Raw genomic sequence first — 72,089 nt, forward strand, 5'->3', positions numbered from 1 at the left:
AGTTCGATTTTCTTCTTTTGTCTAGGTTTCTATTTTCTAGAATTTCTCATCTTTCTCCTGTTATTCTTGGATGACCATATATACTGGACAATCTGGGAACAGATGTCACTGTGATTAGAACCTGTCATAAACAGAAAAAAATTTATGAATTTCTACTTTTTCAGCATAAAACATATGCTAGGACAAATGACATTTTAATGAGCATTTTAAGTGGAGAAAACAAACCTCTTAAGTTAACTTGAATTGTAGTGTTAGTTATAATGTTTATATAGCTTTACATATTTTATATATTTTAGTATAATTCATCATAAAAACTATAATGAAAGCCTTGACTGCCAATATTATTACAGGTCATCATGTAATTGAGTGAATTTCATAGGGTAAAATTCATTTTATAGGGTAAATATGCTTCCATTATTAAAGTAAATATTTGACCTCAGTGTCATCTGCTCATTATATGCTTTGTTAATATTAAAGACATTAAATTCTCCTTAGAAAATAACAACAACATACCAGTGTTTGTGAAAACAAGTTGTGAAATAGTATTTATAATATCACCTACTTTTGAAGAAATAGAAGAGAAAAATTTTTTTTACTACTCTTTTCCTATCTTAATGTGGATGCTATCTACATAGGCATATTAGTCAAGAAAGGAAAAGCTACACTGTTGTGACATGCAATCTTTAATCCTCAGTGATGTAAGCAAGAAAGAGTTTATGGCTCACTCTTGTGAATTTATTGTGGGTCTGGATGACTCCAGTGGGCGGCTCTCCTCCCTGTGACTCAGTGTTCCTGATGACTTTTAAATTTTGTTTTGCTACTTGAACAAAATTTCAATTGGTTGCTCTCTGCAAGAAAAACAGAGCAACTGAAGAATTATACAAAGAACTGAAACGTCTTCTCTTGGAGGGACTTGTAACACTTCTACTCAGATTTCATAGACTTGATTAGTCACAGGTACTTGTTTAACTGTAAATGAAGGGAAGCATATGGGATATTTTGTAACTCTGTATATTCATAATAACAAAGGGTAAAAGGAAACATGCCTGTTGTTCGTACTAGATAACTTTTGCGAATGGAAAGAATTGGGAAAGGATGGTTACTTTCTGTTTTACTCAAATATAAATTATTTGATTTTTTTCAATAATACTGTGTTTTATTTATACAGTAGACCTTTGGTATCTGCAGGAATATAGTTCCAAGGAGACGGCCTTGAGGAAAGCCATGGATGCTCACGATGCGGTGTTCGGTACTGGGCTGCGCATGCTTGATTCACTTTTCCCCTAATGTTGCTCGTCTTCTCTAAAGACATGCTGCCTTTCAACAAGTCTAAAATTTTCACCTTATCACCTCAATGAAACACATTATTTACCCTTTTGCCTTGCTTTTGGAGCACCATTTGCTTTTTTGGGAGGTTATTTTCACAAAGTCAAGTGCAGGGAAACACTCAGCAGATCACACAACAATTTAAATACAACTGGTGATACCACGGGACTGAATGAGAGCTGCAAGCTTTGCATGTGAGGATTTGAAAGTTTTGTTTCTGGAATTATTTATCTATTTATTTATGACCATGCTTGGTGGAAAACATGTATAATAAATCCACAAATAAGGTATGCTTACTATAATTGAAATATATTTTAAATTCTACACATCCTTATAATCATCCCGTCAGAGACAGAATTTACTGGTTTACTTTTTGTAGAAAAGCTTTCATTGGTTAGCTTCTTATGTAATATGTAGATTCCTTTTCACTTAGAATTGTCCTTTTTCTCTTTTTCCTAGTTAACACTTTTCAAATGCTATCAATTCTCCTTGTATAAAATTTTCTGAACTTGATTCCTATAGTCAATTATTTTCAGTATCTTATTTGCTTGTAAGTCCTTAATGAAATAATCAAATGGTGGACTCCCCTAGTTAAGTCCTCCACAAATCACAACGGAGTTCCATCAGAGAGAGATTGAATCTGCCAGGGAGAATGTTTCCAATGGTACAAACTGCAGATGCATTTCTATTTAATGTGTTTGAAAAAGTCAAAAATCAAAAAGTGTATAAATTGATAAAGACCCGAAGAAGTCACATGCTTCTGGTGCTCATTGAAGGTAAAAGATATTTTTGAGTTTCCTTAGCATGGTGGCTTAGGGAAATTCCAATTTTCTCCTTGGTTAATTAATTTAGGAGTATCTGACTTTATCTGAATTTTTATATTTTCTTAGCTCAATTTGAAGGTCTGTAATTTTATTTTTTAGACACATATTATGAGTGCTTTAGAATGAATAGTATGATAGGAATACAATTCTTAACAAATGCTACCATAATCAAGTGCCACTCCCAAGCTTCAAAAACTACATAAAGTTAGGCAAGATTGGATAGTCTGAAAGTAAAGATTCATGGAGGAAATGTGAGAATTCAGTATTGTTCTAAGGATTATTAGTATAAACAAAAGAAGTATTAAGGTGAGGCAACAACGTAGGATTTGTTCAAAAACAAGTCAGTGTATTAAACTGCCGGCAAAGGGCAGGCTGAAGCATGTATTTAAAAATAATAGCCTGAGTTAAAGTCTGATTTTTTCCATGAGAATAAGATATTGTCAGGGACAAATTTTCATTTAATATACATATAAGTTGCAGAAAACAGATTCTATTGTAGCTAAATAAGAAAGAGGGGCTTTATTAAAAGGTACTACATATGGTAGTACACACCTTTAATCCCAAATACCTGGGAGGAGGAGACAGGAGGAGAGTGGTTAGAGGTCAGCCTGGGCAAAATTTCTATAAGACCCTATTTGGACAGTCTAAAACCAAAAGGACTGGGGATGTGATTCAAGTGGGAGGCCCTGAGTTCAATTCCCAGTTATACAGGGAAAAAAATATAGTACTATGTAGTTGGCAGACTTTTAAAAATGAGTCAAATAATGAGGTTTCTATGGTATAATATGGATTATTCTATCTAATCAGAGTGTGGTTAGTTAGTTAATTGTTGATCTGTGTTTTGTTACTGGTCTAGGATGAAGAAAAATTCTTTCACCGTATTATAAGTTAACTACTGTCTGATAAAACATTTAGTTTAAATGAAATTATTTATTTAGTGAAACTTCTTGATAAAAGAAGTAGTGTGTTAATTTACATATGGGTGCAAGGTTCTGTTCTTATCTGAGGTGGACATGTGAAATTAGTAGCACAGTTTTGAGGATGTATTGCCTTCACCACATGCCATATGATTACTATGATTTTGTAAGTGCAGACCAGATCCTCTGCCTCAGAAACACGGAAAGAGCAAATAACAAATTCCTCTTTGAGCTCTAAAAGCTTCTCCAAAACTCCTTGGCCTTTCCAAGACTTCTCTGTAGGTTTCTCTTCTTGGGGAGAAATGGCTGAGGTTCCAGACTCTAATCTGCAAGAGAGTCAGAGAAAGTTCGGTTTTAAACTCTTCAGTATCTTTAACATGGAAACAAATAGGAACTAGTGAAAAGGTCAGGTAGAGATGATTCAACTTGGGTTGTAACACATTTGTACATGGAAGCAATGATAGGAATCTCTCTGCATAGCTATTCTTATCTCAACTAGCAAAAACGCTTTGTCTTTCTTATTGTTGCTTAAGACTTCTCTTCAGCAAAATTAGAGATAAGGGCAGAACAGGTTCTGCCTGGAAGCAAGGGTGGGGGGAGAGGGAGGTGGTGTGTGTGTGGGGGCAGGGTGAAGAAATGGCCCAAACAATGTATGCACATGTGAATGTATGAATAAAAAATTTAAAAAAAAAGAAGGGTACTGGTTAAAAAGCTACTTAACTTAAGGTGTGAAGGAAAGGACCCAACCCCCAGGCTTAGATTGGTGAAATGTTAAAAAGATCAGTGTGTGAGAGAGAGAGAGAGAGAGCAGCTGTGTTGAGGAGCTTCGGTGTTACACAAGATACAGTGACCGAGGGCTAAGAACCAGGTTCAGCAAAAGATGAGACTGCAAGGAAAGGGGCCAGCTACTCATAGCTCACAAAAGCTTCTGGCTTGGTCAGTGTTGGCAATAATGGCACCGATAAGTTTCAGTTCTTACTGCATCCTTAAGCCTCAGCTTTCCAGGGTCATGGTCCTGCCTCAAGTCTAGCTTGAATCCTCCTTCTGCTCCAACCTCCAATCAGCATGAACCATAAGATCCTAACCAATCAGATCATGCTGAGTCTCACTGAGGGGTATTTAAGCCCCTGCCCTTCCTACTTCTCTCTCTTGGCTTTCTTGGCTCTCTCCCTCTCCCACCCGGCAATAAAGAATCTCTTGGCCAGATCTTCTCCACATGGTCATTTTTGGGGCCTACATTTCCAACATTCTGGTGCCATGACTTGGATGGGGGCTCCCCACTAATCCTGGTGGGACCCCCATTCCAACTCACCCCACGACCACCCTGAGGATGTGACTGGTCAGGACTCATCCTCCCGATCACCCTGCTTGCATCCAACACCGGATATTCTTTGGTGAGTCCACATACCCTTCTCGGGCTCTCTATGCAGTCTCTCCCTTCAGTGTCTCCAGAGTTTTCAAACACTCCCCCTGTTTGGCTATCTCCGGGTGGCTCAGGCAGCAGAGGGATTCCTTCAGTTGTCAGGCTTGGATCCATTTTGTTGTGGGTCTCAGAGACCCCTTGTCAAAAAGCCTGGGCCCAGGTAACCCATAGCTCTTGGCCATTCAGCCCAGCATGCCAGTAGAACTCAGTGATGACTGATTCTCATGGGCCTTATGCTGTTGTGAGGAATTTGTGCTGTGTGAGGATGCTCCACAGTACTTAATATCCTCCTCTTTCATTCTGGGACCAGGTCCCTCATAATGGGTGCCTCTACATCTTCTCTGCCATCTGACTCCCCATTGAGATGCCTCCTCAATAATTTAGACACCTTCGGTTTGACCCCAGACATAAAACCAAAAAATTTAAACTTCTTTTGCACTCAAATCTGGCCCACTTATCCTTTAGACAACCAAAATCACTGGCCCCTCTTCAGGTCTTTAAATCCAAACCTTTTACGGGATCTATATAACTATTGTGAGCAATCGGGACGATGGGGAGAGATTCCATATGTTCAAGCCTTCTCATACCTCCGTCTAAATCTGGCTCTCTACACTATTTGCAAACCTAAACATGTACTCCTTGCTCTAAAGCCTTCAGCTTCAACCTCCACCCTCTCTTTGGACTTCGACCCAGCTGATGGTCAAAGCCATCCATACCATTGGTAGGCTCCACCCAATCCTTCTAATCCTCCTCTTCCCCAACCTACCCCACCATCTTTCAACCCTCCTCCACTTCCTGCTTCTTCACCCCCTTCCATGCTGCCCTCCACCCCTACTTCCCCTTCCACTCCAATTCCTCCCTCTTCCCCCACCTTCAGTCCTCCTGCCACTAGGTCACACACTCTCACTGCCCAGCCTCCCCCTCCTTCCCTCCTAGCACCCCTTCAGGAGGTAGCTGGTTCTGAGGACATTGTTAGAGTTCATGTCCCCTTTTCTATGCTCAATCTCTCCCAAATCGAAGCCCACCTGGGCTCCTACACAACTAACCCTTCTGCCTATGTCAAACAATTTCAATATTTACTCCAATCTTATAGCCTAACCTACCATGATATCTATCTCATTCTCTCTAACACCCTCTTGCCTGAGGAATGTAGAAGGGTTTGGGAACAGGCTCGCATGTACGCAGATGAGGTCCATTAAACCAGTCCTGCTCACCCTGCTGGCACCCTGGCGGTGCCTGATTATGATCCCAATTGGGACTACAACACCCAGGCTGGACTTACTCTCTGAGACTAATTTGCTACCTATCTCCTGGCAGGACTAAAATGGGCATCACAAAAGGCCATTAATTTTGAGAAACTCCAAGAAATCATCCAGGACAAAACAGAGAACCCCTTTACCTTCCTAGATAGATTGACCAGGGTCCTCCAACAATACACCAACATTGACCCAGATTCTACAGATGGTAGACAGCTCCTTATGACTTATTTTTTCTCCCAAAGTTACCCTGACATTAGGGCTAAACTAAAAAAACTCAATAGAGGTCCCCTCACTCAGACCAAAGTGCTAGTGACTGCCTTCAAAGTGTTCCATTCCTGGGATGAAAAGGCCAAATGCCAAAAATATCAGATGTTGGCTCAGGCTATGAGAGGCCCAAACCCTCAAACTAAATGGAGGAGTCAATGCCCACCAAACCGGAGCTCATTAGGGCCTTGTTTCAAATGTGGACAAAAGGGACACTGGGTCAATGTCTTCTCTAGTCCCAGGCTGCCATCCCAGCCTTGTCCTAAATGCCATGCCCCTGGACATTGGGCGATTGATTGCCCCAGATCCAGGCAGGGGACCGGGTCAGCTTCTCGCTCCAGTCCTGACCTCATAGGGCTGGCAACTGACAATTGAAGGGGCCTTGGGACTTCCCACCAGGCAACTAACATCTCATTTCTGGAGCCCAAGGTAAGCCTTCTGGTTGATGGGTGCCCCATCTGCCTCCTCCTGGACACTGGTGCCACTTTTTCGGTTCTGACAGAGTTTTGGGGGGACACCAGCCCATCACAAACACCTATTGTCAGGGTAGGGGGACAAACTATTTTTCCCAGAAAGACTCCCATGCTTTCCTGCTCCTTTTCAGGTCATCCTTTCACCCACCAGTTTCTAGTCACTCCCCAATGTCCCACCCCTTTACTGGGAACAGATATTTTGACCAAATTTCAGGCCTCCACCTCATTTAACTTCTATCCCATTCCCCTTCTCACCCTTATGGCTATGGCCGGCCCTTCTGATTTCACCAGCCAGACTCTTCCCTCAAGGGTGGACTCCAAGGTATGGGACAATAATACTCCCTCCCCGGCCACTTGTCCTCCCATTAAGATTCTCTTACAGGATCCCCATTGCTTTCCGTGCCAGCCTCAGTACTCCCTCCCTACTTCCAGCCTGCTGAGACTACAACCAATCATTAATGATTTACTTCAAAAGGGGTTCCTCAGACCTACCCACTCCCCATACAGCTCCCCCATCCTAGCTTTAAAAAAATCAAATGGCGCCTACCGCCTTGTCCAGGATCTTAGACTCATTAATAATGCTGTTAAACCCATACACCCCCTTGTCCCTAACTCTTACACCATTCTCTCTTCTATTCCTGCCTCCTCCACTTACTTCTCTGTCCTTGACCTCAAGGATGCCTTTTTTACCATTCCCCTCTCCCCCGACTCACAGGACATTTTCACTTTTACCTGGATGGACCCACACACACACCACTCACAACAGCTCACTTGGACAGTCCTCCCTCAGGGTTTTAGGGATAACCCTCATCTATTTGGCCAGGCACTTGCTAACGATCTCAAAAACCTCCATCTCCCTAGGTCCACTCTCCTCCAATATGTAGATGATTTACTCTTATGTAGCCCCTCTCTAGACATCTCTAAAACTGACACCACTTTACTCTTAAACTTTCTGGTGGACAAGGGATATCGGGCCTCTCTCCACAAAGCCCAAGTTTCTCAAATAATAGTTACATACCTGGGAGTTCAATTGTCCCATGACTCTAAGGCAATTACTCTGGACAGAAAACAGCTCATTTGGGAAATGCCGGCTCCCAAAACGAAGGAAGAAATTCTTTCCTTTTTGGCACTGGCCGGATACTTCCAGGTCTGGATCCCCAACTATTCCCTCCTGGAAGCCCCCTTATACGATGCCACTAAGGGAGACTCCTCTGAATCTTTACTTACCTCTATTGACACCCCTTTCTGATGCCTTCAGCATTTTATGAAAAATGTTCATAAATTTAATTTTCATTTTTTTAAAACTGTCTTGGGCACTGAAACTGAAATAGAGAAATCATATATAAAAATGTGTGAAAATATTTAATGTATTGATTTTTTAGCTATCTTGAAATTAATAAGATGACCTATACTCTTCTGAAAATGGAATATACATATAGTCAAAAATATAGAGAGAGTCAAAAATGTTCCATTTCAAGTGTTGTATTTTGTTATATTGAAGATATCTTTATTTCTTCATTACATTTTGGAATAATATTTTCTTAGAATCCATATTGACAGGTTATTGGGGGTGGGGAAACAGGAAAACTTAAAAAACAAATTTTATAGCACCTACTATACAGTATGAGTCACTGTTCAAGTCAGTGGTGTGGTAAAAATTAAAGAAAAAAAAGAAACTACTTTAAAGTGATAATGCTCAGGGTTCAATTGCTCTTCCCAAACCTGAGTTAGCTATTGCTCCGATATTAAGCAACTGTCACACCTAGATAATTAGATATAGTTTCTAATGTATGTAGATAGTTGCTATGGCAACTATCTGCTCACTCCTCAGAGGTCACAGCAGGCTTCCTAGGTGAGGGGCCATGCCTATTTCATTACTCACACCCCACTACCATCTCCTAGCAAAGTGCCTGGTCCATAGTAAGCACTCAAAAATGTTTAAGTCAATAATTAAGTTTTCAAAAGTGATTTCCTCTGCAGAGGCCAGGCCCCGGCCCTCCACCTGCCAGATACCCAGAAACCATTCACCCTCTATGTCCATTAAAATAAAGGCCTAGCCTTGGGAGTTCTGGGTCAAGACAGGGGTCCCACATTTGCCCCAGTAGCATATTTATCCAAAAAACTAGACCCCACAGTCTGGGGATGGGCCCCCTGTCTACGGGCCTTATCAGCGGCCTATGTTTTAGTTCAGGAATCAAAGAAACTCATTTTCGGGGGGATAATCACAATCGTTTCCCCCCACCACCTGGCAGAACTTCTCACCTATAAGGGCTTAAGAACACTTCCCCTTTGCTGGATCTTGTCACTTCTTGTTTCTTTACTCCATGACTCCTCCATTACCCTCTGTGCTTGCTCCTCTTTAAACCCTGCCACCCTCCTGCTCACCTCTACCGCCATGCCTACCCACTAATGCATCAAGACCCTGGAGGCCCTTCTCCCCTGCCCTTCACACATCCAGGAAGGGCCCCTTCAGGGCTCCACCTATACCTGGTTCAGTGATGGCAGCTCATATGTAGAGGGGGGTGTACAGAGAGCAGGTTATGCTATAGTATCCTTAACCCAAACCATCAAGGCACAGCCCCTCCCTCCCAGTACCACCAATCAGCAGGCTGAACTGTTCGCAGTTACAAGAGCTTTTGAGCTGGCAGCTGACCATTCTCCCACTCTATACACTGATTCTAAATATGTCTTCCACATCCTCCTCTCTCACTCAGCTTTCTGGAAAGAAAGGGGATTATTATCCACTAGAGGGACCTCCTCCGTCACCAACTCCACTTTCATTACCAACCTACTCCAGAGTTCACATCCCAGATAACCCAAACAATTATCAAGACCCTTAATATCCCATGGCAATTCCACATCCTTTACCACCCCTCTTCATCAGGGAAGGTAGAACTCTCCAACAGCACACTAAAGGAGGTTCTCACCAAACTCACCTTAGAACTACACCTAGACTGGGTTCAACTCCTTCCAATACCCCTCTTCCACCTATGGGTGCTCCCCCAGAAGCCCACACAAATATCCCCTTTTGAGTTAATGTTTGGTCACCCAGCTCGGCCTCTGGGAATCACCTCCTCCCTGGGGCCCCTCCTGGGGCACCTCGCCTTTCCTCTTCTCTCCTTCGTTCGAACCCAGTTATGGTGACACCATGACACCTTATCTCTGGACTCTTCACGCACTCATCTCTCTTTCCCTTTAAACCCAGGGGACTGGGTCTATTTTTCTCTCCCTTTCCCCGAGAAGAAACCGCTCACCCCAAAATGGAAGGGGCCCCTTAAAATCATCCTCTGTACCCCTACCGAAGCCCGATTAGAAGAGACTCCAGGAAAACTAACATCTTGGATTCATATTTCCAGGCTAAAGCCAACCTGGCCCCCTGGAGACAACTGGCAGAGCAATCCCAGTGACCCTTTGCCTTCACCCCCCACTTTCATTTGCACCCCTTCCCCTGGAGACCCCTTGAAACTTCATGTCTCTTGGGTCCATGTTCCCTCCCCAGCCCCCAAGGATGTGCCTTGAGTCTCTCTTTTTATTCGCGGTTCTCACCCTCCTCTCCATGAGTGGCCAGGCTAATGCTGGAGGGTACTTTTGGAGGTTTAAGATACGGGAGACTTACACTGTCTCACAAACCTCTATCACCAGTCTGGTGGGCACCAGAGACTGCCCTCCTAAGGGGTGCCAGACCCCTCTCTCAGTCCCCTTCAAACCCAGGAGTGATAGCAACTTTGGATGCCATTGCCCTTTCTTCTCCCAGACTAAGGACTACTGCAAGAAGGGGTCACCATATACCCAGGAATAGGGGGATGCCCCTACTGGTCCTGTAACATCTACCAGGTACTGAATTTAAGGGGGCCCAGGCAATGAATTCTCCCTTTATAGGGGACAAAATGAGACCATCGTGGCCCACATCCCCAATCCATGGGACAACAGATGGGTTCGGGGTGAAATGATAGCCCTCTATGCTGGGTGCACTGCCTCAAAACCCTCAGCTCACATTATGATTCCCAGGGAGCTCACCCTTCCAATCCCTACTCAAAAGGAGATGACTTCAGAGGTCCTCCAGTCGGAACAAAGCCTACAACAGGCCCTTCAACAATCCTCCACCCCTACCTGGCTCCAACTGTTCCAGGCTTCACTCCAACTCATGAATCTCACCACATCCATTAGTGTCATTGACTGCTTTCTTTATGCCTCCCTCCAGTGTCCTCTGCTGGCTGCAGTTCCCACTAATGCTTCAACTTCTATCAAGGCTTCCCTTGCCTTAGGGAACTCCTCATGCACTCCTCCCTTGCCATCAGTACCTCTACACACACCTGTTATACCCCACTCTTGACATCTCAGTCCAACTTTTCTCTCTCCTGTAATATCAACGTCATGGTTACAGCACAACTGGCATCCTTCTCGGGGCTATATTTCTGGTGCCACAACACCCTACACTCCTGCATAACCCAAACTACCCCCGGACCCTGCATACTGGTAATTATGGTTTCCCAACTTACTCTTTATGGGGAAGCTGAATTCTCCCTCCTATTCAGCATTTGAGCAAAGCATGCCGCCTTCTTGCCTGTTATGGTGGGTATAAGTTTGGCAACCTCCATTGCTGCCACAGGCTTTGTGGGGGCAGCTCTTGGCCATGGTGTTATTTCAGCAAGGGACTTTGAGGAGCGCTTACAGATCACCCTTGAATCCACCTCGGCCTCACTGGCCTCCCTTCAGCATCAGCTCACCTCTCTAGCTCAGGTGGCCCTCCAAAATCGTAGGGCCCTGGACCTCTTAACAGCTGAAAAAGGGGGTACCTGTTTCTTCCTCTGGGAAGAATGTTGCTATTATGTCAATGAGTCTGGAATTGTGGAACAAAATATCAAAAGGTTAACAGACTTGGCTGAGGACCTCCTAAGGAGACCCAGTAAAAACACCTTAACCGACCTGCTGAGCTCTCCTCTCATCACCTGGCTTCTGCTTTTCTTGGGTCCTTTGCTTATGCTCATTACTCTCTGCCCCCTCCTACTCTGTTTACTACAGTTTCTCAGATCTCAGGTGAACAAAATCTCTAACCAAACTTTCAACCAGCTTCTCCTTCAGGGATATCACCCCCTTATAGCTCAGCTGGAGGACACCCTACTGGGACATGGGACTATGAGCCACTTCAATCCCTTACAAGGCACCTACTGCAGTTCCTTGATTCTGTACACGAGGACAGCAGGCTAATACCTGCCATACATGGCCCAGAGGAGTGGCTGGAGACCATTTACGATCTATGGCTACGGGAACATTTATTGAATTCAGGGAAGAGAAAATTTTCACCTTTGGAGCCTGTGTGTATGCTGTTATGAGACTCACTACTCTGACGCCATCTGCCAACTAACCCTCCCTTCCCCTACGCCACCCCTTGCCAGCTCAAAGAAGCCAGAGAGAACACAATGCCCCCCTTCCTTAACAAACAAAAAAGGGAGGAATGTTGGCAATAATGGCACCCATGGGTTTCAGTTCTTACTGCACCCTTAAGCCTCAGCTTTCCAGGGTCACGGTCCTGCCTCAAGTCTAGCTTGAATCCTCCTTCTGCCCCAATCTCAAATCAGCATGAACCATAAGATCCTAACCCATCAGATCATGCTGAGTCTCACTGAGGGGTATTTAAGCCCCTGCCCTTCCTGCTTCTCTCTCTTGGCTCTCTTGGCTCTCTCCCTCTCCCACCTGGCAATAAAGAATATCTTGGCCAGATCATTCCTCTCCATGTGGTCATTTTTGGGCCCTACATTTCCAACAGTCGGCTAGAACTGGATTTGTGGTCTCATCTCTGTGCATAGAGTCACATCAATGCTAGACTGAAAACAGTCACCCTACTTTCCCCACAGAATGAGTAGAGAGGTCAGCAGGCTCAATCAAGCCTTCAATGTTCATGCAGGTAGTCTTACTGCTCCTGTCATCTCTCCAATCCCCTGCCTCCTGTGTTTTCTGGTGCATCTCTTGTGTCTGTGCCTCTGCCAGCAGGAGAGTTGGTGTGCCTCCTGCACCTGTGAGTTCACCACCTACAAATGACTCCTGGTGGCCTCATCTGCCCCAGGTTGTTTGTGGCTTCTGTGGTATCTCTGAAAAACTGCAAACATCCAGGTGTTTCTAGCTTCAAGTATTTGCATCTTTTTGAAGGCATCTCATCTATTGTTCCCATAATCACCTGCCTTCATCTTTCTCCTGTGTAGTCATTTTTCCAAGTTAAGTTTATATATTGTCTGTACAGCATAATTAATGTACAAATAGCCTTAGTATACTCTGCGATTGCTTGAATCAGTGCAAATGTTGATAGAGTAATAATGTTGCCATTTTGTGAATTGGCCAAAATGGCAGCCCCGCCACAGTGGTTCTCCTGGCTAATGCCCATCCTAATGACTATATTTCTTGCTCTCATATTCTTAAGTTTCATCCCTTGTATCATAAAAACTGTACAAAGATTTCTTTTAGACCACATGTCTGCTATTGCTAATCAAAAGTTTAACCAGTTGTACCTCCAAGGATATCAACCTCTCCAAAACCATCCAGAGAACTGCTATGAAGGGCCCTACCAGGACACCACAGGAGTCTGAAGATCTTTCCCCTTACAGCACCCCCTGCCATCAGGAAGCAGCTAAGAGGCCAATGCTTTGCCCCAATTCCCAATCCTCAGCCCCTACCCTCATCATTATTAAAGAAAAATGGGGGAAAGATAGAGTAACAATGTCGCCATTTTGTGAATTGGCTAAAATGGCAGCCCCACTCCTTAACAGAAATTCCTACTCTCTAAGACAGCCCCACCCCTACCAGAGACTACTGTGCATGCACTAACTTCCTTAACCTCCCCCTTCTGTAAAAGCCACGCCTCGCCCAGAGTCTGGGCTGCGCCATCTTTCCCCAGCCAGCCTGGCAGTTCCAGGCTGCCATTAAACTTTGCTCTTGGACATGAGACTTTTCTCATGAGCTTTCTTTATGAGCCGTGTTTTTCCTAACAAATGTGATTTGAGAAAGAAAGTTAGAGATGCTGTCAGTTGTTTTTACCAGAAACATAGCCTGCTCCTTAATGCTTCATTACTAAGAGAATGAGGCTCTGATTTCTGAGCAATAGAGGCTTCACACAGTAACATGGAATCCAACACCACAGTCTTGGTCTGTGATCTCATCAATTCTGAAAAACAGTGCTTTTGGAGTTAGGTTCAACAGGAACATAGTACTTATACCTGAGCAGGGAGATTATGTTCCCCATAGCACTCCAGTTTTATGTACAACTTGATGGTGAATACATAGTAATTGAAAATAGGAGTACTATTTCAATCAAATGTCTTCAGTAATGAAAAAACTATTACCTAAAACACTGAAATAACCTTTTTTAAAATTACAAATTGTTTTTTGACTATTATAAAGACCATAGATACTATTTCCAGAAAAGATTCACATATGCATAATTGTACATGAACTTAGAAAAAATTTATGGAAAATTTGAAAGAAGTATTTATATTGTAAGTTAAAAATTCTTGACCCACAGTAGAACAGAATTTGCCAATTATTCCAATTATTTCAATGTAACATAATTCAATTTCTTTTTGTTGTTTGTTTTCTGATGCAAGGCTCCCTACATAAACCAGACTGGCCTCAAACTGGTGATCTTCCTACCTCAACCTCATTAGTGTTGTAATCATAGAGGTGTGCCACCTGACTCATTATTTTTCATGATATTGAAGGATGGACTGGAGGTCCAAAAAGGTGATAATTACCCAGGGAGATACTTCTGCCTCCCAGGAAACTTCTGTTTGCACCAGAGAGACATCTCCTCCCTTGGGTAATACAAAAGGTTATAAAAACACAATTTCCAACCTGACCCATGAGACCACAGGTATCCAGGTCCCACTGCATGCCTCCATGCAGCCTTTCTCTTCTCTTCTCTACAAATAAAATCTTTCTGACCCCTGCTACTTGAGTCCACCTTTGTTTTCAGTCTCACATTAGACCCAAGAACCCTCAACACCCACAAATTCCTGTGTGTCATGTATGTATCATCTGGCAACCTACGAAGGGACACTTTTTCACCTGAGGTCAGTGCAGCTTGCGCCAAACTAGAGGGGATTGCCTAGGAAGTGGATGTGATTGTCTGGTACTCCAATGGAGTCTGTCCTCCAGGAAAGCCCTCATCCCACAGCTTAGCTATAGTGGATCTCTCAGGCTGACTTTCTCTCTCTTGCTAAGAAAAGTTTTCCCCTGAGAACCTGGGGAAAAAGCTCCAAGCCCTTTACAGCTGTTAAGGCATGCAACTAGAGAAATCAGGGCCAGCCAGGGGCTTATACTGACTGCTGATGGTATGGGGGTGTAGATAAAACTTCAATGCACCAAGGCTTTTTTTTCCTCTCAACTCTCAGCTCCCACTCTCCTCCCTTTCAGATTTGACCCACTAAGGAGGAGTTCCACCTTAGTGAAAGTGAAAGGAAAGTTTCTCTTCAAGCTATAAGGGTACTCTGACTGGGGCAACTCCCTGGTGATAACTGAAGGCTGAAGATGCAACTTCCTGACCTGCCTTGAGGTTCCAAAGGTGGCAAAGTATCAGAACTTCTCTGGTTATGCCTGTGACAAACAGACAATCATATCTCCACACTTTCTTCACCGTTCCCATGGCCAAGAGTGGAGGTCACCCCTTCCTTCCAGTGCTCCATTACTGCCTCTGGTGGGATCAACCTGGACAGCAGTGATAACTAATAACCCCTCAAGCGTTGAGCCTGAAAACTCTCTTTCCCCCAATCCTCAGCTTCTCCTTCTTCTTCCTCAAGTGAATCAGGATGAGTGGTCTCCCTTTTTGTCCTAAACAGCAGTGGGCTTTCTTCTTTAGCTGAGTCTGGTGGAGATCCCTATATCCTCTGTTCAAAATCTAATCCTTAGACAATGTCTTCAAGAGTCCCCATGTTGCTTCTGCAGCTCCCATTTCAGCTGAGTATACCAAAAAGTGCTACTCTCTAACTTGGGCTTAACTGTTTTTGTTAGGCATCTGGTTGATCTGGTTAAGCAGGTTCCTGTAGTCTGCCCTCAGGGGAGGAAAGAGTTAAGGGGATAGAGACCTCAAAGTTCTCCATTTTTGTCCCTTATTGCAGCAAAAAATAAAATCAGTGCCTTCAGACTCTCCCTCTCTTCTTATAGAAAATATATGTCTCAGAGGATATGTAGTGATTCAAAAGTCTACTTCATCAAGAATCCCCATCCATGTCTCCAAAGTGGTCTTCCCTCTGGCCATGAAAGCCTTCATGGTTACTTTAGAGCCCCTTACTGATAGAGTTGTTTTTAAATTACAAGCCTTCACCTGGTAGAGGAGAACCAGGTACCTGAGTCACAAGGCAAACAGGCAAAAAAATTTATCAGGGTCACTCTGGTGGGGTGGCTGCAGCTGGATGTATCTAAATGTCTTCCCCATGACCTCAGCCATACATGGCAGTGGTGGGAGAGCATGGGAGAGAGGGATGCCCTCTCGCACATAGAGGATCTCTTCACCTGGGGATGCCTAGGTAAAAGGAAAAAAAAAACATCTGTTAAGATGATAACTTTCCTTTGCTTCCCTTTTTAGATGGGTAATCAAGCTTCCAAGATCCCAGGAGGATCTCCCCTTGCCTGCTTACTAAAATATTGGAAAGACCTTGATGCAGAAAGTCTTCAATGAAAGTGACTCAAGTTTTACTGCACCTAGACCTGGCCACATATCCTCTGGGAGATGGGGAAAAATGGCCAGAAGAAGGGAACATTAATTATAATACCATTCTTCAATTAGATATGTTCTATAAATAGGAGGGAAAGTGGACTGAAGTCCCATATATTCAATTTTTCTTTTTCCTAAGAGACCACCCAAAATGGCTGAGCAAATGCAGACTAGATATCCAGACCATGGTGACCCTTTACAAAAAGCCCCCAAACTCCCTTGAGGAACCAGAACCTTAAAAAACCATCTAATGCCCAAGGGCCCCCAACAATGTCAAAGAGGCCTCCCTCATGACAGAAATCAAATTTCCAGGGAGATATATCCAATCCCAAGGAGACTGGTTGGTGCCCCATCAGCTCCCCCTTTATGCTCTTTTCCTCTTTCACACCCCCAACATTGTCCCACAGGACTCTATGCCCTCCAGTGAATTTCTGGAGGGGCTAGGGCTCACATTCCTTTTTGATTAAGTGAACTTAAAGAAACAAAAAAAGATGTAGGAAATTACACAGAAAACCCAGATCAGTACATCCAGCATTCATAGAAGTCAGTCAAAACTTTGAATAGAGCTGGAAGGCTGTAATACTATAATACCTCAGCCTCTCACTTCCCTGGAGAATCAGTGAGTACTAGATCAGGTAGCCGCAGCTGGGTATGATTATCACTTAGATACATGTGGCCCTACAGGCCTATCTCAGACCAGGCCCTTGCAGGAGGAGGAGGAGGGGGAGCAGGAAAGAAAGACAGAGACACTGGATACTTAAAAGGGAATCCCAATTCCCAATTCCCAAGGAGATCAGGCAGTGCCTAGGTATGATCCTAAGTGGGACCCCGAAAATGACAAGGATGAGTGGACTCATAACTACTCTATAAAAAGGGAGGATTGGCCCTGGGAGTGGTGAGTCAGATCAGGGGCATAAGTCCCTAGCCACTGGGCTACTTAAGTAAAGAATTAGATCAAGTAGCCAAGGGATGGCCAGGATGTCTTCGAGCAGTCATTATAGTTAGCCTTCAAGTGCCTGAAGTTGAAAAACTGGTCATAAACCAGCTCCTAACAGTTTACACTCCACATGACCTAGGGGAAATTTTAAACGCAAAAGAGAGGTTATTCTAATAGTAACTTATTACAGCCCTAGCTGGAATCAGCTATGGGGTGATTGTCAATTACGTAACTACAAATATCCAAACCAAAGTAATAGAGGGCACCTCAGAGCAGGTATGCCTTGCCATTAAGGACATGTAAAGGACTTTGTCATCCCTTGCCTGTATGGTCATGGACTACCACCTGGCTCTAGGTTTTCTTTTGGCTAAACAAGGAGGGGTATATGCCATCACTGATACTTCCTGTTGCACATATATAAACACTTCAGGCATTGTAGAAGAATGTGCAGACTACATTCTCTGAGAATGCTCTGAGAACAGTCCCTTGAAGCTCAGGTTTCTACACAGTTATGGGACCAAATAAAATCCTGGCTCCCCTCCAGGACATGGTTCCTACCCTTTCTGGGGGCTGTAGTTGTCATTATTCTCTTCATTGTTCTCTTCATTTTTGGGCCTTGCATTTTAAACTTACTTGTCAAAATTGTTTCCTCTCCCCTAGAATCCATCAAACTACAGATGCTCCTGGTGGAGATGAAAATGTAGTCCCCTCAATAATCCCTCTCGTGGTCAGCCCTGATGCTGTGGGGCCCCTTCATTGCTACCCGTCAGCAGGAAGCAGTCACTGAATAGACTTTGTTGTCTCTATCCCTAACAGCAGTTAGGGAGATCATTGAGAGGAGGGACTTGAAGCACAGACTGCAGCAGGTCCCAAAAGGTGGTAATTAGCCGGGAGACCCTTCTCCCTCACAGGAAACATCTGTTTGTACTAGAGAGACATATCCACCCTCAGGCAATACAAAAGACTTTTAAAAACCCAATTTCCAACCTGACCCATGGGACCACTGGTTTCCAGGTCCTTCTGCATGCCCCCATGCAGTCTTTCTCTTCTCTTCTCTACAAATAAAATCTTTCTGACCTCTGCTGCTCAAGTCCATCTCTGCTTTGAGTCTTAGAGCAGACCCAAGAATCCTCAACATGCCAAAATCTCTGTGTGTCATCCATGTATCAACATGAGATTTCAATCTGGTGCCAAAAATTGCAGTTTGATTTATAGCTCTTACTGGCAATATGATTTAGCCATACAAACTCCTAAGTCAAGAATTTCACTTGTAAGTTAATGAGATTCTTTGTGAAGAATTCACAGTCATCATAAGTCTTTTCTTTGTGATAGTACCTGTCACAAAAACCTTTAATAACTACTCATTTTCTTATTATTTTATTCATTTGTCTTTTGATATATTAATAGAATCTTAGAGTCTCTTGATCACTTTGTTGTTGTGCTATTATGCTTAACAAATATTTATTGAATGCCAATGCTAAGTGAATGTATAGATAATTAAGACAGAATGTCTTCTCCAGAGGAATTTATAATACAGTGGCATACAAAGAGAAAAATTCAATATATTGTAGTAAGTGATATAAGAAATGGGCTTAAGATCATAAGGGAGCCCAGAAAAGGAGCTCACATATGATATTGAGGACTCATGGAAAGATCCATGGTGAAGATAATGCTTAAGTTGTGTTAATAATATTGCTAATAATAAATGTTCTGATTTCTTATTATATGCTGATTATTTTGCTATAGGTCTTATTAAAATTGTCCCTCAAAAATCTTTATGAAGTATTTATCTCTTTATCTAATTTTTAAAAATCTACTTAATAGATGTGATTACTAGACTAAAATAGGATGAACAAAATTTCAAATGACGTGCCGTAAATCAATGAGCATTGTAATATGTTATTTTCTTTAAGTTGAAGAAAGCTGAGAATAGCATTTCAGGCAGGGGCAAGTAGCCATAGCACGTGCATGGACATATGGAATATTGTATAAGGGAAAGGAACAGAATAAAATAACAATAATAATAATTATTATAAATATAAATAATCATAAATTTCAAAACATTCAAATAAGGACTGATTGGTTGTAAAAAAAGAAGAGTGGCTGTAATTAAATTACAAGTATGTAGTAGGTGGATTCTAGGTTTTCTGGGTACAAAATGTGGCTTAGTATGAGAATATGTCACATTGAGCATTGTGAAAGTTGGGATATCTGGGATTAAGACAGAAGTTTTAAGACAAGGTCAGAACAAGAAACAGACTATGGTTAAGGTAAAACATTAGTATCATATAAAAGGAAAAATGCAAATGAATTATACTTTGACTAAGGTATGTCCATAATCCAAGACATGTACATGCAGTTTCTTAGTCGTTAATTAAGAGTCAATTTAAATTATTTCATATTCCCTGCTTTCAAAAATATTGTGGTGGAGTAGAATTTAAAGCTAAAGAAAGTTGGACTGGCAGGGTGGCTCAAGTGGTACAGTGCCTGCCTAGCAAGCATGAGTTCTCGAATCCAAACCCCAGTACTGCCAAAAACAAACAAACAAACAAACAAACAAAAACCCAACTAACCAAACAAACAAACAAAAACCTGCACTAACTGGCTTACTAACCTCCCTGCAATATGTAACCTTATTCTCCATTAGAAACACTCAATAAATCCATTTCCATTTCTACACAAGAAATCCTGTACTTGCATGTGATTGATAATCCTTTGTTCTTCTTTGCCATGAAGGGGTGAACATGGGGAGGACCAAATAAGTTCACACAGTGCTAACTAGTTTTGAATACCAACAAGCAATATATACAAATAAGAAACTTATTCATCCAAATTGTTGATTATTTTTTATTCCCATATTTCTGTGATCTATATTAAATACAGATAGCAAAGGTTAATAAGCTTTACTAAAATATGGTTTGATGTGTACAATTAAAGATGTGAAAGACTTTCACACCTTGTTTTCTGAGCAGGTAGTCAAGGCTGTCAGAGTCAAAGATGGATAGAGTATTAGTTATTGAATGAATAACTTTATCACTCTTGGCAAAGCTTTATTAATTTCCATCAAACCACAGTTCTCTTCCCACTCACACACCACATAATCTGGTCCCTTGTTTTTTACTACAGTCACTTTTCTATTAAGTGGCCAAAGAGTTCATATGGAAAATTCATACTTTGGGAATAAACAACTCATCCTTCAACTTAGACTTTCTGCACTGAGCTACCCCTGAGATGAATTCCACACAAATTATTCTCCTTGACCTCCTGTCTTAGAATTTGTTCAACTAACTGGAGACCTCAGTGGGAACTTTGATAGCAGGAAGATTTTTTTTTAATTTATAAAAGTAAGAAATGGCTAAAACAGGAATAACTGAACCTAAAGCATCAATTTTTTTCAAAAGTCAAATTTTCCTTCAATTATTGCCATTCATTTGATCGACTATAACTTACTATGATGTGGTCAGGTTGTTAAATAGCCAAAAACAAAAGCTGCAAATAAGTTACATAAGCTTATTTGCTTATAATTAAAACACATAAGCAGCTTTTGGCTGTATTAAAACTCAAGAAAATAGTTTATGTCATTTTTAAAAGTGTTTCCAAGGTAGAATATTTAATATTGCCTATAACACAATGCAGATTTTATTTCTGTTATAAATGCACAATCGACATATCTTCTAACTTAGCAATTGGAGATTACTGGGCACATAGCATTGTACTTACCACACTACCTCTGCAGCCAACCTCATATTTGAAATATTAATGTCTTGTAAGAGTGGCTTATTCCTGCTTTTGAAATCTTCATTTTTTATTTATTCTTCTTAATAATGTCTTGAATAGTCCCACTTGGTCTCTGCTTAAATAGCTAACCTGGTTTTGGACTTGCTTATCTTGTGTGCTAATGGAATAATATATTTTTTTCTAATCTTCATGTAGAAACAATGAAAACTGTAGGAAAAGCTGAAAAGAAGACAAATGTTTTGAGTGGACTAAGGTAAAATAATACATTTTCAAAAATGCAAATCATGCATTTTAAAGCACACATATGTCTGTACTATTTGTTTATGTGAGTGCTGTACTTTAGAATTCAAGAATTAATGGAAGAGGAAACATTGATGACATAGGCTTCCTTTCCTGGAAGATTAAGGCAAGCATTTTTCTAGCCCTGAAATTGTTGAAATCTTAAACACAGAATTGCAGGCTGAGTTCTCATTACCTTCTCTGATATCTGTTAATGTCACCTATGGATTTTATCTATTATTAATAACTATAAACCTGCTCATTTAACAATGATGCAGGTTGTTTTGAACTCTACTTTAAATGGTCTTGTTAACTAAACTGTTGGAAATTGAACATTTTACTATGGACTGTTTTTACTAAACTCACTGAATTTTCTTCAGCCTCCAGATATTACCCTCCAATACTCAGACAAATAATTTAAAAATTACAAAATGACATAAGGGATTTATAAAGAAGATTATGAATAGGGTCATTTGGAGAAATTTTAGTAAAGTTAATTAAGTAAAACTATTGATCATCCCTCCCAACTCTTTTAAATTCCTAACAACAACAAAAAGTAAGAAGGTTTTTTTTTTCAATAGTTTTCTTTTTGTTTTATTTATTTTAATTGGTGCTTACATGAGCTTAAATAAACTAATCTAGAGAAGAGTTCCTCCTTGTACTGCTGTAATCTCATTCGGTAACATGCTGGCTCACCTCACCTTTCACTACAGATTTCTTTAATTTTCTTTACCTTTTATTTACTTATTTATTTTTGTTTGTACTGGATTTTGAACTCAGGGCCTCATACTTGCTAGGTAAGGATTCTACAACTTGAGTCATTCCACCAGCTCAACTTTCTTTAGCTTTAAATTCTATTTTACCTATTTTTGTAAACAGGGAATATAAAATAATTTAAATTAACTCATAAATAATGAATAAGAAACTACATATATCTATATCTATCTATACATACACATATAAATATATTTTGAACTATAGACACATTTTGGCCAAAGTGTAGCTCAATTCCATTTATCCTCTTATGTGCCACTCTAATGTTTGCATACTGCTGTCTTTATTTTTCAGATAAGGCCTTATACTTTTTGCCCAGGGTGAACTTCAGACTATGATCCTTCCACTATGTTCTGACATAGCTGGGATTAGAAAAGTACACTACCATATCTGACTTGTTTGAGAAAATGGGTTCTCACTAAATTTTTGCCAGGGCTGACCTCAAAGCACAATTCTCCCAGTCTTTGCCTCCTCTGTATACTGGATTATAGGCATAAGCCACTGAGCCAGGCCTATTAGTATAGTTTTATATATCATATGTTATCCTTTCCTTGAGCAGTTAAGACTGGATTTTTTTTCCTCTTTACCATGCTTCCATGTAATCACAATAATGCTGTTTGCAGTAGACATTTGCTGTCCTTCATAATTGCTCATAAAGTACTCTTGTGAAATTCACTGCTCTGTATCTTGAGCATAGTTCTTTGGGGCTTTAATTTTGACAGATCAACAAATTTACAGTAATCTACATCACATGTAAGCCCTTAAGTAGGTGGAAGAATATTTTCATGCATTCCTTCCGGTGCCTATTCTTAGGATGGATCTCTGGGTTTTGTTGGAACCATTTTCTCCAAATATAGTAAGGACAGCTTAGGTTTATCATAATTAATGTGTCAGTAACCAGTAACTGGTACAAATAAATTTTGGGTAGAAAATTTCCCCTGTATTCTTTCCTACCTCATTACTGTTTTAAAATTTAAAATATTAGAGAAATTGGCTTTCCTTGCTTTTTTCTCTCTAAATTTTTCCATTTTAAGTAGTAGGATCATCATTTCAAGGAGTATGAAGTTTCTCCATCTTTTTTCAAAGATACTTAGGAGAAAGCAAATAGGATTGCTCATGTGGTTTTTCAGTGTTTGAGTCATACTACTTGCTAAGGTGGAGATAAAGTAGTCAGTAATCACTCTACTTCTTAAACAGAACACAATTGATTTCCATTATCTAGCATAGTGTCTATCTCTGTGCTTGCTTCTTAGAGTTTAGAGGACATGGGCTTTTATACAGAAAACACTAATTTAAAAAAATCACCAACACCACTTAGGACTTCAAATCTCAAAGAAAAATATGAGCATTAATTTTTATATTTAGCAATTGAAATCCTTGATCAGAGACCTGTTCTGACATAATATCATGGCTTAAATCCTTGCATTTTTGTATGCAAATATAGAATGCTATTACCTCCTAACCTAAATTAGAATATTTCAAACCTATTAACATGCTCCTCACCTTCTTTGTTCTTTTTTATGATATTAATTTTGTTTGCCTATTCTTAAAACATACCATGATTGCAAGATGAAAGACTTATACTTAACACTTCAGTTCAAAAAAGTAATTACTGATTATCTACTGTTTATTGAGTGGCTTGTAGGGCTGTGTTCACTCTGTGGGACAAGAATGTAATACAGGATATAGTTTCTAGCATACAGGAAATTATGAAAAAGATGTCTTACAAAAAGTAACACTCCTTGATATTAACTATTAATTTTAAATATAGCTCTGTAATATCCTTGAACAAGGAACTGGGACAGTGAAGTAACATCCTGAAAAATCCTTTGGGACTTCACAGCAAACACTTGATTTGTAGTGCAATGTCCCATGTGAAAGACAGCTCTGCTTTATGTTTAAAGAAATAAATTTACATGATTAAAGATTACATAATGCATACTTAGCTTTAATGTTAATGATGGCAGTCTGATGAAGTAGGTGGATAATGAATATGGATGTTTCCAAGGCATACTGCATATGTACAAAGTAAACATCAGTGCAGGAATGATCGCTTTGAGAAGTCCCTCCCCACCCCTGCCAGTCTGTTCGAAATAGCTTTGTTTAATTGCCTAAAAACTTATTTTGGTCTGTCATCTCTATGAAGTTTCATCCCAACTGATTCAAATGCTACCTCTTGTAAAAAAAAAAAAAGTGGATATATTTTAAATGGAGAGATATGTAAAACTTTAAGAAAAGCATTTAAAACATATATATTTTCTAGGTCTATTATTACCTTTCAAAATATTATCTTTCATTAAAAATGGATGCCTTGTTTTATGCATTTATGGTACCTAATGAATAATAAAAACCTATGACCCACTCAATAGACTTAGTGCTAGACAATTTCAAATGAAAATTCCTGCAATATTCCACATATAACCAGCCATGATGAAAGCAGATTGAGTCAAGTTCTCCAGTTTCTCCAGTATACCTTATGTAGCTTCTGGTAATTGAGCCATTGGAAAACTACCAAGGGAACATCTGGCTGGCTACATGGAGGAGTGTGCTGACCTGGCTTATCAGTCACATATGGAACCTCTCAAGAGAACAGCTAAACTCATTCACCTTGTCTTCACTCTTAGCAAAAGTTTTACAAGGCCAAATAGGCAGTATCAGTATGATTAATCTATGATGACAAACAAGAGTGAAACACAAATGAAGGAGAAAGTGGCTATAGTTACTTTGCTTCCTTGGCCATTTTTGAGTTAATGTTCTGGCACTGTTTAATGTATAAGATTCTGATGTGAGTGTTTATCTTTTAGGGTCTGAGATGTTGCAGGGCCAACACTGTAAAGGACAATTGTACATGGAGATTATCAATGCTCCACTTCTCTCAATATATTATTTAATGCTACTTGCAGAAGGAAAATATTGTAGAGAAGTTGTCACAAATTATTTTACAGCAAGAATATGAACTTCTAATTAAAGAAACTTAATTATTGGAGAAGGGCCATAATTTATATACTGGAACCAGTCAATTGGGTTCTAACTTTCCCCTGCCAATTTTAATATATCTACATCTTTTCTAGTCCACAGATACTAATACACTCCTCAGAATCCCTAGAGTACTTATTTATTGGATTACCAGTGATCTGTATCCAAAAACACCAGGGTCTCACTTTTATTTTAACTGAACTGACTTTCTAGAAGCCATTTTCTGTTTTCTTTTCCTCTCCTGTTTTGTCCTCTTTCCTACAGCAGGTGATTTATACTTTGGTTATCTGATTAGACTTGACTTTTTGTCGAAAAAGTGAAGGTCAATGGCATTTTCTCTCTGTCCTTACTGTTTCCTCAGTTATCAGCTTTCATCTATTGATAGATGACATTGACTTTTTGACTGATAAAACATTACACATAGAATTGGTTGTTCTTCAATAATAACACATGTTGTCCTGTTTGAGGAACATTGGAAAAATTCAAAGAATAAAGTACTAGTCATTTTGAATGCTATGGAAAAGAGCTATCCAAAGATGTGGGAAAATATTTAGACAAAGAACATGTTGAAAGTCTTCATGGCCAGGAATGGTAGAAGAAGAGACTTGCAAAAATGCTGTGGGTTCATGGAAAGAGCCATAGTTATTCAACCAGTTTGTAAAACATTATTTTTAGCAGTCAGAAAAAAACATATTGCCCAAGGAGTTAGGACAAATGCATTGTATATTAAACAAAAGAGTTGAGTGAGTAGCATAGTAGTACTAGAGGGCGAGACTTACTGCGTGGGTAGTGTGTCTTGACTGGTATCTGGCAGACTCTCAGGAAGTATCTCTGTATGTTTAAACTTCTTTCATTCAGGGAAACTGAGCCATGTCACACCTGATGAAGACCAATCATTGGGTGCTCTCTACCTTTCAATTTTATTATTCAGCAACTTATTAAGCATAAACAAGTACAAATTTAGAGGTGTTATTAAAAATGCCTTAGAGAACAGCCAATTCATATTTTATGGATAAAAACATCAGAGTATAGTGGGTTGAAATATTTCCCCAAAATCCCAATATCTAACACTTTTGTAGAGTTTTATTCCTTAATATTTATTTTCAACTCCATTTTCTTGTGGGTCACACATCTATGTATGTGAAATACTATCTGTTTGTTATGAAGAAACAGTTTCTGAGAAGTCAATAGATGGGCTTAAAGTTTCAGTGTTGGTCTTGGCAGAGCATGTTCTAGAATAGCCCCCGTAATTTTTCTGCCACACTCAAAGTGGAAATAAATAAAGCAGTGAGAAGATATGATGAAGGTGAGATTTATCATTGTTATCAGTATAAGGCGAGATGGTAGTCACTGAGTGGAGTGAGCTTTCTCACAAGCTCTTCTCCCTGAACCTAACTGGGGGAGACTGGAGATGCAGAAAGGACAAACAGCAGATTACAGAAATTTGGGGCCAGGTGTGCTGGGTGCACAGATAGAGATGCACAACAGCCTTGTTGCTTCTTTTTCTCTAATAACTCTTCTTTTGCTTTGCTTCTTTTCTCTTATTCTTTAAAACCTTACTTCTGAAGTCTTTCTTTAAGACCTTGCTTCTTTTTCTATTCTTTAAAGTGTCTTTTCTTAGACTCGCACTGTCCCATGTTGTCTTTACTCTCTCTTCAAGTCTTGGCTCTCAGATTTATAGTGTCGCATGTTCTCTTTTTAGCTTTCTTTCTTTCTTTTTTTTTTTTGAAAATACTAAATGTTTTAATAACATCAGTAAATATAGATATGCCATTAAACATTGAAAGAAGACAATGCAGTTTATAGAGGAATAATTCAGCCAAAAGAGTTAAGCCCAGGTAATGAACGTATCACAACATAACAGATAAGTCAAATAGCAGTAAAATAAACTTAATAAAATTTGAGAGACAACACAAGACTTTAATGTCCATGTAAAACAGAAACATCTGGTACAGAATTAACAAAGAGTGTGAGTGTATAGTAGAGGGAAGCAAGTCAGAAAAATAATACTAATATAATATCTGAATAACAAACTTCTAGAACCTTAGATAGCTGAAACATAGAACTGTGAAGCAGAGGAATCAAATGAAATAATTATACTGAATTCAAATTAAAATGACAAAGTTAAATATTTAAGGAGGATTAAAAAGATTATTTAAAATAAAGATAATTATCATTGTTGAATCATAATAACAAAACAAAAGGGGGTAGAAATTATTCAGAGATAAAAACAAATAAAGAATAATTTCTACCGGTCAAAAAATAAAACTTGCATAGGATAAGTATCGGGAAGCACTGAAGAGATTACCATGAATGCAAAACTTGCTTTAGTTTATTAAATTTTAAATTAAAGAAAACAATTTTAATCTATATGCAAAAGTAAGTCACCAATAAGGGGAAAAATAGGCTACATTGTTGTTCATCAATGCTATTACAGAATAAAAAATGTGGATATTGGGTTTTGGCTGTTGTATTTTTACATTTTGAATTATTTGTTTTAAGATAATGATTTCTAAAAATATTTTAAATTCTTCACTTTATAGTAGCTACTAGTATACTTGAAACTATCATTTCAAAATTAACAACATTCCACAATTTTCACATTTTAATATAAGAGCATAATTAAGCTAACAATGTTTAAAAAGAAAAAATATAAGTAAATATATTATACATGCAATATACATAATATAGGGAAAGTCACTCTATCAGGACAGTAACTTTCAGAAATACAGTGATTTATTAACCTTTTCAAAACACTATTTTAATAAAGAGTAAAAAATCTTAGATGACAAGATAAAGGAGCAAGAAGTTTCAGATTTCAGGTGTGGAAAACTATGGGAAGGTGTTAGGTCTGCTTAGATGCCTCTGGTACCAACTCTGAAGTAATAAGTAGTTGTCCCTAATAAGGGAAGATTCATGTCTGTGGCTTTAGGTGGTAATGAGGAGGAAAAGTAGAGACTTTTTTCTACACTAATCTCCTTTCTGCCATCAAGCAAACAGAGGAAAAGTCAAAGAAGCCTCTTGTGTTTTCTACCATCTTAAGCTCTGTAGTCCTCAGTATCGTAGGGAGAAATATATTGGTTTCTTTAAGTGCTATTCAAGGTTATGAATTTTTAGCAAAAATAAAGCTCTTAAAATGCTTGCACAATCCAGTGCTAATTACAATATTCAAGATGTGGAAACAATCTGAATATCCACTGGGAAATGAAAGGCAGCAAATATGGGCTATTCCTTACTCTTTAAAAAGAAGGGGAATTTTGCACCATATAACAATACACATGGGTGAACCTTGAGAACATTCTCAGTGCAATCAGCCAACCACAAAAAACATAGTACTGCATGATTCCACTTATATGAATTAACTTAAATAGTCAAATTACTAGAATCAAAGAGTGAAAAGGAGGTTCCTAGAGCATGGGGAGAGGAAAACATGAGGAGTTATAAATCTATACGCACAGTTTCATTTAAGTAAATTGAATGAATAGTAGACACTTACCATACAACATCATGCCTATAACCAATAAAAACATATTGTCACCTAAATATTTAAGAGGACAGAACTTGTGTCAAATCTTATCACAATCAGGCAGAATTTTTTAAAAAGTGCTACACTATATAAGTAAATACATAGAACATAATCTCATTAGAAGTTTGTATGTCCATAGAGGAGCTAGAATTACGAATGGTTATAAAGGATGCTGGAGTGGTTATGATGAGGTAGTGGCTTGGCATTTTAGATGACTTTATTGGGGAAGTATCTTGAAAACACAACAATTTGACTAAAGATGTAGATGACTACAGGGGTATCTATGTGGCCATCTGAGAGAAATGTTTTAGAGTGAGAGAGGAAAAGACAGATAAAAATGTCCTGAGGGCAGAATATGCCTGCCATTTTTTTCTTTTATTCATTTATTCATATGTGCATACATTGGGCCATTTCTCCCCCCTACCCCCCATCCCTTCCCTCTCCCTCCCACCCCCTTCAATTCCAGGCAGAACCTGTTCTGCCCTCTTCTCCAATTTTGTTGATGAGAAGACATAAGCAATAATAAGGAAGACAAACCATTTTTGCTAATTGAGATAAGGATAGCTATACAGAGAGATTCCTAGCATTGCTTCCATGCACAAGTGCATTACAATTCAAACTGGTTCATCTCTACCAAACCTCTTTAATACTTCCCCATCACGTTCCCATATTCACTTCTGTCATTTTAAGGTTACTCTATTAGCTTCTCTGCAGTGGGGACATCGAATACTTTCAAGTTTTGGGTTTCCTACCTAACCCCATTCTTCCCATATGTGCTCTGCCCTTAGCATGTGATCTAAGACCAACAAAACTACTGCATTTGCCCTAGATCTAAAGTCCACATATGAGGGAGAACATACGGTTTTTGGTTTGCTGGGCCTGGCTAACCTCACTCAAGACGATGTTTTCCAGTTGCATCCATTTACTTGTGAATGACAAGATTTCATTCTTCTTCATGGCTGAGTAAAATTCCATTGTGTATAAATACCACATTTTCTTAATCCATTCATCAGTAGTGGGGCATCTTGACTGTTTCCAAAACTTGACTATCATGAATATCATTGCAATAAACATGGGTGGCAGGTGCCTCTGGAGTAAGCTAAGTCGCATTCCTTTGGGTATATCCCTAGGAATGGGATTGCTGGATCATAGAGCAGATATATGTTTAGTTTCTTAAGAAGCCTCCATAGTGATTTCCTGAGTGTTTGTACTAGTTTGCATTCTCACCAGCAGTGTATGAGGGTTCCTATTTCCCCACATCCTCACCAACACCTGTTGTTGGTAGTGTTTTTGATGATAGCTACTCTAACAAGTGTGAGGTAGAATATTAGTGTGGTTTTGATTTGCATTTTCTTTATGACCAGAGACAGTGAGCATTTTTTCATGTGTTTTTTTGTCCATTTGAATTTCTTCTTTTGAGAAAGTTCTGTTTAGTTCAGTTGCCAATTTCTTTATTGGATTGTAGTTTTTTGAGCTCCCTGTATATTCTGGTTATCAGTCATTTGTCTGATATATAGCTGGCAAATATTTTCTCCCATTCTGTGGGTGGTCTCTTCAGATTAGAAACCATTTCTTTTGTTATGCATAAGCTTTTTAATTTTATAAAGTCCCATTTGTCCATTGTTTCTCTTAGTTGCTGAACTGCTGGAGTTCTATTGAGGAAGTCCTTGCCTATAACTATTGTTTCCAGAGTATTCCCTGCTCTTTCCTGTACTAACTTCAGAGTTTCAGGTCTGATATTAAGGTCCTTGATCCATTTTGAGTTGATACTAGTATGGGGTTATAAAAATGGATCTAGTTTCAGTTTTTTGCAGGTGGATAACCACCTTTCCCAGCAACATTTGTTGAAGAGGCTGTCTTTTCTCCATCTATGTTTTTGGTGCCTTGTTTTGCTTTGGTCAAAACTAAGGTGGGCATAGCTATGTGGATTCATATGAGTGTCCTCTATTCTGTTCCATGGGTCTTCATGTCAGTTTTTTGTGCCAGTACTGAGCTGTTTTTATTGCTATAGCTTTGTAATATAGTTTGAAGTCGAGTACTGTGATACCTCCAGCATTGCTCTTTTTGCTGAGTATTGCCTTGGCTATTCATGTTCTCTTGTGTTTCCAAATGAATTTCTGGTAGATTTTTCAATCTCTGTGATGAAATTCTTTGGGATTTTGATGGGAATTGCATTAAACATGGAGATTGCTTTTGGTAATATTGCCATTTTTACTATGTTGATTCTATGGATCCATGAGCATGGGAGATCTTCCATCTTCAGTAGTCTTCCTTGATCTCTTTCTTCAGGGATTTGTAGTTCTCCTTGTAGAGGTCTTTCACATCTTTTGTTAAGTTTACTCCTAGGTATTTGATTTTTTTTGAGGCTATTGTAAATGGAATTGTTTCCATACATTCATTCTCAGTTTGTTCATGTTGGTGTATAGAAAAGCTAATGATCTTTGTAAGTTGATTTTGTATCCTGGCATCTTGTTATAGCTGTTTTTGGTGTCTAAGAGTTTTTGGATAGAGTTTTTTGGGTCTTTAAGGTATAGGATCATATCGTCTGCAAATAGGGATATTTTGACAGTTTCTTTACCTATTTGTATTTATTTTATTTCTTCTTGTGTAATTGCTCTGGCTAAGAATTCCAGTACTATGTTGAATAGGAGTGGGGATAGTAGGCACTGTCTCGTTCCTGGTTTAGGGGAAATGATTTCAGTTTTTCCTCCATTAAGTATGATGTTGGCTATAGGTTTGTCATATATAGCCTTTACAATATAGCCTTTACAATGTTGAGGTAACTTCCTTCAATTCCTAGCTTTCTTAGAGATTTTATCATGAAATGGTGTTAGATCTTATCAAAGGCTTTTTCTGCATCTATTGAGATGATCAAGAGGTTTTTGTCTTTGCTTCTGTTGATGTGCTGTATTACATTTATAGATTTACACATGTTGAACCACCCCTGCATCCCTGGGATGAAGCCAACTTGGTCATGGTGAATGATCTTTCTGATATGTTATTGGATTCAGTGTGCCATTATTCTATTGAGGATTTTTGTATCGATGTTCATTAAGAAGATTGACCAATAGTTCTCCTTTTTGGGGTCATCTTTGTCTGGTTTTGGGATGAATGTAATACTGGCTTCATAGAATGAGTTAGGCAGTGTTCCTTCCCTTTCTATTTTATGGAAAAGTTTAAAGAGAGTTGGTATTAGTTCTTTAACGGTCTGATGGAATTCAGCAGAGAATCCATGAGGTCCTGGACTTTTCATTTTGGGAGAGTCTTTATTGCTGCTTCAATTTCATTTTGTGTTATAGATCTATTCAGGGAGAATCCATGAGGTCCTGGACTTTTCATTTTGGGAGAGTCTTTATTGCTGCTTCAATTTCATTTTGTGTTATAGATCTATTCAGGTGATTAATATCTTCTTGTTTTAATTTTGGATGGTCATAAGTATCTAGAAATTTGTCCATTTCTTCAAGAGTTTCAAACTTATTGTAACATATGTTCTCAAAGTAGTCTCTGATGATTCCCTGGATTTCTGTGATGTTTGTTATATCTCCTTTTGCATTTCTGATTTTACAAATTTAGGTTTTTTTCTCTCCTCATTAGTCAGATTTGCCAGGGGTCTTTCAATCTTGTTTATTTTTCCAAGTTGATTCTTTGTATGTTTTTTTTTTTTTTCTATTTCATTAATTTTGGCCCTTATTGTATTATTTCTCTCCTTCTGCTTATTTTGGGTTTTGCTTGTCTTGTTTTCCTAGGAGTTTAAGATGTAGCATTATGTCATTTATTTGAGATCTTTCTGTCCTTTTAATATATGCATCATGGCTATAAACATTCCTCTTAGGACTGCCTTTGCTGTATTCCACAGGTTCTTGTAGGTCGTGTTGTCATCTTCATTAACTTCCAGGAAACTTTTAATTTCCTCTTTTATTTCATGAATGATCCACTGATCATTGAGCAATGTGTTGTTCAGCCTCCAATTGTCTGCATATTTTCTGCTATTGTTTTTGTTGTTGAGTTCTAGTTTTAATACATTGTGATCAGATAGAATGCAGGGTATTATTTCTATTTTCTTCTATTTGCTCAGGCTTGCTTTTGCCCTAAGGTATAAACAATTTTGGAGAAAGTTCCATGGGCTGAGAATAATGTATATTATGCGGATATTGGATGAAATATTCTGTAGCCATCAGCTAGGTTCATTTGATCTATGGTGTGATTTAGTTCTAGAATTTCTTTATTGATTTTTTGTTTGAATGACCTATCCATTGGTAATAAGGGGCTATTAAAGTCTTCCATCACCAGTGTGTTGGAGTCTATATATGCTTTTAAGTCCTTAGGAGTATGTTTGATAACATTGGGTGCATTGATGTTGGGTGCATATAGGCTGATAATTGTTATTTCCTTTTGGTGTACTTCGCCTTTTATTAGTATGAAGTGTCCTTCTTATTTTCATTTGATCAATGTAAGTTTGAAGTCTACTTTGTCCGAGACAAGTATTGTTATTCCTGCCTGTTTTTAGGAACCATTGTCTTGGTAAATCTTCTTCCAGCCTTTCACCTTAAACCAGTGCTTGTTTCTGTCCATGAGATGGGTCTCCTGTAAACAAAAGGTTGTTGGATCTTCCTTTTTAATCCAGTTTGCCAAGTGATGTCTATTGATAGAGGAGTTGAGTCTGTTGACATTCAGTGTTAATATTGATAGGTATGTGTCGATTCTTGCCATTTAGTTGATTTTGTTTTTTATGGCTTTGATCATATGCAGCTGAATCAATGTTACTCTCTGATTCCTTTTCTTTTCTTCTGTGGTTTGATACTGCCTGTCCTTTCATGGTTTTGTTTGCTTTCATTCTGTGTGCAGAATTCCTTGGAGAATCTTTTGTAGTGGTGGCTTGGTGGTAATATATTGTTAGTTTCTGCTTATCATAGAAGACTTTTATTGCTCCATCTATTCTGAATGAGAGTTTTGCTTGGTAGAGTATTTTAGGATTGAAGTTTTTTTCATTCAGTGCCCAGAATACCTCACTCCATGACCTTCTTGCTTTTAAGGTTTCCATTGAGAAATCTCCTGTGACTTTGATGGATTTACCTTTGTATTTTTTTTTGTTGTTGTTGTTAGATCCTTAAATATTCTTTCTCTATTCTCTGTGCTTGTTTTTTTTTTCATGATAATATATCATGGGGTAGTTCTATTTTTGTCAAGTCTCTTTGGTGTCCTGGAGGCCTCCTGTACCTGGATGGGCACTACTATCTCTAGATTTGGGAAATTTTCTGTTATTATTTTACTGAATATATTATGAATTCCTTTTGCTTGCACCGCTTCTCCTTCTTCAATACCCATGATTCTCAGGTTTGGTCTTTTGATGGAGTTGGTGAGTTCTTGCATATTCATTTCACAGGTCTTCAGTTGTTTGACTAATAGTGCTTCAGTTTTTCCTTTAATTTCCATTTTGTCTTCAAATTCCAAGATTCTGTCTTCCACTTGTTCTATTCTGCTGGAGTGACCTTCCGTTTTGTTTTGTGTGTCTGTTTCATTCTTTTTTCTGAAGTTTTCCATATCATAAGTCACTTCCTCTTTAATATTGTCTGTTTTCATTTTTAATTCATTAATCTCACTATTTATAGTGTTCTCTGTTTCACTTTGGTGTTTATTTAGGGCTCCTATGAGTTCATTTATTTATTTCTGTGTGTTCTCAAATTTTTTATTTTTGGTGTCTTGAAATTTCTTGTGTGCCTCTTGTATGTTTTGGTAACCATGTCTGGCAACATCTCCATGAAAATCTCAGAGATTACATGGAGGATTTCTTCCTTGAGGATGTTTTGTGGACATTGTTGGGTTCCTGGGCCTCAAATATCTTTGTTTTGTTGGATTATGGAACTTGGTATCCATTTTCTTCATTTCCTTTTGACTGCTCTATTAAATTTGAGAATGGTTTCCATCCCTTTTTCTTCTTCCCAGTGCTCCACTTAGTACTGTGCAACTATGTTGATAGGCTACTTGGTGGTTTCAGTCACCTGTTTTCTTTCCCTTGGTTTAATTTTATTTTGTGATTGTATTTGGTTTTTAGCCAAGTGCATGTGTACTATTTCTGTCCCTGGTCTGGGTGTAATTTAGTATTAACTAATTCACAATAATAAAACTAAGAAAAAAAAAGACAAAGAAATCAATTGGGAGAGATGAACAAACAACAAGTGAGAAAACAAACAAACAAGCAAGCGAAAAAAACCCTCCAGGTTCAGGAACAATAGAATTTCAGTCTTACTTTAAGTTCTGGTGTTTCTCCTCCTGCATCCAGTCGTGGCGTTGGTATTTAAGCAGAAGCTCTGTCATAGTTTCACCTGGTGGTTTGGTAGTGTTTTTTTTCTTCTGTCTTTCAGTGGCAGCTGCTTGCTCAGCTCCTACCTAAGTGAGGTGTGGCAATTTAAGTTTGAGTGCTGTCCTCAGGTTCAGGATATCAGCTCTGTAGTTCACCAGGTGTCCTGCTTTGGAGTTGGCTTTTTGCTGTGCTTGTTTACTCTGTGCTTGTTTCTTTGCCTTGCCCCCTTTTCTGTGGCAACCTCAGTGATCCATCAGCTGGCCCCCTGCTGTCAGTGTGTTGTGATGGTTCTCTGCTTGTTTTTTCAATTTTGCAGAGCTGTTTGACTTTGAGTGTTGCTCACTGGCTCAGGAGATGAGCTTTGTGGACTGTTACCTGCCCTATGTCAGGCAGTGGCTTATCACCCATCCATTGTTGGCCTTCCTTTCTAGCTATTTGTTTACTGATAGTTCATGGAGAGATTAGCTCCTTGCCCTTGCCCTCTTCTCTGGTGCACTGTCAGAGTTCCTGCCTCCTCTACTGTGTGCTAGTTTTCAGTTCATTGTTCATTGTTCATTTTTTTTTTTTTTTGCAAGGAGGGACTCAGTCAGCCAAGGGTACTATGCTGGTTTATCCCAGGGGTGGCTGGGGAATACCATGTGACACTTGGCACTCACCTGTTTGGTCTGCCAAATGTCTCTCAAGCAGGTTTTGGAGCTGGTGGCTGTCAGTGGTGGCAGCACATCTGTTTTCTCAGCATAGCATAGCATGGAGAAGTTTTCTACAGGCTAGGGATTCAGGACTGTGGAAGTTTTGATTCTCCTTGGTGCTTGATTTCTGCCAAGTGTGGTTCCAGCATCTCAGCAAGGTTTTTGATTCATGGAGCTCACACTGCCTGCTTCTGCACTCTGGTCACCATCTCGGATCTCTCTCTCTTTAGCTTTGTTAAAGTCTCGGTGCTCAGTCTTGCCCTGTCCCATGTTTCTTCTAATCTCTAGCATAACTCAACAGCAGCAGCAGCAGCCCACCAATCAATCAACCCATCAAAAAAACTTGTGTCCTCCTTCAGTGAGTCTTTTATATCTAGTTCTAAACAAGGAGGTAGAGCAACAGTTTTTGGGGAGGAGCGTGACATTGTAACAAGAAAAACTTGAGTTTCTACTTCTCTGAACATAAACAACTTAAGAAAAGCAGCTGTGTTGCATTTTGGCTTTCACTATGTTCTGTGACTGGGGCTGTGCCAAACTCAGCCTGTAGATCACTGAGCATAACTGTGCTTATGTCATGTCAAGTTCTCATAGGCCTCTCATAATCTGTTCCTCACAATTGAGCATTCTTACATTTGTTGCTGAATAGAGATATAAAAAAATTAATCAATTTTACAAATATTTTCAGCAGAAGTTGAAGAGCAGAATTATTTAAATGCAAATATATTATCCAAAATACTTATGAAGCCATATGTGTCCCTCTGTCCCAAATACCATAATCTGTATAGAGAACACAGGGATAAATAAAATTTGTGTTGCTCTTGGTTACATTGAGGGGAGCAGACATACCTCAATTTTTTTTTTGTAATTTGAAATTACAAAGGGCTTACATGGGTGAATAAGTCAGTAGAAGAAGGTTGGCTGTAAGGAATCTCAGCTGCTACTGAGTGTAGAACTAGTGTCTTCTGGGAGGACAGGAGTAATCCAGATTTCTTTTGAAAGTTAGTTAGATCAAGCTTTTTGATTGTTTGTTTCAGAAGAATTCTGGTGTTAGGTGAGAGGAAAATACAAGAATTCCCCTGATTTAAAAATATTTTTTATTTTTCATTGACAGATTTTAATTGTATGCACTTATAGAGCACAATGTGACATTTTGCTACATAAATACACAGTGGAATGATCAAACCAGGAAAATTAGCATATCTACCATCACAAATATTTATCACTTCTTTATGATAAGAACATTTAAAATCTTCTCTTTTAGCTATTTTAAAAGTTACATTTGGTTTAAAAGACAATAATTATACCTGTTGCTCATTTGAAACCTAGATTGTATGTTTCACAATTTTTTATTAAGATCTATAAAGTTAGCTGAAAATTTTCAAGTAAAATCCAGGGTGCATTTGCTCAGCTCTAAGGATTAACTCTAAATATTATAGAAGATTGTATGTATAATTAAACTTCACTTTTCCCTCTTACTCTCTGTTCTTTTTATGACTCTTCTAAATAAATCACTCCTAGTAGAAACTTCATATTTCTATTATTATAGATGTGAATCATGTAATAAAGGATCTTTACAGTTTAAAAACAAGTCAAACAAAGATAATGACAATATGATCTTCAGTCCACTTACTTTTGCTCACCAAGCTTTATCTGAAAACCAGTTTTAAGTTTGGATGAGCTCATCAGGAACTATGAAAGGGTTGTATCTGTCAACTTAGGGAGAAAATCCTGGAAGATGTTATGGCAGTGAAATGAGATGATAGCATGCCAAGTCCTGTCTTGAGTATATGACTATGCTTTTGACTGTGAATTCATATACTTCTTAAAAGGTAGGAGGAAAAGAAGAAAGGAAAAGAAAAAACAAGAAGAGAAGGAAGGAGGTAGGAAAGAAGGAAGGAAGAAAACTTTAGGTTCCCATGAAATTACAGTGTTCTTCAGTGTGATGATCAATTACACAATGTCAAAACCACATGTATTATATCATAGAAGCTTTAACACATTAAAAATACTGGTAAGAAACTACAGTTCTAGTCTGTATTTGTACCTGTCTCACATGTTTGTTAAATATTCTGAGAAAGTAAACTAATCTAACTATAGACCACTTTTTCTAAAAAAAAGTCTTTCAATTACAGTATAAAAAGCAGGGAGCATTTTCTTAAAAGGGAATAATGATTGAATACATTTCTCATCAAAGTGAAGTATTAATAGTAGTGAATAAATACCTTCTACAAACTTTTACACAATGTGCTGTGAAAATTCATTTCCTCCTCCTTTTTACCTTTTCTAATATTTTGGCTCCTTGCCCTTCATACTGCTAACACATTTAGTTTTGTCAATTGGGGAAGCAAAACAGATCATTTTATATGTGAACTAATATTTTTGGGAAAATCTGTGCTCTTTATAGTCCAAACAGGAACAGTCTATGGTCATTGGGTTTTTGCAAAATAATGGAGACAGTTAAACATACATAATTTGAATTTATTGCTGATGTGATTGGTAGAAAATCATCAATAAATTGAATATCTTCATTGTTATTAAAATATCTAAACATTCACTGAGAAACATAGGGAAGCTCATCGGACATTTTAAGGAGTTTTATATTGTATCTCTGATTTACTAGCTTCAAATAATTTATTTTAATTTAAAAATTGGAACTTCAACACAATAGAAGCAAGGTACATTCTTCTAAAAAAATCTGAAATTGTTGCTTCCAACTACAGTTACTTTTGCTTCTATGCATTTTAAAAATATGATTATATTATTCAGGTTGCGGTACATGAACTTCCTATAGGTGAGAGAATAATTCCTCTTTCTCAATATGAATTTAAAAGCTTTCTGTAGTCAGACAAAAGGGTTTTTTTTCTAGTTAAGACATACCAATTTAAAGGAGATGGTATTGTAAAACTCCTTTTGTGTTTCCAAAAATTCTATTGTTTAATCTGCCAAGAAATTCTGTTCCTACCTAAGTAGAAATCTTAAAACTCTTAACAGAGCCATGCTATTTCCTTAATAATAGTGAGGGAATTAACTTAAATGCACAAGATTCACAGAAACCCCTATGATAAAAAAAAAAGATGCTTCTCAATCTTACTATTTAATTGATCTTTTTGGAACAGTTCATTTGTATGCCAGAAAAAATAATAAAGTAGGCTATTAAGTTCTTTCAAATGTATGAAAACAATGGTGACTAATACCCAGAAATTGTTTTATGAAAGGCTTTTGTGTTTGAACCTTCTAAATTCTAATCTCTAATAGGTGGCTCTGGGCTTACTACTATTATGATTTGAAGCCTAAAACTTCCTTGGTAGAATTGAAGTAAATTTGATTTAAATTCCTTTTATTCATTTAAGATTGCATAAAATGGATTTTACTTGCACAATATAAAATATGTTAAATTTCAAACCATTATACTTTACCCTTCATTTCCTGTCTATTCATTTAGAGAAAGCCACACTCTATGTCAGAATCATGAGTGTACATACACACACACACACACACACAGTTGGAAGCTATGGATTCTACCTATTTGACCTTGAATTAAACTTCAATTAAATTCTTTGTGCCTCTGGGACCATATCTGTTATATGAAAGGGTTGTCAGAGGTTGCAAATTGGCAGTCCTAGCTAGATTCAGCCAAAAGATATGTTTTGTTTGACCCACATAGTATTTTTAAAAAATTAAATGAATAAAAGTATTGTATGAGCATTCCTATTACAATACGTTAGTTACAGTTGCCCTATATCTTTACCAATGCATGGATTTATCAACTTTTTTCTTTTTGGGTATTTTGTTTTGTTTGCAGTCATATTTCATTATGTATTTAATTTTCATTTGTCTGATGACTAATAAAAGTTATGTGCCTTTTCATGTCTCAGACATTCTGATAGCCTGTTGTGTGAGGTGCCATTTTGGTTTAGGGAGAGAGGAGCTATTTTTTATTTTTTTGAACATTAATTTGTCTGTTTTTTCTTATCAATGTGGTAACAAGTTCTTTATACTGCCCAAGTATAAGTCTTTTGTTTGATAAGAAATTCAAGGTGGGTTATTACACTATGACTCATCTTTTCTCTCCTATTAGTGACTTGATAAACTGAAATTCTTAATTTTAATAAAGGTTGATTTTTCAAGTTTTTCTTCATAGTTACTATTTTAAAAAACTAAAGTAATAATAATTCATTCCCCCAAGGCTATAAAAATATGCTCCTTTTTATACTCTAAAAGCTTTATAACCATCTGAATTAGTGTAGCAGTTAATCCTTGGCACATATGCTATAACTCAGTAACTCAATTTCAAAGTATATATACAGTAGAAGTGCATTCACTTGTGCACCAAATGATATGTACAAGAAGGTTTATAGAAATGGAAGCATTTTGTCACTGCTAGTGGGAGTCTAAATTAAAATAGTCCTTATACAAAACAGTATGAAGGGTCTCCATAAACTTAAAAACAGAACTATTATATGATCCTGAAAGCTCGATAGTGGGTATATATGCAAAAGAGATGAAGCCACTATGTTGAAGAGATGGCTATCTGCACATGCAGCACTATTCACAATAGATTAGAAATTAAGTGTTCATCAGCTGATGAATGGATAAAGAAAATACAGTACAGATACACAATGTATCTCAGCTGAAAACGTGAAATTACCAACAATATGGATGGAACAGAAAATTATTATGTTAAGTAAAATAAGCCAAGCACAAAAAAATAAGTACTGCATGGTACTACTCATATATGGAATATTTAAAAAGTTGATATCATAGAACTCAAGAACAGAATGGTAGTGTCTAAAGTGGGGAGAGAGCAGGGAGTGAGGGATGAGGAAAGATTGATCAATGGATACTTATAGTTAGGAATAAGAGACGTTCTGGCCTGCTATTATACATAGAGTAACTAAAAATAATGAAAACATACTGAATATTTTAAAATGCTAAAGAAAGGACTTTGAAAGTTTTTGCTATAGAGAAAAAATTTAAAAATCCATGTGAAGGGATAGATATGATTAACCTTTTTAAAATTATATTATGTATATGTATAATGTACCATTACATATTATGCTATCAATAAGTACATTTTTAATATTTTATGTATCAATTAAAAATAAATTTAATTTGAAAGAATATTTGTACAAGACTTTTAATAATGGCAAACTTTTTAAGTTATTTATTGAACACAAAATGGATTGTGATAATTCATACAACAGAATTTGTATGTGTACAGCAAAGAGACAGAATGATTCAGTGTTATATGCACCAGTACGGGGAAATCTCACAGGTATAACATAAAGTGAAAGAAGTCAGGCCCCAAAGAGTAAATGCTATGTGATTTTACATAAATAACATTCATACCACAGGACGAAATTATGTTGACTGATAAATGAATAGTGGTTTTCTTTTGGAGAAGGGAAGATTAATACTTAAAATGAGGCACCAGTATGACATCTGTGTGGCTGATAATATTCTTTATTTCTGAGCAGTAGGTACACAAATCTGTTTGTATGGTACAGATTCATCAAGTTGCACATGGAAAATCTGTTTTCACAATCATTATTAAATATTAAGAAAGATAAATACTTGCTGGAGCTAATATTTTAAACTTATGTGAAGACTGGAATATCAGTGACATATGTAATCCAACTCTGTCACTAATTCAAAGTGATCTCTATTAATCCATGCTTACCTTTTGATAAGGTCCCTAACCATAAGGTCCCACAATTTTCTTACATTATAAAAGATTAATCTTAACAAAACACCACACTTTTGATCATGCCATATGTCTATTTGGAAATCACTAAAATTTCTGTCTGCCTATCAATTGCAAATCTTCAATGTTTGAGTGTCCATTACATGATGCTGATCATATAGGAAGTAACCAATGAGGGCTGGTGATTATATATATATATATATATATAATATATCTAATATATATATATATATATATATTAGATATATTAAATTGATTGCTCCAGTAAATTAAACTTTCATGAAACCTAACAGCACTATGACATTTTTATATTGAAAATACTGAATTTCTATACAGTCTGAATTGTCTGAATTCAATGAGCAAAGCAGCAGAGTAAAAATATGTCTTTATAACTCTAAAAAAAATACTTGTTTCACTCAATATTTTGCTTCTACAATCACATATAAGTTTTGAATCTACTTTATTCCCAATTCCTCATCTTTCCCACATCTCCATTCTAAACTAACTGAATTAAAAATCTGCCTCCCTCAGTCAACCTTCCACTTTTGTACTTACTAATTTTTCCTTATCTCAATTCCCTGAAAGATGTAGGGTATTTTTGCTTTCACTATCCATCTACATATAAACTATTCATTCTCTCAGGTGACTTTAAAAGCCTACCTATTCTATTTTAGAACTCTACTCTAGAGCTCTGTTTACCACCACAGACAGAATAATCATTTCTGCTCTGAAAGCTTAACTATCATTTTTGCTGGTTACAAAACATTCATTATTTATAACATTGTGATATTTCTTCTATGTTACTTTGAAATACTATTTAAACTCAGTTATTTTTCAACTTAATGTTTGTCATATTTTCATAATTGTGTTGAAAACTCCTGAATACAGAGAAAGTACTTGTTTTTTTCCATCTTTTCCCTAAAAAGCATTCAAAATAATGAAAATTGAAGTACAGTCTACAATAAAGTACTGTATCAATTGGAGTTTTATAGATTTAGGGAAAGATAAAAATTGTGGAGTCAGGTTTGCATGAAAAGATTTATGCCTTTTATTCCAATAGATAGATGTATGGAATGTAAATTATAAAAAGGTCAATGACCTACAGAGTCTTTATTTTTAAAACTTCCTGATCTCCTACTTACTTTTCCATCTACTTGTGTGTCTTCTATCCCCATTAACACACTATAGTAAATTGCTTTTCTCAACATCAACAGCAAGCATGGCATTGGCCTCCATCTTCCTTCACCTTTTAGTAGTTCTTACCACATTGACTACTCTTCTTTCTGAAACCCTGTTCTCTATATTTCCATTGAAAATAAATACTTTTTATATTTCTTCACAGTCTCCCTTATATGCTTTTCCTCCTCTATATAGATCCACATATTGTTGATTCAATCATTTATTCCTCATTTTATTCAAAACACTTAATGTGCATTTATAGGGCTCTGTCATAAATGTACTAGAAACACAGGTGTGAACAACATTTTCAATATCCTGAACTCAGGAATTCTTAAGATTTTTTTAAGAGTTTAAGGTTCTCAGCAAAATTGAGAGGAAGGTATAGAGATTTTCTGTACTTCCTCTCCTCATTCCCATATAAGCATAGCCTTTCCCATTATACAACTCTATCACCAGAGTTGTACGTTTACTATAATTGATAAACCAGTGTTGATGCATCATCACCCAAAGCCCATAGTTTAAATTAGGGTTTATTCTTGGTGTTGCACATTTTATGTGTTTAGAAAAATAGACATATATCCGCCATGACAATCTCATACAATGTATTTTCACTGACCTAAAAATTCTCTGTGTTTCTGCCTATTCATCCTTCTTTTGCCCAATCCCTCCTGGTAACCATTGAACTTTTTTATTATCTTCATGGCTTTGCCCTTTGAAGAATGTCAATGGAATCATAAAATATGTAGCCTTTTACACTTGCCTCTTTCATTTAGCAATATGATTTTTTAAAATTTTTGTAGCATGATAGATCATACAACATAAGTTGCCTACTCCTTTGTATAGATACAAAATTTTGATCTGAAGTTTTGATGGAGAGATACACTAATCAAACAATAAAAAATAATGGGGTGTTATGTACAATGGATAAAAAGTATTAATCATAAAGAGAAAGGAGTGGGCTAGATCAAGTGAATTATAAAACTGGCTGCATAATTTGTGAGGCTTACAAAAAATAATAATTCACAGCACCTCATTAAAATATCATTAAGAGAATATTGAAGATGTTGAAGATAGAATACTGAAGATATTGAAGACAGCAGCAGCAAAGCATTAAACCAAGCTCTGGGCCCTTTTAACATTGACACCCATTAAAACAGCTCTTTGGTTTGCAGGAATCACTTAATATTTCAGCAAAGATGCAAGTAGCACACACTTCCACAGGAAAACAATGTTCCAGACAGAAGCAACAGTTAAGAGTACAGGCACTGAGGCAGCACCACAGCTGGTAGATTCAAGCAGTAGCACAGAATCAGAGTAATACGTTATCTTTGGGCTAAGCCAGATAAACTCTCACAGACTACTGTAAAGACCTGAATTCTTCATTTGAAGAATGTTGACAGTATAGTTAATTTAACTTTCCATAGGATCATCTTGCTCCTGCGTTGAAAATAGGTTGTACCAGGTAAGTGAAAATAGGTGGGAAATGCTGGTGGCTTGAAATAATCCAGGTGAAAGACAACTGTGGTATCAAAAATTAGGTGTAGGGAAGAGGCTGATATGTTGGGCATGTCAAGTCCTACCTAACATATTCATTTGATTTTCCATAACATTTGAAAAGCAATGTGTCCAATAAATAATTTTTATTTCTTCTATTTAGTTTTCCTCAATCTTTCCCTTCTCAGAAAATGGCATCCGTGTTTCTTTTGTTGATCAAGACAGACTCTGACTCTTGTTTTTCCTTAATCTCACATGTTTATTTACTAAGCAAGGCTTATCATTTATATCCGTAAAAGAGATGTTAACTAACATCAGTGAGGATGAACTGGCCATCCTCATTGCCATTTCACTCATCCAGGCCACAGGTTTCTCCTTACTATTCCCTTCATTTTCACTCACGTGGTATCTAGCAGCTCCAGGATGCATTTTCAGGTGCAAGTAAGATTACCTCTTCTGAGCCAAAAATTCTTCAATAGTTTCCCATTTTATTTTGAATGCAGTTAAAATTTCTTGCTTGGCTCTGCAGGGTGTTTCAAGATCATGTCTTGTTCAAGTTCTGTTCTGTAATCAGCACTTTGAACAGGGCTGATTACTTCTACCAAAATAATAACTTTATCACAATAGTATTAGTTTATAGCAGCTAAAAACTAAGATGAATTTTACTGCACAATTATTTGGTCATACTTAACAGTTATTATTTAACATACTTAATAGTTTGAAGATAATCTCTTTTGCCCACCATTATATCACCAGTTAGAATACAATGGGTATCACATCATAGGTACACTACCAGTGTGCAGCAGTTGAACACTTACATGAAAAGCAAGAGGTTTTCCACAATTTGGAAAAGGGGTAAAATTCAAGGCTCAACAATGTCTTCTGATTTTTATTGGTTTCTCTGTGTCTACTCTGATAGTATGAATATTTCTTCCTATAATGTCTCTTCAAATACTAACAAGTCAGAACATACACTAAAAGGAATACTTCGCTGCTGCAAAGTCTGTAATAATGAGATTACATATTTCAGTACCTAAATATGGTGTCTTTGAAAATAATTTTGATCTACTTTTATTAAAGAGTCTTATTAGAAAAAAACTGGAGTTTGAATTACTCTTTTAAGGATTTGCATGATTTTTTTGGGACACATCCTGAACTTTCATTGCAAATTATCCTTTGATCTTCAGTGAGGACAGATATTCCATGCCTCACTTAGGTTTAAAACAATGCAACATGTTTGTTTTGTCATTACTATTAATCCTGCTTTGATTTCTTTGTACTGTTGGCATTGGCAACAGGTAATTCAATTTAAGTCTTTTCTAGACAGGTTTTGCTCTTTACTGGATAATGAAGTTTCTCTGGTGTTAACACCTGAAAAAAAGACTGTCTACTTTCCCTTTCTTCTTCTAATTATAAGATTTATCATTAGGTTGCACCCAAGAAGCCAATTTAACATTTTAATTCAGGAGGAACATGTTAATTTACGCAACTTCTGACCTTTCTTAAAAAGAGAAGTTCAAAAGACAATCAGAAGTCAACCTAACACATCTAGGATTTTGAAAAAAAAATACTTGTTAGGAAATGGGAATCATTATTCATATGTCTTTTTCTTTATTTTATATTTGATTCTGTTGTGCTCTAGACTTACTAGAAATTTCTGATATAAAATACTTACAATGAATTGTGTTTTGTGTTAAAAATATCAGTGACAACTTGGTAAAAATGCCTAATAGTGAACATGGATAAATATGTTTTCAGATTTTATAAACCAATCTTGTTTGTCAAAATAAAATTTTAATCAACTTTCAAAATTAAAATGTCATTTATTCCTAAGATCTTCCAGGCAATATATATTTGTACAAACACCTGGCAAAATTCTAGCTAACACATCTGGTAGGTGTGGATGAAATTCATTAGACTAAGTCTTCTAAGCATAGATGTTTGCCAAAGTTCTGAAATGACAGGCACTTACTCCTGATGGCAGCCAGGAGTTCCCTGCCAGTTTATAAGTGCTTCCTTCTAGCAGTGGATTGCATTTCCGCTGGCATTTGAAACATTGGTGACCATGTCATTGTATATTAGAATACATGTGCAGAGAGATTACTATCAATCCAAAACAGCCAAAGGGGAGTTGCAGTTTTTAAAAAGTTATAAAGCTAAATGTCAACAGAGGACTGCATTTAGTGACAGTTGTAACAAGGACAGGAAGTCAGTGCACATTTCTGAAGGGTCACTTCTTGAGTATTAGATTGCAGACATAAATAGGCTTACTTAAAAGGTCTTTCATAAAGAGGAAGATAGGAGTCAGGCCAGTCTGATTACAGAAAAATCGTTTTCTACTTTGGGATCTTCCAATAGCCAACTGGAAAATGTTCTACATTTTTCTTCAAGTGGACACGTAAGCAAATGGTTATCATGGAAGCTATTTTTAGATGTGACTTAGGTGCTAGGAGGAAGGATTGACAAAGAAATGATTTGCTTTAAATACAAGATGCTCATTGTTAAATTGTCTTTCCTTTTCAGTGTATGTTTTAAAAAGAAGGGGCTTCCTCAACTAAAATAATAGCTGCAAGTAAAATTCCTTATTTGTAAGAATAGTGTAATGAAATCTGTCACAGGGACAAAGAAATGGCTAATTTATAAAACAAATACTCTATCACTAACAACTGGATTAAAATAATATAAATTTAGAATGTACACCATCAATAACGAAGTTTGCCCAGTCATTTGTTATTCCTGACTGTACTTTGAAACAACATTACATCAATTTGCCTCAAATCTTGTAAAGATGTACCATCACCTTCAAATACCTTTCTGTTGTGTGTACTCCCCAAATCATTTCAGAAAATAAGGTTTTTATCATTCTGAGCGAGGTTAGCCAGGTTCAGAAGACCAAAAATCGTATGTTTTTCTTCATATGCGGACTTTAGATCTAGGGCAATTGCAGCAATGTGGTTGGGCTTGGATCACATGATAAGGGGAGAGCACATTTGGGTGATATGGGAAAGTGTTTGATGTCCCCACTCCAGAGGAACTAATACAGAAATCTTAAAGCGATAGAGATTAACATGAGAAGGGAATCAATAACCAGTGTAAAGATCAGTTAGAGATGAATCAACAAGGGTTGTAACACATGTGTACACGAAAGCAATGCTAGGAATATTTCTGCCTAGCTATCCTTAACTCAACTAACAAAAACGCTTTGTCTTCCTTATTAGGCTTATGTCTTTTCTTGAACAAAATTAGAGATAAGGGCAGGTCAGGTTCTGCCTGGGAGTTGAGGGGAGGAGGGGGAGAAAGGGTGGAGGAGGGGGGTAGGGGAAAGAAATAACCCAAACAATGTATGCACATGTGAATAAATGTTTTCCTTTTTTTAAAAAGGAAAATAAAGTTCTTTAGGACCTCTATGTGGTTTATTAAGTTACGTAGAAAAGTCATCACAAAGCATATACAATACCAGTATACATATGCATGTACTTTGTTTGGACCCAATGTCTAGCATTATTTTGAATTTAAGGGATAGAATATTTCATGTGTGGCACAATATTGAATTTCAAGGAATTGAAGTAATGCCTACTGTTGTCAGTAGTTATAAAGTAGCTAGTTAAATAAGATTTGGCTTGACACATGAAATACAATGCTATTATAAATTATGTTGGATTCACTAGGGGGATTTTGTTTATATCCAATGCCAACATAACCAGTCATGTAAGTAAAACAACTGTCAATTAAGTGAAAACGCCAGTCAAACTTGATAATTTGCCTCAAATTATCTTGCATATTAAGTAAAAACACAACCAAATAGACCTGAATTACATATTGATCATATACAGAACAAATCTCTCATAAATTAATACAAGCATATAAAATTATTGTTATGATGAAAACAAGAAAGTTTATAGGAATCTATATTTAAAATCTAGTCCATGAAAAAATAATTCATCAGTTTACCTGTCTTTCAAAGATCAAGACAAGTGTACAGAGCCACTTACAAGTTTTAGTAACTAAGGATGGTATGGTTACTTCCTTAGTTACACAGCCAAAAAAGACTTACACAAAAGCCAAATTTCTGTCTGTGAAAAATTCCTCTTAGTGTATATAAAAATGGTGATAATTTTTATTAACTCAGAAGGTATGTATCACAGTTTTAACAGAATCTTATATTCTGTAATACATTTTATAGAAAAACATATACTAAATTGTCCTGGACCAAAGGTTCTAATACTAGCTAATAAAGTATCTCAAAAATAATAAAATTCCCTGAGAAATGTGATTCAAACATGGCAGAATGAGAAAACTACTTATCAATATTTGGTGACATACATTACTTAAAATTAGAGAGAAACCAAATGTGAAGTATCCATTAAAAGAGAAAGTAGCTTATAACATTCATGTGTATCTTTTTAATAAATTGTTGACCACAAATAATTTTCAGTTTTTGTCTTCAAGTATGCCCAAATTCTTTGCACTATAAAATTAAACTCATCATCAGGTACTAAAGAATATAAAATACCCCTGAGTTCAAAATGTGTCCTAATCCTTTAATCAGAAGGTACACATTGTTAGAGGGAGCTCTTTCTGGTGATAGAATACCTATGGCATGGGGCCGTGACTGTCTTGATTCTACTGCTTATACTGAATATAGTTAATACTCTATTACGTGATAAGTCATACTCTAGCACAATTCAGAAGATAAATTTGCCCCCAATTTTTCCAAGAAAATTAAGTGCATGCAATTTGAACTCTATCTACTTCTTACCTCCATAGTTATCATTCTTCATCTGTTTCCATCCCCTGTTCTCTAATCTTTAATTTCCCCTTCAAGGCTTAATACCTCTGTGGTATTTTGACTCAATATCCCAAAAGTCTCCTCTTAGTTCACAAATTATACAGTACCTTTCTAGTTTTCAACATTTCCCTCTGTAGTTGCCACCCTCTAAAAAATCATAAATGATCTCAAATTTGTCTTTATTTTAAATAGGAACCACTACCATTGGCATTAAAAACAACAATACCAACAAATATAAAAGTCTCACTTATATCCTGACTCTTATTCTGAACTATCAAAGAACTAATCTTCCTTATGTCCATGTTCTTATTGCTTGATCAATCTTGAAGCTATTGCAATTTGTCTTTTACCATTTTTTGCTTCATTGATAGCACTGTGATGCATTAAAACAGAGTACCCTTCTATTTTATGTGTTTTGTTTTGAGGAGATTCATCTAGCTCCATAGTTGCAACTGTCTTCTACCCATTGATAATTCCAATATCTTTTTTTTTCCTGAATCAAACATACATATCCAACTCTTGTGGATATCTTCAACTGTATTTTGTATGTGTGCCTCCAATGAATGTATTTAGAAAATGGAATTCATCATCTTCTGTCCTCCAATCTGCTTCTCTTACTCAGTTCTTTACATTGGTCAACAACCTTACTTTTTAACCAGCAAATCAGTTGGAAATCTCATCCCTTCACCTAGATGCTTTATTTTCTCATACTCATTGCATCAAATTAGATGTAAAGTCTTATAGATAGGGCATTTTTAGCATATCCAGCAGTACATGTTTTCCATCAGCCCTCTATATTGATGGCAAAGGGACTTTCTAAAGAGCTCTTATCACTTCAGGCTACTCTCTACTTAACCCTATCTAATTCCACTGTTGACTAGAGGCAGCATTTTATTTATAATATATGGATTGCTCACCTGTACCTCTGTTAGCACATTCTTCTGTCCTTAAAGTTCCTTCACCTAATATAGGCATCTATTTAAAAAAATACTGAGAGCAGTCAATTTTAATATTGACTTTAAACCCCATTAATTTTACATAATGCAATAAAAATGAACTCATGAGTGCAAATGATACAAGTTTTAAACATTATTCTGCGTCTTAATAGTTATTGGGTTTAATAAAATGCCAGTTCTGTCTTGACTCCTTTTCCTAATAGAATACTCACTGTAGAATTGGCCATAGGACTTTGGAGACAGGCTCAACTCTCAATTCTTCCTACATGATCTTGGCCAAGTTTGTTAAAGTTTTTGCATCTTAGTTTTCTTATCTGTAAGAGAGAAAAGTAATCAAGTTTACTTCAGAAGAGTGTTTTGAAAATTAAGTGACTTAATAAAGTAAATTAATGCTTAGCTTTTAGAAACACTATATAAGAATTGGTTATGTTCTTATGAGAGTGTGGTACTTGTTCTGTTTCTCTTTCAATCATAATTACTTACACAAATATGTCTTTTTACCATGACTAGCCTGCATTGATGTAACCTAGTGTAAATTAATAAAGAATAAATCTTTGTGATGACTAAATCTGATGCATTCTAAAAGCATAGGAAATATTGGCAGCAATGATTTTCAGTCCTACTTGGTATATTTTTTTCTTTTCTTTTACTTTAAATTATTAAGACCAAGAAATAAAGTTGAGTAAACAGAAGGAAAGTTATCTAGAAAATGTTGGTGAAAGCAAGAATCTTGCTGACTCCAAAGGACAATTACCTCTCTCAGGTGATCAATTGAGTTGGTGGAGGAATCTAGTCAGAGCCACAGCTCAGGATAAAGCCCTCAGGAAGAATCTGATGATCGAATGAATTTAGAAAAGAAGAGAAAAATCTCTCAGCAAGGTCAAAGGAGTAAGATTCAAGATAAATGAAGTTAAATATTATAGGAAAAGTCCTTAAGTTATGTGTGTGTGTGTCTGTGAGAAGTGCCTAAAGTAATTAGGCTCTTTTGACTTATTTTAGAGTCTTACTCTTAATAGCAGTTTTTCATATACTAAAATGAATTGTACACATTTTAGTACTCAATACCTATAGCACGTAAACAAATTCTCACCGATAAGTTATACAGTTACACAAATGAATCCTCAGATTATAATAAATACATCCCAAATTTTGAAACATAACACACATATCCACTTCCAAATATGAACTTTTAACTCTTGGTGCTGTCCTATTTATGTCTGCCTATCCTATGAGGAAGATTGAGAAGGCTTATGCAGGCCTGTGGTAAGATAATACAGCCTAATACTGCTGGTATGAACAGAAATGAGCCAAGTAGCAGTACTCTTTTTCCTACTTGAAAAATACCAGCATTTTCCTATTTATACTCACAGAACAATGTTCTTAGGAAGGGAAAACTCATATTTATATTATTAAATATTACAAGTTTCTAATTTCTGAGATAGACACATGCCCACACACTGGATAATAGGCTGCTGTGAAATGTTCAATAGAAAAAAACCCTACTGAGATAAGTTTAGCAGAGAATTTACTAGTTCAGTTTCTGTTGGACACCCCATTGACACAGTTAAAGAAGCCAGAGAGCACAGATCAAGATTTAGTAGGCTACATGCTGAAAATCTAGCCATCAGAGGAGAGCTAGCCAGTGTATACACCTACCTTCTAAATCTATGAGCAAGATTTTGAGATTGAAATTGAAATGTAAAACTAACTATTCAAGAAGTTTCTTTTTAATATTATGGTTGATTAAAACACTAAGGTTTGGAAAAGTTGTCAACTAAAAATCTAAACTGAATTGTTAGAGTGTCTTGATACTTTAATAAATAAGAAATTAAATTTAACAAAGTTGGCTCAGGCATAAAATGCTTTGGTGGAAGTTTTAATGTCTTCAATACTGGAATAATTTTGACCATAATTGCTGAGAACACAAAATAGAACGTATTGAGACTAAGAACTTGGATTGTAGGCTTTCAAGCTTTGGGCAAATTCTCACTCCAAGACTTCCATATCAAGCTGCCTTGAATGGGAGAACTCCTAACTGAAAAGCAGGTTTTGTTGCCACAGTGAAGTTGGAACGTAATTACTGAGAAAGCAAAATCTTGCCTAAGACTAGTTTTTCACTACACTTAGTGGAAACGTGGGCTATTAGAATTTCATCGTAGAATTCATTAAAAAAAGTATGTATAAGACAAATGAAATTAAATAGTAAGCAGATTCCCAGTTGTCAAGACTTTTGATTCTCACATAATTTCTACCCATAGTAAAGAAAAGAAAGTAAAAAATGATCCATATTGTTGAATAACTATACCATATTGGAAGACATATTGTGGAAAACAAACTTGTTTAGTAAATGGTCACAATTTGACCATTGGCCTTGGCAATCTGAACAACCCTATTCTAGAAAGTAGGAAGTCAGATAGTGGAATCACATAGCAAACCAGGACACACATGAAACAGTGGGAAATCATTTGAAGACTAGTTTGTTTGTTGAATACAGCAGAACTGAAGAGAAATCATCTGCTCTTCATTTTGTAGTTGTGAATATAAACTGAGATGTTAAAGAACACAAAAAAAGGTTGATTCACAGAAAACCAGTCCTGCTGGTATTTCTGCCTTTATATTATCATTTCTGTTTTAAACTAGGGTGGGCCTGTGACTAAGTTTAACCACTAAGAATATGGAGAAATTAACACTTAGTTCTGGATCATGTTCTGAGACAGCCTGAAAGCTTTCACTTTTGTGATTTTGGGAGACTTGAGCCACCATATATGGAATTTAGCTATTTTGTGAAATAAAGTCCCTGAGACTATATTGAGAGAGAGAAAGATGCTGGCCTAGTCATCTAAGTATTCCAGGCAAACATCCACATGACTTCATACCACAATGACCTGTGAATGCCACCCACAATGTCCCAAAAGAGAGCCCCAGAAAACAGTGGTGATGAACTCAGTAAACTCACTGAACTGTGATACATTAACACTTGTTTCAAGATAAAAACTTAAGGTTGTACTTTAAAAAAAACTGCAACTAAATAACAGCATTTAACTAAAAGAAATTAGAGTCTGACTTGTGATACGCTAATTGACTATAATCTTTATCCATATATTCTATTTCTATTGAACTCTTTTAAGTGGGATTGGAGGTAGATTACTAAGAAAATGAAAATGTAAATAAACATTACATCAGTATATCTTAGGAAAGACAAAAAAGACAAAAGTTTTAGATGTACTTCTCTTTTTATTTGAATTTTTTAGGAGTTGAACCATATATTGTTATGGTAATATATAACAAATTCCAAATAAAGACACATTAAACGTTGAGCTGTTTTGATGTAGTGATGTGTGGCCTGCCCATTTGTCCACTCTTTCCTCTTTTCCACAGAACCACTAAGACTCCACAGAGCACAACATTAAAACCCCTGATTTGGAGGTTAGAAAGAAATATTTACACTGGGAAACTGAGGTTAACTCATTTAAACCCAAATTAAACAACAAATGTTGGTTACCAGAATACCCCTCCTCTCCAAAACAGGAAATACAATATGTTACAAATCTTTGATGAAAAGAAAATTCTAAATTTGTCTGGAGGGACAAGCTTGAGCTGGGTTGAATTATTTAATTATGGGAAGATTTTGTAACATACAATATTTGTAAGGACTGAGATTTAGTCATGTCTAACTTGACAATTAAAAGTGACTTTTGTTTTGAGTAGAGAAAGTATGTCAATAGTTTCAATACAAATCTCTCCCTACATCTAACAAAAAGCTATAAAGAACCAACAGGAGAACAAACAAAATCACAAAAATGCTTTTAGCATAATCAGAAAACAAAAAAGACTTTTAATTACTTCAGTTAAAACAAAAGAAAAAGTTTCTCACAGAGCTAATCCTTGAGCTCTTGTTGCAAACATTTTCAGAGAGCTGAGGTGTATAGACATGAATGGAAAAGTCCCGTGGGAGAGAGAAAGGAATCAACAGAGTCATCTCTAGAAAAAGCCAAACTCAAATGTGAGAATAACCCAAATGTGAAAAAAGAGTACTGGAAAATCAGAGTTCTGTTTATGTGGAAAGGGATTTTAATTACTGCTTGAGATGCAATAAATTATAGTCTTGGTAGAATAATACTTCTGATGAAGAATGGAAAAATGAAAGACAGAGGAAATTTTGAAGACTGTTCATTAATATAAGAAAAATTTAATATACTTCTGAACAATACAGAAGTTGATTTGAAGGACATCCCTTGTTTTGGACAAGATAATTCAGCATCATAAAGATGAACTACCCTAAGTTTATTTAAAATTTTAAGACAATCCCAAATGCAGTAAAATAAATTGAAACACTCATATATTGGTTAGCTTTCAGAGATAATCAACTTATAAGAAAGAAATATTTATTTGGGAACAATGTTTCAAGTTTCAGTCCTTGTTCACTTGGTCTTACTGCCTTTTGGACCTGTGGCAAGATACAATGAGTGGCAAAGGAAAACTGCTCTTCTGATGCCACATAGAGCCAAATCTCACTGTAAAGAGATTGAGAAGTTTAGTTTTCATCTGCATAGATATTTGTGGAAGGCTTCAAATTACCAAAAGGGAAAAGTGGGGACTGGATTCTGGGGATATTTAGGAATGTCTGCTTCAGGTTTTGTTCTATGAGTTAAAATCTTAAAGAGAAATATTAAATGTTAGTTCAAAAAACTCTTAAGTGGGTGAGTAAATAAAACCAAAAAATTTACTTTTAGTTTTCAAAAAGAATTTAAGTCCTGAAATAAGACACAGGAGAAAGAGAAAGAACACAAGTAAACTATAGAAAGTTTGCAAATTCCTTTAGCTCCCATAATTATTTAGTTTAATGAATTGCGGAAATTCAGGTATCTTAAAATAATTCCTTTTTAAATACTTATATCTTTTCTGTTTCACTTTAATTAAGATTCTCACTGGCTCCTAAATTCTAAAATGTTTCTGAAAACTTTGCAAGGGGGAAAAAATCAAGGACTCCCACCTAGTGAATCTGCTGTATAAAACTTGTACTACTTGTAGCATTCAAATCGAGTTCACATTAACAAGTATTTTTATATGGATCACACTGATCACGTAAATATAGTTTGCTTTCTGGAAAAAAGGAAAAAAAGGAAACCATACAAATTGTAACTGATTAGATGTTACTGCAATCTACAGAGCTAGTCTTTTGGGAGTTGGAAGGGAGGAGCTGCACATTAGCTCTACATTAATATAAATAAACTTCATTTTAATTAGAGGTTATTTTGTCCCTATGAAAAAGAAGGATGACAACCAAGAGAAGAGATATAGTGCCATTCTTCTGTTTGGGAAGGAATGATAATGACAGGCAGCATCTGTCTGGTGCCAGGCACATTCTGCTCAATTCAACAAATATTTATCTCCTATTCTGCACATGGTTTCCTTAATGTGCCTCAGCTTTTGACTATGTGAAAAGAGTGATTTGAACATCTTTCAGTCTAAAGTGAAACTAATTTCTCAGATTCAAACCTAAAGCCAAACAGGTTTTTTTCACCTAGTGTCACAGAACCAATATATGAATAAAAACAAAAGGCTAAGTTTCATGGCGTGCCTTGCTGCTCCCAAGACAAGTAAAGAGGAAAAATGTTAGCACTTACAATTTTCCTCATTTCAAGATTAGGATTCACATAGTCAGCTAGAAGAAGTGGTGTATCTTATTCTTAGAAAGTGGAATGCAAGTAGGAGAGGAAAGTTTGAAAGGAGAGAGTGAAAGGGGGCAAATATGGTTCAACTGCTTTGTACACATGTATGAAAACAGAATAACGGAATTTGTTAAAAGTTGCTTTATGGGGTGGGGAGGGGGAGGCAGATGAGAAAGAGTAATAGAGACGGTGAATTTGATAAAAGTGCATTCTATGCATGTATGGAAATAGAACAATTAAACTCCTTTGTACAATTAACACATGCAATTAAAAAGATTAAAAAAATTCAATCTTACCTGGCTAGAAAAAAGAAAGAAATTCAATCAGTGGTCCTTAGTATGTACAGGGCTCTACTCTGATGCAGTGAGAATACATCAGTGTGCTTCCTTGGGTCATGACATAGTTCCCTCAGAGTCTGTTGTATTTAATCTGATGCTTAATCAGAGAGTCCATATAAAGAGTGGCTGGGCTGATGATGGCCAGGTGTCTATTGCTCAGGCTGCCTAAGAGATCAGTTTATGCCTGTTCCTCAAGCAACACGGTGCCAATCTTAAACAAAAAAATAAAACTGTAGCTACTTATCCTATGCTATTCTTACAAATATATAGTTTTTATTTAATAAAAGCTATAGTGATATAAGGAGTTTTATTAATCATCTTTGTATCTGAGGCACAGTTTTAATAATTAGGGAAAATCTGGAAAACATGATACAAAAAGTTTCCTAATAAAATGGTGTTTGCCTGGTAGTCTCTTAGTTACAATGGTTCTAGTAACAACTTCCTAAAACTTCTGAAATTAATAAAGAAGACTTTCTTGCATTGGATTTTATCTCCATATCAATACTTCTTATTTTAAGTGAGTTATAAGTACAAAAGCCCTTATTATCTAATCTTCATAGAAATGGAAAATTATTTACAAACTGGGATTATGCTAACATAATCCCAGTTTTAAACTAGTTCACAAAATTAAAAAAAGTAGAAAGCTTTGTCTTTGTCTTCCATCCGTCCAGATCCTTCCCAGGAAGCAAAATAGTACATATTTCCAGAGCTATTTTGTGCATAGCAAGCAGTTGTATAGACACAGCATTATTATACACAGGTGGTAACACACTGCATACAGAATCAGAGATCATACCATGGTCACTCTGTAATGCCTTTCTGTTTTTGTCAATTCATAATCTACCCATACAGTAATTATTCTATCATAATAAAATGTACTTCATCACTCCCCCATTGCTGGACATATAGAATATTTCCCAAATTTTTCTTCAAATACTAGTCTTAATATAAATTTTACAAAGATGTAATGAGTAATATTAACATAATTTTCTAAAAGTGGCATGCTGGAGTAAGAGTTCTTTTCATTGGGGTTCAGTTAGTGAAAACTTGTCCTCTACAGCTGTTAGGACAATTCTACTTTCCTTCCCACTTATGTCGGAGGTCTTCTTATCCCATGACTCTAAATACAATTTTTAACAAACATTTTTGTCAATTTCCAACCAAATAATTAAAAATAATACATTTTTAAATGTTGCATGTTCATTTCTTTCAATAAAGTCAAAGTTACATATGTTTAATACAAACCTAGGTTATTTTAAAATTACTTTTCTATGAACTATTCAGTCTTTGCTATTTCTGTTGTGCCATTGTTGTTTTTGTGTTCTAATGTAGAGGAAAATTAGAAAATTCCTTTGTTTTATGAGTTGTATGTAATTGTGCTTAGTTTCTTGTTTTGATTTAAGCTTTGTTTTTGGTATACCTTTAATGTGGTTATTTTTATTTAATATAATTTAATTTATTTTTAATCTCACTTTTACCTTATGGGTTCATCATGTTTGTGTCATGTTTAGAAAGAGTGTCTTAAAACATAAGATTTTTAAGAAACTCTTTTCTGTGGTTACCTCTTCTAATTTTACATTTTCATTTACTTTATATTTTTATTTCCTTTGGTCCAGTCATAATTTATTCTGGTGTGGGGTAAGAAGTATGGATACAACTCTATCTTTTGAGTTATTATTCAGTTTTTATAACATTATTTGTGGATGTCTTAAACTTGTCTTTACTATTTTCACTATCTACAAATACCTATATGAATTTATAGCTCCTTTTAAATTCACTGTTCTGAACATTAGGCAGCTACTAGCGAACTAAACAAAGATCACTGTTAGGAAGTTGTGATATAAGGGGATTGATAATGATTCTTTATACATGGTTTAACAATAAAGAACAAGTATCATATGACTGCATTTGGAAAAAATGAAAACTGTGAACCAGGCACTGGTGGCTTAGGTCTGTAATCCTAGCTACTTGGGAGACTGAGATTGGGAGGACTGTGGTTTGAGGTTAGACCAGGCAAACAATTCATGAGACCCCATCTCCAAAATAACCAGAGCAAAATGGACTGGAGGTGTGACAAGTGGTGGAGAACCTGCTTTGTAATCCAAAGTTCTGAAATCAAACTCCAATGTCAATAAAATTTTTTAAAATTTAAATAAAAACTGTGTCACTAGGTACTTATGGATATTAACTGAGGCTACTGAAGTGGCTCAAATGGCAAAGAGCTCTGGCCTAGCAAGCATGAGGCCCTGAGTTCAAATCCCAATGCTGCCAAAAAAAAGTATCAGGTATGGATAGTAAATCAAGATTTTCTTTCATATAAAATGTGAAGATTGAAGATGATGGTTATCCTAACTTTTAGCTCAAATGTTCTTTGTTTCTCTGATAATTTATCAAATTACTTGGGGGCTGCTACTTAGAAAAAAACTTTAATTTTGCCCATCAAAGATGGTATGGTTATATTGAACCACAGGAATGTTAAGAGCAGCCTGGGCTCTATCTCACAGGTGGAAGAAATATCCCTTATTTTTGTTTCTTACTTTTTTATTTTGCACTCCAGGGGTAAAAACCATAATGAAAGCACTGGTGGAACTAATACTGGTACCATAGTACCTATACAGTGGGAAGAAAACTCAAGTGGACACTTGGGCTGTGAATGACCCCTTCCTTGAACAGATAAGAATGAGCTCTCTGGAGACAGGCAAAGTGTTGTGAAACAGGATTTTTTAAAAAAGAAGAAAAACAAAGCATAAAGAAGTGTGAGAAATATGAGAGTGCCAGAAATAGTCATTTGGGGGTAGAGATTAGGCCCTGTGATGTGGAAAAACTAACTAGAGAAATGATGATACATTCGTGAAGGAGGTGACAGGAAAAGATAGAAGTTGGCATAATTCCTTTATGATGAGTGGTAGACCTTTTATAAACTGACTGTTAGAGCATATTTTTCAAGTTTTTCTTAGCCCAACACAGAAGTCTGATACACTTCTGAGATTGAGGTGTGTTCGTGTGAGTGTCTGTGTCTGTGTGTGTGTGTGTGGTATGAACTGGAAGGTGGTTTCAGTTGTCCAGTAAAATATCAGTGTCCTGTGCTGAGTCTATGCCTATGAATAAAGTTCACACTGGATTGAGATATTTGTTCAGTACACTTTTAGACCAAGTGATATTATATATAATTGCCATATCTACTAACTTACAAAATGAAAATAAATGTCTAGGGCTGGATGCAGTGGCTCATGACTGTGATCCTAGCTATGCAGGAGAACATAGGTAGGAGGACTGTGGTCCAAGTCCAGTCCTGGACAAAAATGCAAGACCCCTATCCAAAAACTAACAAAAGCAAAAAAGGACTGGGAACACAGCTCAAGTGGTAGAGCATCTGCCTAGCAAACATGAGGGCCTGAGCAAAACCCCAGTACTACAAAAAAAAAAAAAATTAAAAAAGGAAAATAAATATCCATGTGACTTGAAATGGACAAGCATGGTCACATTCATCTACTTCATCTAACCTGAGTAATATCATTATTTAGAGTATTTAGAGGGGAGAAAATTTATCAGATCAATTGATGAGGTATGGATAACCAAGTGATATGATTTCTCTCAAAGATAGCTCATATTATTTTTGGGGCATGGTTCTTAATGGAAAGTTCTGAGTCTCTCTCTCCTCTCTCTCTCTCTCTTTCTCTCTCTCTGTGTGTGTGTGTGTCTGTCTCTCAAAATGATGGCATGATGAGACAAGGTAAAATTAGTAAGCAATGACAGACTGAGAACTTCCATACTTTTAGATAACTGTTTCCACCCAGACTGAAATTGGTCTCTTCTATAAAAATGTCAATTAAGATAATTTTATACCATGGATAACGTTACTATGATGATGAAGCCAACCTATTTTCCTATTATTTATCAGCTACTTAATTTTTTTGCAGTGCTGGGTTTTGAGCTCAAGGCCTACACCTTGAATCACTCTACCAGCCCTTTTCTGTGACGGGGTTTTTATCAAGATAGTGTCTCTTAAACTATTTGCCCAGTCTGGCTTTGAACTGTGATCCTCCTGATCTCTGCCTCCTGAATAGCTAGGATTACAGGTGTGAGCCACTGGTACTTGGTTATCAGCTACTTTTAAATGATAGATGTCAATTAATTTGACTCAGGGATTTAGTTTTCATAAAATAAAATCTTGCAAGTAGAAAAATTTCACCAAAAATTATGTGCCTTAAAATCAACTAATGGAGCTTGGTAAAAATGTATCAATGCGGGAAACCATCCCTTTCCTCCTAAACCTACAGAAAGGTACTTTAGCTATCTGGTGAAACCCAAGATACTCTATTCTTGTGTGCTTGACAGGTAATTTTGATGTGTTGTGCAACTACAAAACATACCCATGGAACTATGTAAAAAAAGTGACCCACAAAAGGGAAAGTTAATGTATGGTTGCACAATCTTCTCCTCTCTTTTCTTGTTTAAAAAGCAGAGTTGTCCCATATGTCATTGTATTCTGTGATAAATGATTATTTCAGGATCCTAAACTCAACTGAATAATACTGATCTATTTTGATGCAAATGGCATTTATGTGAATATATATTGTCAACTTCACAGTGATTTATAACTGTTGTGGTTGTTATTTCATTACAGACAACTGTGGTTTACAATCTGAGGAGGCAAGGTCAATGTTTGGAAATGTTTTGTTTAAAATTTCCTGCACCCAGCTCATATGGAATAAAGATGTTATTTGGAAAATGAAATATGGGGATCTCAAAGACTTCCACAATGTTTCAGATTTTGCTGTAATGTTAAAGATGCATTTAAAAACATTACCTGGTAGAATTAATACTCAAAAAACCAGACAGACCTCAAAAAATTGTGACCTTGTGGCTTGGTAGCAGGAACATCATCTTCTAGTAGTAGACACTAGATGTTCAGAATGTGAAGCAAGTCCTAAACAAAGCCTCTGGCACAAAACTGTAAAAGATGAAGATTACCTCTGTGTATGCCATTTGCATTGTTAGTTTAAAAGCAGTAAGTAAAGATCCATGAATGAGACTGAGATGGTTCACTCTTGCTATGATGAAGAGGCAAGGGACATAGCCCTGAAGATTAGGAAGGTTTTCAAGATTGTGAGGGGTCCATGTGGATGAAGATTGTTACTACATGTGTTTCACTCATTCTAAGGAAAACTTAGCCACACTACTTTGCTGAGAGAAATGCAGCTGCAAAACATTTACCACACTTTTCTTAAAAAAATACAAAAGCAAACAAATCCAAAGTTCAGAAATTATGAAAGACTTAATGAAATGTCTGTGGTTACTGCTAGATTTCCTCTTTAATGGCATGCCTCCTAGTATTTTAATTTTCATCTACAGTTATATCTCTGGCATTGAGTAATCATTGTGACCTAGTGTTCATGAAGAAATGTTAAGATATGGTTGATATTCTAAAGTACAACTGAGACAATTCTGTGTTCTGCTTTTTTACAACATCTTTACTGTTTTTTTTTACTTGTACATATTTTCATGCACTTTCTGCTTTTGCAACATAGAACACCATTTTTTTAAAATGTATTGCTACTTACTTATGGCTTTTGATGTAATGCTGATGCCAAGCTTAACAGAAGCAATCCATTTGATGAAGCTAGTTTTTATATGGCCAAAACAAGAGCCTTGAAAATAAAAGTAATGGTTTCACTGTTTGGATAGCTCTAAGATGGATATTGTTGGTGTCAGTAAGCATCCGCTTAATTAAGCACAGGCATATACTTGACTAATACATGTACTCTACAAATATTTCTGAACACTTATGATCTGCATACCACTAGGCCATTACCTACTCTTGCTATTATAGTCAAGGGTTGATACTGACTCAATAGTGTCATGAGCTGCACATTACTGGACACTGAATTCCTGTGCTCTTCATTTGTCCCATTCCTCCTTTGATCATTTATATTTTCATCTCTATGATTTCTAGTTATCTTATGAGTAAATCAACAAATATTGTGACAGAACATATTTGAGGAAGGTGTAATGATTAAATTAGACATTCTGATTTTAGAGTCATTACTGTCGTTGAGATGAAGGAAAAAAGGAGACGGTATGTAATTAAATGCTAAACTCCAAAGGGGACATGAAAATTTAGAAATAAGCATAAAGAGTGTACATTAAAGCATTACTGAAGGTTTCATAGAGCCAAAGGAATTTTGGCAAGAATTTGTGGGTTGGTAGGATTTGGGCAGGAAGAAAATGATTGTGAGTACATTACAGATGGAGCCAACACATGCAATTAAAAAGAGTTGAAAAAGATTGTACATCAGGGCAAGCTAATGAGAAAATAGCTTGTCTGAAAAGGAGATTTCTCATAGAGGATGGTGATTTCTCTAATCTATTTATTTATCAGTAAAGAAGCAGCAATTAGGAAAAAGGAAGTATGCAAGCTTCTTGAGATAAAAGAACAGAAGTAACATTCTAAAAGAAAAGGCTGATTAAATAACTAATGAAAATTAGGTAGGATTGGAAGGAGAAGATTTGTCTAAATATACAGTATAGCAACAGATTATAAAATCCATTGGTCCCAAAGGCTCCCATTCCATCTGTGTGATTATGTAAGAAACTGTGACAGGTTTGAATACAGATAGAAGTCTTAAATCACTTTTTAAGCTCATTTTCTTCTTTTCATTCCTTTTTTTTTTTCTGATGGTTCAGTACACTGGTGGATTTGAGGTTCTCATAAACTTCTACTTTGCCAAGTTTTCGTACTTCTCACTCAGCATCAGTTACTAGAGAGGTCTGAGATGATGCACTGATGGATAAAGGGAAGTGACTCTTGGGTCACTGGTCATTTCTGCAATGTGAGTGCCATCTGGTTATTCACTACTTCTAAACATGAGTCTTTGTATCTATATTTGAAGCAAAATAGAAGTGTGAATGATGTAACATTCATGACAAGATTCCTTAATCTATAAAGTGCTATAGAAATGTCAGTATAGGGGCTGTCATTTCTGTCAAAACTTTGAATTATTTTTCTGCTCATACTTGCATTTAAATTACTCTTCCTCCTCTGTAACTTGTCCTTACCTACTAACTTTTCCTGTTCTTTGTTGTAATGTAGGAGTTAAAGGACCAGGGAGGTTTCTTTCTGGAACCATGAATTGTACCTAAGAGAAGAAAAAGAAGATTCCTGTTGTGCCAGAAAATCTTAAGAAAATGTTAAGGACTTCTGCATGGCAGAAGATCAAGTGCCTGAGAAAGAAGTTTGCCCAAATGATGATTCAAAAGGAAATGAGGATGCTTATTGATTAAAAAAAAAAAAAAGCTAAGCACAATCCAAGGAGTATAGGGAGATATGCACAATAATATTTGAATGGTGAGAAAGGCTGGAAACATCTATGAACTTGTAGAACCCAGATTGGTGTTTGTCATCAGGATCAGAGGTATCAGTGGCATGAGTACAAAGATCTGAAAGGTGTTGCAGCTTCTTTGTCTTTGCCAGATCTTCAATGGCACATTTTTTAAGCTCAACAATACTTCAGTTAACATGCTAAAATTGTAAAACCATATATTGCATAGTGGTCTCCAAGCCTGAAGTCAGTAAATGAATTAATCTACAAACATGGTTATGGAAAAATCAGTAGAAGCAAATTGCCTTGCTAGACAACAACTTGATTGCTTAGTCTCTTGATACATATGAAGTCATCTGCATGGAGACTTGTTTTGTGACATGTATATTTTTGTGAAAATCTTTAAAGAATTAAATAACTTTGTGGCCTTTCAAATTGTCCTTTCTATGAGGTGAAATGAAGAAAAACACCAGTCTTCTTACAGAGTCTGAAGATGCTGGCAAAAAGGAAGACCAGATCAATAGGCTCATTAAAAGTATCTACCTCATTATTTTTATGATCTAGTCATAATACACAGTAAATAATCCCAAATAGAAAGCAAAATATAATAAAAATGTATCACAGTCACACACTAGTACAGGGAAGAAAACCAGCACTGCTGTCTCTAAGCAGGGTGAAAAAAACATGACAATAGTAGATGATACTCATTGAGTAACTTAACAGTCAGACGGAAGGAAAGAGCTTAGGCCTGGTCATCATTTTTTGAAATGTTCAGTCTAGGATGAGTCAGTATTGGAGGAAACTTTTAGACCACACTTTTATTTAATACTCCATGTTGCATGATATTTAATCATATAGCCCTAAGAAACTGATAAGATAAATTGAACTCTGTAGGTGCAATGTCATGTTAATTAGTTTGATTACAGAGATAGTTATTTTTCTATTGTTAGTGACTGAAAAATAACATCAGTACAAAAAGGACAGTAAGTGAATTTAAAGACAGTTGAACAATGTCTCCAATCATTCATACTTTTATCACTGCAAAATAAAATAGCAATTTAAGGAAAAAAAGATAAGTTTCACTTGGTCTACTCTTACTAACAAGAAGCAATGTGTTTTTCCCCAGGGAGAATTTACAGTAATTCAGTGACTATTTCCATCATTAGCCAAAAACCAAACAAAAAGCAAATGTAAATTAAACAAAAGACACACATCCAGTTCAAATTAGAAATTAATCCCAAATACACACCTGCATACACACATATGCTTTTTATTTTGTTCATTGTTTTATTTCTTATTTATCTGAAATTGAAATTTCTCTATTTTTTCTGGCAACTCCAATCCAAGTTTTGGTTATCAGTTGTCTAGGTTTAGAAGCAGAATTTTACTTTCACATTGAGAATAGAGCAAATCCATATTGATGTAGTCAAATGCAGTGAAGATTTTATTTTACTATGAGAAATAACAGAAATCCCAATACTTTCAAACAAAAATTTGCTTTACCCCTGCAGTCTATCAACATGTACATTATTAGCACCTAAGTTCAAAGCTGCCATAATTTCCCAACTTGGGCTATTGAGATAATCTTCTGACTCCTTTCTATATCATTTGTTTATTGATATATTCATTCAACAAATATTTGCCAGTGTCTGCTAACTGCCTGTCAGTAATCTATATTGTGAGGATGGAGTAAGAAATGAAAGAAGAGCCTTTTACTCATGGAACCTATTTTTAAGTGTGTGTGTCAGGGGAGACAAATAAGTAAAATGTATTCTTTATCAGAAGGTGAAAAATAAAGTAGGAATAAACTGGGGTGTGCTGTTTGGAAAGGTGCATTTTAAATACTAATCATTGAAGGGATTTCTTACAGGTTACATTTGAACAAATTCTTAAAGGGAAGAAAGGAGGTACTCACATAACTGGTAGAAGAAAATTCCAGGTTAGGAAAATAATAAAGGTTAAGTTCTGTACCAAGGGAGTTCTAGGAGTTTGGTGTCCAAAATCTTTCAAAAAGTGGAGTTACTAAGAGAAAGTCAAAGATGGTCTTTTAAAACATTATTAGAAATTTGGACGTTGAATAAATTGGAAGCCCATGTGGGTTTTGAATAGAGGTGTTATACCATCTAACTTACATACATGATTTTATTTGTCTGAATTCTTTCATATGGCCCACTCTTGGTATTACTATTGCAGTAAACCAGGTGGAATGTTGGTAGCTGGAACCAGACAGGAATGCTAGTGATGATAAGAAGAACGTTTCTAAGTAAATTTTGTTAATATAGCCAAATGATTAGCTGAAAAATTTGGATTTAGAGAATGAGAAAAACAGAGAAATCAAGGATGATTTCAAGGGTTTTTGACCATTGAAAGGATAGATATCTTACTAAAAGTAATTAAAGCTGTGAGAGGAGGATGGAGATATTGGGTAGAATAACAAAAGCCTGGCTTAGGATATATTAATTTTGAATTATGTACTATTCTTCCAAGCAAAGTGGTTGAGCATGAAAACCAAAATAGGATTTGACTGGAGGTATGAAATTAGGAGCTATCAATGAATATGTGATAATTTAAGCATTTAGATTGACAGAGATGAGTAAATTAGTGAAGGTAGATCAAGAAGGATAGGGTAACTGGGCTCTAGTGGTTCACACCTGTAATTCTAGGTATTAGGGAGGTTGAGATTAAGAGAATTGTGGCTTCAGGACAGCCTGTTATAAGAGTTCATGAAACCCATTTCATCTCAGTACATGAAAGCTGTGCATGGTGGCACATTCCTGTCATTCCAGCTAAGGATGGGACATAAAATAAGGAGAATTATTTTCCAGGCTGGCTGTAGCAAATATGAGATCCTGTCTCCAAAATAACCAGAGCAAAAAGATCTGGTTCAAGCAGTAAAGCACCTGCCTAGCAAGTATGAAGCAATGAGTTCAAACCTCAGTACGGCTTCATAAAAAATAATAATGATAGTAATAAAAGGAATAGGGATCAGTGACTAAACTCTGCATCCTCTAATGTTAGACTCTTAAGAGATGAAGAGGAACCTCCTATGGATGGGAAGAAACCAGGATACTACTGTGCCTTCCTGGAAGACAAGCAAAGAAGAGAGTGGAAAACAAAGCCAAATACAGCTGCTAGATCTTTAAGGGAAAGATTGAAGAGTGGCATGAGTTTTACCAATCTATATGTCCTGGATGGTGCCATGGTGTGAATGTAGTTTGTTTCCTCTGAAACTCAAGTTGAAACTTGATTGGTTTGGAGGGGTGGGGCAGTGCAAGATTGATTAAATTATTAAGAGGGACTAATGCCTTTCTTATGGGAGTGGGTTAATTCTTGAGATATTCAGTTCTGGCTTTTGTGGGACTGAGTTAGTTGCCAAGATTGTATTTGGTCTCTTTGTATACACAAACTCTATAATATGCCATATGAGTCCTTCTACCACTTTACGGAGCAGCATGTGGCCCTTGCCAGGTACGGTCACTTGATCTTGGACTTCTAGCCTCCAGAATCATGAGCTAAATAAACTTCAATCCTTTAGAAATTGCAAAATGTCAAATATTTTGTTATAGCAACAGCAATCAGACCAAGACAAAAACAGTTTCCAAGCAGTGCTAGGGTAAAAGGATGGCTAAAGTGTGTAAAGAGAAATTGAAAAAAGCAAGGATTAACAATGCCAGTGGAAGTTATACTGAATAAAGCAGCAAAAGAACTAATGCAGTGACTAGAAAAGAAAGTTGATCAAGGAGTTTTTGGTAACTAAAGAGATTACTCTTTTCCTTAAAATGTGAATGCTAACACATTTTAAAATTTTCTTTATTAACAGTTTGGAGGGTGTGTCTTACTGAAGCTCACTATTGCTGACACACAGTATTCATGTGACAATAGGCAGAAGCAAAGCTTGGGCCTGTACTGATCACCAATTTGGCACATTTTAGGGAATTTCCTGCTTTCTTATGTAATTTATGAATTTATGTTAGAATGTTTTGTCTTTTAAAATTATTTGAATAGCATATCTTCTAAAATCAAAATTGTATTATTTGGTTAATAAAATTTTTCTATGATTTTAGTCTTTGTCTTAGTTTAAAATCTGTGAGCTCAAAACTATTTCAGTGAGGTCTGGGGACATACCATTTGGTCTCATAACTGATCTGATAAAATGGAGATGTGCCATTGCTGATAGCCTCTCTGGAATAACACCCCTGCTCTATCCTGGCCCTGCTCCCAACATCCGTAGTGGCTAGCCACTTCTGAACAAATAGCAAGAGAATCAGCAAGCTAAATTTAGACTTGCCTCAAAGGAGAGGGAGCTTGAGCCAGGCCTGGCAACAGTCGAATCATGACTGCTAGTGGGAACTCACCTCTGCCAAGCCTTCGATTTCCCTAGGAACATTAATAGCTGAGCCAAGGACTCAACAGATGGAAAGTAGCCAGTGAAAAGCAGAAAAGAGGAGGACATTGAGGAAGATAGTGGGAGGAGGCCAAAAGATAAATGTTAGCTTATGCTTACAGCCTTAAAGGACTAATTGTGGGTCCTATCTGAATTTGGAATCTTTGCTTTTGCAAGTTTTCTCTAGAACTACAACTTGATTCGTCCTTCTTTTCCTCAGTTTGGGAAGAAAATGCTGGTTATCATAATCCTGCTGCATTTCCCCCCAAGCAGAATTAATTCCTCTGCCTGGCAGGACTCCTGCTGGTAGGATGAACATGCTGAGTGGGTCTGGGTGTGTGCATGGGGGTTGGCTCTAATCTATAACTGGACCAAAACTGTAGTATTTGAACACTAACATGCATCTTGGGTTCATTTTATCAGGCATGTCCAACTGCTAATATGTAAGTTAATTGTTTGATTTTTAAAAAATAAAGTAATAAAAACTTTCATTATACATATAATATGGGAAAGAACACCTACAAATATAAAAAGTAAGCATGGAATCAGCCTCACAACTAGGCCCACAGGAATAGTGCGTGACTAAAGTAATCAGCAATAAGAGTAAAGATTAAATGAATTATCTTACCTACCTATAGTGGATTAAATTTTAAAACTGCTCTATAAATGAGTAGCAAACATAGAAGATATCATAGTTAGGGAGAAATAACAGAATGCAATATCCCATGTACAAAGTCTTCTTAAAAAATCTGAAAATACTCAAATGTGATCTAGTAGTTACATTGTGTGGAAAATTGAAGGATCATTTTTCATTATTGTTCAAAGTTTTATAACAGTGGTATTTTTAAACTCAAGAAACACACTGAGTGGGTTAAGCAAACTCGTGGCAACTGACCTTATCAGTAAAATTCTCTCTTATCTAACTTTGAGTAACAGACCTCACTAATAACCAGCTAATAGTTAATACTCTTCAACTCTAAACAAACAAAAGTGACCCATGCTTTTGTGCAGGTTTTATGGAACTGAGCAGATGTCTGAAGCAGCTGACAAGACAGAAAGTGCCTCATAGCAGATAACAATACCAGAGCACACTGTTTAGAAACGTCTTGTCTCACTTTGCTCTGCCAGCAAGTTCAGGGAGTTAACAATCAAAGCCGCCTCATGTATTTAAACTTTGTGCTGTGGGTCATATAAACATTCTTTGAGTTAAATGGTGTAATACATCTAAAAATCTCTTACCCGCTTTCTTTTCTCTGTGAGATTTATCATGCTGAGATATAAATACCCACAGTATTTTACAAGACAATGAACTTGGCTTTGTCTAAGGCCAGTAACTTTTGCTGATTAGTAGAAATCTAGAGAGCTATAAAATGGCTGTTTGACACAATCTTGGAGGTTGAAGAAATGCATCCTTGGAACATATTTCAAATTACAATGTGATCATATTTCTAAAACTAAAAATATTTGACTACACATAGTCATATAAAAGGTAAACTGTGCCAAAAACATACATGCAAAGGAACAGATAGTCAACCCAGAAAACTTGTAATATTTAGTTTTCATCTGTTTATTTTTCTTTTCCTAGCCTTCTGGGAGATGGGCCAGTTGGATGGGAGTAGGAAACAAGGACTTAAAAGTTTTAGCAATTTCTTCATTCTTGCCTTAATGCAGTATGACACTGTTGGTCACATATCCATTTGTTGGATTCTTGAAAATATTAGTTGTAGCCCTCAGCGGAATTTCATGGTTTCTGGGGAATTTTTCCTTTTCCTCTTCTTTCATTTTTTTCATCATAGAACTTGTGATGTCATCATTGCTCTATTAGCTCTACCATGACAAGAAAAATACATTATCATAATAGAAATGCTGTCTTGCTTATCACTAGAGAAGTGACTTGCTTCAGGATTTCATTTTCTCTATGTTGGCCACCATTGCCTGATAGGTCTCTTCCTCTTCCTCACAGGAGTCCTGGAAAATGAAGACATCAAATGCTCTTTTGGGATCCAATGGCATTCCTCTCTTCATTACTCAAAAAGTGGGCCTGAAAAGCAAGTCTCCACTTATTTTGGTTCTAACAAAGACTGAACAATGGGTAGCTGCGTGTAAAGCCTTTTTTCTTACCAGATCTATAGGCATTATCCAAGGAATCTCCATTCACAAGATAATGCTAGGGCCCCTCTCCTTATTTAAACTATGGCTCACTCTATCTTAGGTCTCCTCTAATTTTCTTTCTGGTATTTTAATCCTTAAACTGAGAGGTACCCAAGAGTTAAGCTAAATTAGATGAAACTGCTTATGTTTCTACATCATGGAATGCTAACATACAGATACCTTGTTTTTCTCCTCTAGATCCCACTATGCTGGTGAGAAATATCTTCAGCAGGGATGTTGTGAATGATCATTCTGAATCTTGGGAGGAATTTTGAAATGCTGTCATTCTTCTCTTGAGTCATTTTTTTCCCAGTCAGATCATATTTGAAAGTTTTATTTTTAATTTACTCTCATCTTGTGTAGGTCTGTTTGAAAGTAAGAAAAGTTTATTTTGTAGAACTAATTTTTAGCTTGAAAAGAAGCCAAAGATCAGAGGACTTTTTTAAGGAAATCTTATACATTTGACTTTAAAAATTTTGCCTGGTGAATCCTGAATTTACTGATAGAAATAAATGCATACCTTTTGGTAGTTTATGAAGAACACCAAATGAAATTTCCACGGCTTTGGACCAAAGCAAAAGCCATTGTTACATTTATAAAACAATGAATATGTGGCTAAAATGAATTTCAAATATGTGCTCAATGTCTGAATTTAGAAGATAAGTCATCCACTGACTAATATAGTAAATAATGCATAGTTATGCATATTATACTAGAGATTGAAAATAGAAATCCAGACTCCCTCCCACTGGTACCACCCCACCCCCACCCCTCCACACACACTCCAGACAGGACCTGTTCTGCCCTCCTGCTCTCTGTTTTTTTTTTTTAATATTTTGTTTGCTTAAGATAGGTGTACATTGGTTTCCTTGTGACATGTCCATGTATGTATGTATTATAACCATTTGTTCATCTCCTCTATTTTTCTCCTTTCTACCTTAAGCCCCTTCTAATGGTGATTTCAAGAGGTTTAAAGTTTCTATATTCATTCTTATAGGCTGTGCCATACTGCTGGCCCATTAACAAGTTTTCTTTTCAAAAGTAGTGCCTATTTTAATAAGGCACAACCTTTGTCCCTAAAGACATCCTGAAAAGAAGCAGCAAAAGAAAGAAAAAGGAGAAGTTCAACTCAAAATAGTTTAACTTAGAAAACAAAAAACAAACAAAAAACAGAACTAATTGACTCAAGTGACTGTAAAATCCTAACATGAAGCTTGTTTTAGTCAGGATTATAGAGGCTGTCAAATCCTGCTTTCTGCCTCTCAGGACTCCTTTTGACTGAGTTCTGTCCCGGTGGTCTTTCACTGCAGGTCAGTAGCATTTAGGAATAATGGTAACTGGAAACTACAGATATATACAGTCCCAAATTTATATCTTCAGAGGAAAGGTGATTTGTTTCTCTTACCTCAATATGCCAGCCTCGATACATTAATAGCAGGAAACAGTTTCATTAGTTCACATCATTTGTCCAACAGTATAAAGCCCGATGTGGGTCACATGAACCTCTTTTCTAACTTAGAAAAGCATATTTAACATTGTAAGAGGTGGAAAACAATTTTGTAAATGCCACAATGTACCTTCACCCAGCACAACAACAAAACCAAAACCAAAAAGGATATTGCAAGAGGTTTCTTTATTCTATTTTCATATAAGTATGTAAAGTCAATCAACCATATTCCCTCACCTTAATTTCTTTCAGTCACCCTGACCTCTCCCCTAATTACCCTACCACACACAATGTACTATTTTCAGTGCTGTCTTTCATTATAAGTACACGTTCGAAGAGGTTTCTCCATCTATCCCCACTGTGAATATACTTTACTTTGGTCCATTCAGTGCCTTTCATTACTCTCCTTTACTCTTTACCTTCCACCCCCCATTTTTCAACACACATCCTTATGTCCTCCACCTTCACAGATGTTATATATTATGACATTGTAGATGCTCTATCCTTTCCTTTTCCTTTCCCTCCTTACCTGAGTTTCATAGAGTAGTTCCACTATTCCAAACATGTTCTACAAATGCGTTTGTATATGATCATATTGTGCTTATGTATATGTTTTATTAAAAGAAAAAAATTATGAATGTGATACATATGTTGAAGAACATTTACTTTCCTTTTTAACTCTTCTTTGGCATAGGACAATCAGAATAAGATTTGCTATTTAGATACATGTTGAGCACATATTCAAAACTTAGCATATTCAAGACTGAAACTCCCCATATTTACTTTTCCTATAATCTACATTTTAGGACATGCCTAATAACTTTTCCCAGCTATTCAGACAAAAACACTTATCCATTAGCAAAGTATATTGGCTCTGTGTGTGTCTTTGTTCATTTAGAATGCTATAACAAAATACCATAAACTGGGGAGGTTATGAATAACACGAATGTATTTCTCACAGTTCTGGTCACTGGAAATTCATGATCAAAGCATTGGCAGATTTGTTGCTTGGAGAGGGACTAATATCTTATAGATTCTGGTGCATACATACCATCTTCTTGCTATGTTTTCACATGGTTGAAGAGGTCTCTTGTATTTTTCTTTAATTTTTTTTTTCTGTGCTGAGGATTCAACCCAGAGCCTTATGTATCCAAGTGCTCTTTTAAAGAGAAACTGATTCCATTCATGAGGGCTCCACCCATCATCACCTAATCACTTCCCAAAGAATCCCACTTCCCAAGACCATT

The 72,089-nt window shown here is 36.6% G+C and overlaps 2 pseudogenes; one reads left to right on the top strand and one right to left on the bottom strand.

Annotated features, from left to right (window-relative positions):
- Positions 1 to 12,321: 12,321 nt before the first annotated feature.
- On the bottom strand, positions 12,322 to 35,676 carry LOC109678932 (diablo IAP-binding mitochondrial protein-like; annotated as a pseudogene).
- A 27,207-nt stretch (positions 35,677 to 62,883) lies between these two features.
- Positions 62,884 to 63,424, top strand: LOC109678934 (large ribosomal subunit protein uL30-like; annotated as a pseudogene).
- The last annotated feature ends 8,665 nt before the right edge of the window (positions 63,425 to 72,089 follow it).

The sequence above is a fragment of the Castor canadensis genome, chromosome 1 (assembly GCF_047511655.1).
Source record: "Castor canadensis chromosome 1, mCasCan1.hap1v2, whole genome shotgun sequence".
Classification (NCBI taxonomy): domain Eukaryota; kingdom Metazoa; phylum Chordata; class Mammalia; order Rodentia; family Castoridae; genus Castor; species Castor canadensis.